Here is a 72,089-nt window from a genome sequence, read left to right as displayed (position 1 = left end):
AGATTGCTGAGGCTATTCGTGTTCTCTTTTGGTTCCATATAAAGTTTTGGAATATGTGTTTTATATCTTTGAAGTAAGTCATTGGTATTTTAATCAGTATTGCATTGAATTTATAAATTGCTTTGGGTAATATAGACATTTTAATGATGTTTATTCTTCCTAACCATGAGCACGGTATATGCTTCCACTTGTTTGTATCTTCCCTGATTTCTTTTATCAATGTTTTATAATTTTTCGAGTACAAGTCTTTAATCTCCCTGGTTAAATTTATTCCTAGGTACTTTTTTTTTTGTTGTTGCAATAGAAAAGGGGATTGCTTCCTTAATTTCTCTTTCTGACAGTTCATTGTTAGTGTATAAGAATGCCTCTGATTTCTGAGTATTAATTTTATATCCTGCCACCTTGCTGAATTCATTTAGCAGGTCTAGTAGTTTTTTGACTGAGACTTTAGAGTTTTCTATATACAGTATCATATCATCTGCAAATAATGATAGTTTTACTTCTTCTTTTCCAATTTGGATGCCTTTTATTTCTTTTTCTTGTCTGATTGCTGTGGCTAGGACTTCCAGAACTATGTCGAATAAGAGTGGTGAAAGGGGGCACTCCTGCCTTGTTCCTGATCTTAAGGGGATTTCTTTTAATTTTTGCCCATTGTATCTCTTGTATTTTAGCATATGAGAAGACTGTCTGTTTCCAAGAACTGGGTTTCACAGCAACCTCGAAAGATTTACTCTCCAGGAAGGGGAGGGGTTGGTGAGGAGAGTGGGAAAAAGCCCATCCCTCCTTACATACCTCTCTGCTAGAAAATAAGCACTTTGAGAGAATGGGCTGTTTCTTACACATTTCTCAGCCCTTGACAGTCGATCAACAATATGTGTTTGATGGATAGATGGAGTATGGAGCTAATCTAGCAGAAAGAATTTCATGTTATAACATTTGATGATACATCTTATGTCTTAGAATGACTGGGTCTTTCTTTTAAGGACAGGTACGTTCTGGCATGACATAAATAATCAAAACCTTTATCCCCACTAAGGCACTCCCTACTGCCTCACGAGACATAAAATGCCCACAGCCCTTGTCCACTACAGCCCAGCAGGGCAGGCCTGGTCAGGGTGTGATGACACAAAGTGTGGCCATGGCTCTCCAACTCTCTTTCGGGGTCTGCCATTCCCCAGAAATCTTCCCTCCCCTTCCACTCCAGTCATCCCTTTCTTACTCTCAACTTGCTTACAGAATAGGAAAGGATCTGATATTATGTATATTTAGACTAAAATTGCTTCAGGTAAGATAACTAGAGGGTTAAAAAAATTGTAGCTGTTGTTTTTGAGATAGCAGGTGAGAGTAACAGCCCAGACAAAAGGAGATTCAAGGACAACAGAGCTTTAACCTGTGAGCCTGCAGTCTCAATGGACACAGGAGGTTCAATAGACCCTGCCCAAAGAGCCCCCCAAACTTCCTGTGCAGGGGCAGGGGCAGGTGCAGGGGCCGGGGCCGGGGCAGGTGCAGGGGCAGGGGCCGGGGCAGGGGCAGGGGCTGGGGCAGGGGCAGGGGCTGTGGCTGTGGCTGGGGCAGGGGCAGGGGCTGGGGCAGGGGCAGGGGCTGTGGCTGTGGCTGGGGCAGGGGCTGTGGCTGGGACAGAGGCAGGGGCTGTGGCTGTGGCTGGGGCAGGGGTTGTGGCTGGGGCAGGGGCAGGGGCTGTGGCTGTGGCTGTGGCAGGGGCAGGGGCTGGGACAGGGGCAGGGGCTGTGGCTGTGGCTGGGGCAGGGGTTGTGGCTGGGGCAGGGGCAGGGGCTGTGGCTGTGGCTGGGGCAGGGGCTGTGGCTGGGACAGGGGCAGGGGCAGGGACAGGGGCAGGGACAGAGGCAGGGGCTGTGGCTGGGGCACGGGCTGTGGCTGTGGCTGGGGCAGGGGCTGTGGCTGGGACAGGGGCAGGGGCTGTGGCTGTGGCTGGGGCAGGGGCTGGGGCTGGGGCAGGGACAGGGGCAGGGGCTGTGGCTGGGGCTGTGGCTGGGGCAGGGGCAGGGGCTGTGGCTGTGGCTGGGGCAGGGGCTGTGGCTGGGGCAGGGGCAGGGGCAGGGACAGGGGCAGGGACAGGGGCTGGGCAGGGCAGGGTGGTGGGCTCTGTCTGCATATGGAGATAATGATGCAGAAATCATTGTCACTTCTGAGAGTGCTGGCCTGTGGGACCCAGAGTGGGGCTTAGAGTTTAACAACTGCTCGGGGGTACTCTGAGTCAAATACCATTGCACTCGTCACTCTGCCCTTGTTTATTCCCAAGGCTGATGAGACATTGACAAGTAAATGTGTACACCTCATCTGGATGGTGAATTTTTTTAGGCCAACTATAATTTTTTATCTTAATTCCAGTGCCTAATGCAGAGCCTGGCATGATAGACATTCACCATAAAAATTTTACTAACAGGATGGATGGATGAACGACTAAATGAGTAGCACAGCTTCTGCTTTCCTGGCCTCTGAACTGAAAAAACAAACAGCAAATGAAGTTGAAGAGAAAGAAGCCAAGGCAGCTTTTGAAGGGGCTTGAGCAGTTTCCTGAGGTTTTTAAGAGAAATTACATGCTTACTTATGCTAGCAACAATTCAGAGTTGCTTCATGTTGCCTTCTTTCCCCCGGTACAAGGTCCGGGTCACAGCTGTGTGGTCATAGGGATGCCCCTCTACCGTTTTGCAAGCCCACAAGGAGGCTGTGCCCAGCGGCAGGGGCAGTGGGCAGGTCTGAGGGAGAGATGGACACATGGTCTCTCCAATCCTCTTCCTTCACTGTTAGTCTCCCAACTTCTGCGGGCAAGGAGAAAAGAAGTCTGTGTCATATATGTGGCCGGCTCAGGGTGACCTTCATGACTCATGGAGATAAGTATGTTTCCTAATAAGTATTGATGGGAGGGGCATAAAGAGTGAAAATACTGTCCTCTGTAACACATTTAGAATCATGCTGTACTGAAGAACGTATACACACCCAGCCTAGTAACGATTATAGTGGTTATTCTCCGCCCAGCCCCCACCCCGATTCCATCCCCCGCCCTCTGCCTCTCCCTGTATCAGAAAGTTCATCCCTGTGGGGCTGTGTCACCTGGGCTCCTTCACCACTTGGCTGCTGGTGGCATTGGCCAATGAGCAACAGAGACTAGAGAGGGAGAAGATTTGGGTTTCTTCCCTTGACCTTCCCTGCCTATGTGTTGTGTCTCTGCCTGTAGTTGTGTCTTTCCATGACGACTGTCCCTCCAAGTGACCACTTCAAGAACCCCAGCTCTCACTGGATCTGGGAGTCCCCTCTGGTCTGAGGGGAACAGCTTCCTACAGTTCCTAGCCTCTGGGCACCTCCCATCCCTGTGAACTCCCTGGACCTCGCCCCCACATTGTAAGTGGTCCCTGTCCTGAAGTCTTCTGTGTTGAGCCATCTGAGGGGAATTCTTCTCCCTGCTGGTGCCTTGACTTGGACAGAGGACAATGAGGAAACTTGGCACGGTTCTTTAATCACTAAAAAGTTAGTGTCTAGGAAGTCATCCCGAAACGACAGGCCAGTCTGATGGCTCTCACGTGTAGCTCTCGGTCCTCAGGTTGCTCCATGCTGTAAAAACACGAGTTTTAATAGCAGATTTCAGTTATTGGCCAGTGGTATGGGAACCCCTAGGGGAGCCGCAGGGTTTGCTGGCCTCTCAGAAATCACAAGTGTGAAAAAGTAACAAATCACACCTGTGGGCTCTCCCTGGCCCTGGCCCAGAGATCCCATCTCTGTGAAGCATAGAAGGGCCTTTCCTCTTCCTTCTTAAAGCTTTGTGGAAGACCTCTGTGCCAAAGAGGTGAGTGAGGGGCATGACACATGATGACAGGACTGCCCCCTAAACAACAGTACTTTCCGCTACTACGTGTCCGATGCCTTCTTAGAGAAACATGTTTCTACAATGTAGCCAACAGCCAAGTGTGAATCCCTTTAGGAAGTGAGATTGCAGCAGAGGACAGAGCTAAGGGTTCTTGTCCACAACACCCCTGGTACCTCTGCCCCTAGTTCTGCAGCTGTTCCCAGCCTGACTGAATGGCATTATGTGGATGGTGTTTGCTGGTCTGACTCGTGGTTTTTCCTTTAGATTTCAAATTGTCTGCAAAAATGTCTCATTGTTCTGGAAGAGTTAATAGACATACCCACCCAATTTTTCTTCTAGTTTTTCTGTTTTTTATAAATTGTAGTCCATGAGAAATTGCAAAAATAGTACCTAGAGTTCCGTAAACCTGGCTTTCTCCAATGGTGACATTGTATATAACTATTACAACATCAAAACTAGGGAATAGATATTGGTACTGTTAATGAAATCACAGATTTTATTTGTTTTACACATGAACTCTGCGTGTGTGTGTGTGTGTAGCTCTGTGCAATGTCCCATGTATAGATCTTCATAACCACCATGATAAAGATACTGAGTGAGTTGTTCTATCAGCAGAAGGAACTCCCTTGTCTACCCCTTTGTAATCACCTTCCTGTGGCAAACCCTAATCAGGTAGTAGTACATTTCCAAGGTTTCAGTTACCTGCAATCAACTGTGGTCCAAAAATATTATATGGAAAATTCCAGAAATAAACAATTCATTAGTTTTAAATTGCAAGCCATTTTGAGATGAAATCTTGCATTGTCCCACTCTGACCCACCCAGAACATGACTCATCCCTTGATCCAGCATATCCACGCAGTACATGCTACCTGCCTGTTAGTCACTTAGTATCATTGATTGTCTCAGTATTTTAGTGCTTGTGTTGAAGTGACCCTTTTTTGTATAAGGTCATACTCATATAACTTTTTTTTTTTAGATTTTATGTATTCATTTTAGAGAGGAGAGAGAGAGAGAGAGAGAGAGAGAGAGAGAGAGAGAGAGAGAGAAAGAGAAAAGGGGGAGGAGCAGGAAGCATCGACTCCCATATGTGCCTTGACCAGGGAAACCAGGGTTTTGAAACGGCGACCTCAGAATTCCAGGTCGACACTTTATCCACTGTGCCACCACAGGTCAGGCTCATATCACTTTTACTACAACATATTTTATTTTTTTATTTTTTGTATTTTTTGTATTTTTCTGAAGCTGGAAACGGGGAGAGACAGTCAGACAGACTCCCGCATGCGCCCGACCGGGATCCACCCGGCACGCCCACCAGGGGCGATGCTCTGTCCACCAGGGGGCGATGCTCTGCCCCTCCAGGGCGTCGCTCTGCCGCGACCAGAGCCACTCTAGCGCCTGGGGTACAGGCCAAGGAGCCATCCCCAGCGCCGGGCCATCTTTGATCCAATGGAGCCTCGCTGCAGGAGGGAAAGAGAGAGACAGAGAGGAAGGAGAGGGGGAGGGGTGTTGAAGCAGATGGGCGCCTCTCCTGTATGCCCTGGCCGGGAATCGAACCGGGACTTCTGCACGCCAGGCCGACGCTCTACCACTGAGCCAACCGGCCAGGGCCACTACAACATATTTTAATAATTTTCCCTTTTATCATTAGTTATTATTAATCTTACTGTACCTAATATATAAATTAAGCTTTTTCATAGGTGTGTGTGTGTGTGTGTGTGTGTGTGTATATATATATATATATATATATATATATATATATGTATATAGAGTTCAGTACAATCTGTGTAATCAGGCATCCACTGTGAGGTCTTGGAACGTATCCCCTTTATATAAGGGCATACTATTGTACTGTTCTTAACATTTCTCTTTGTTGCTGGATGCTCAATCTGTTGTTTTTAATTGCTGCATAAAAGTCTACATTAAGTACCATGTTTTATTATCCATTCTCCTGGCCAACACCTGGATTACCTATAGTTCTTTATAAGAACACATATGGGCCTGTGCAGATATATCTTTAAGATGTATACATCTGGGCGGGGGGGAGGATTTGTCAAGTCAAATAGTATATGAAGTCCTGATTTTTCCCAGCACTGCCAGATGGCTCAGAACACATCCTTTTTATCAGACCCTAAATCCCTAAATACTTGACCATATCTGGTAGCAACGCTGGATGGGACACAGTTTGGCAACCATGTGCCCAAGTAGATTTTTATCATTAGAAGAGGACCAATTAACAGTCATGGCCAGACCTTCTAGTCTTACCATGTAAGACTTTTAATCATGTGCTTTTTTTCATACACTAATAATGTCATTATTTTCTTCTTTTGGCTATTTGTTATAGTTTTATTAATAAATTATTTGTATGTTGATGTTTTCCTGCATTTTTTGAATAAGTTCTACTTGATCATAATGTATTTTATTAAAACATAATGTTGACTTTGTTAATATTCCACCTAGGATTTTTTCATCTATATTCATAAGTGAAATACACTCATATTTTTGTTATTTTTATATTATTCAGTTTTGGAATCAGAATTATATTAGCTTCATAAATTGAGCTGGACAGTTTTCAATCTTCTATTTTCTGAAATTACTTGTATATGATAGATATCAACTGCTTCATGGACAATTCATAGAAATCACCCATAAAAATTCCCTGGAGATTTTTTTAAGGGAGTTCTTTGATAATCATAGCAATTTCTTTAAGACCTAATAATTTACTTTAGTTTTGTGTTTCTTCTTGTGCCAGATGTGTCTTTTATGTTATTCAAGAAATATATCAAATTTTCTTAGTCTTAAAAAATATATTAGTGTATAGTTAGTTGTTCCTAATACTTTTATTAATTTTTAAATCTCTGATGTATCTGTAATTATTTTCTCTTTTGTGTTCTGTATTATTATTATTATTATTATTGACAGAGACAGAGAGAAGGTGAGAGAGAGGGATAGATAGGGACAGACAGACAGGAAGGGAGAGAGAGATGAGAAGCATTAATTCTTTGTTGCAGCTCCTTAGTTGTTCAGTGATTGCTTTCTCATATGTGCCTTCCTTTATCAGCACATATGAAATGTGCTTTCTCATATGGCTACAGCAGAGTGAGTGATCCTTTGCTCAAGCCAGCAACCTTGGGCTCAAGCCAGCAACCTTGGGCTTCAAGCCCGCAACCTTGGGCTTCAAGCCAGTGGCCTTTGGACTCAGGCCAGTGACCATGGGGTCATGTCTATGATTCCACACTCAAGCTAGCAACCCCTCACTCAAGCTGATGAGCCCGTGTTCAAACCCTATGAGCCTGCGCTCAAGCCAGCAACCTTGGGGTTTTGAAGCTGGGTCCTCTGCATCCCAGTCTGACGCTGTATCCACTGTGCCACCGCCTGGTCAGGCTATATTATGATATTTTCTTATTGGCATCTTCTAGCTTTTTTATCTGAAGTAGTCTTCTTGTCACAGGCTTATTTATTAATCTTTCAAAACACTAGTTCATGGTTTTATTAATCTTCTATAGTTTTGTCATTATTTGCTATTTTATTGACTTCTGTTCTGACTTTATTATTATAATAATATTATAACCTTTGCTTATAATATTATTATAATCTTTGCTTATTCTTTTGCAACCTTTCTGAGTATTTTCCTGTGTTTGTTTTCAACCTGTCTTATATCTTGATAAATCTTTTTAAAATTATGCATTTGTCTCTAAATACTGCTGTAGATGTGGTCTTCAAATTTTGACATGTAGCACTTTCATTTTCATTTGGTTTTATGTCTTTAATAACTTTCTTTGTGATTTTATTGTTAACTCAAGTATTAATAAATAGATTTTCTATTTTTTTAGGAATAATGTATTTCTAGAAAATAATATTTTCTAGTAATGTAACATTGATATTTTTCTCACTAATTTAATTCATTGTGATTGAAAATGTAATCTAAATAAGTCATGCATCAGACTTTTCTATAACTTCCTTTGTGACCCGGTATGTGGATAATTTTTAGACTTTTATGTGTACTCAAAAAACTGTATTCTCCACTGGGCATAGATATATTGAATGTATTAATTGAAATATTCAGATCCTCTATTACTGCTTATTTTTTCTTTGCTTAAGCTATTTATTTCTAGAGCTTTTATTTTTCCTCTATGATTTTTTTTTTTTTTTTTTTGTATTTTTCTGAAGCTGGAAACGGGGAGAGACAGTCAGACAGACTCCTGCATGCGCCCTACCGGGATCCACCGGCACGCCCACCAGGGGCGATGCTCTGCCCACCAGGGGGCGATGCTCTGCCCCTCCAGGGCGTCGCTCTGTCGCGACCAGAGCCACTCTAGCGCCTCGGGCAGAGGCCAAGGAGCCATCCCCAGCGCCTGGGCCATCTTTGCTCCAATGGAGCCTTGGCTGCGGTAGGGGAAGAGAGAGACAGAGAGGAAGGGGGGAGGGGTGAGAAGCAAATGGGCGCTTCTCCTATGTGCCCTGGCTGGGAATCGAACCCAGGTCCCCCGCATGCCAGGCCGACGCTCTACCGCTGAGCCAACCGGCCAGGGCCACCTCTATGATTTTTTGTGATAAAATTTTCAACTAAAAGTAATATTTCTTATTGAGTTCTATCAAATGTTTTATATCTCTTTAGATGGTCTTGTTAGGTACGTATGTGTTTGCCCTACTGGTCTTTCCTACCAGGGTATGAGTTCCTTCTTTGTCCTGAATTTTTTTTTTTTCAGATACCAAGATTGCTGCCTCAGCTCTCTTTCAGATCATATTTGCTTGATATCCTTTCATTTTCAATCTTTCTTTTCCTTTTGTTGTAAATGTATCCTCTGTAAAAAATACACTGCTCACAAAAATTAGGGGATGTTTTATCACTTTCTATTCATTTTGAAATATCCACTAATTTTTGTGAGCAGTATATATTGTTGGGTTTTTTTTTAAATGTCCAATTTGAAATGCTGTGCCTTTTGATTGGTCATTTAACATTTACTTTTATTACAATCACTTTATATTGGACATATTTCTGCCATCTGATTTCATATTTCTCATTACTGATAACCCTTTTTCCTTCTCTCTTGACTTTCTTACTCTTCCCTGATTTTTTTTTTAAATAAATTTTTATTAATGGTAATGGGATGACATTAATGAATCAGGGTACATATATTCATAGAAAATATGTCTAGGTTATTTTGTCATTAAATTATGTTGCATACCCCTCGCCCAAAGTCAGATTGTCCTTCGCCACCCTCTATCTAGTTCTCTGTGCCCCTCCCCCTCCCCCTAACTCTCCCCCTGTCCTCCCTCCCCCCACCCCTGGTAACCACCACACTCTTGTCCATGTCTCTTAGTCTCATTTTTATGTTCCACCAATGTATGGAATCATGTAGTTCTTGTTTTTTTCTGATTTACTTATTTCACTCCTTATAATGTTATCAAGATCCCACCATTTTGCTGTAAATGATCTGATGTCATCATTTCTTATGGCTGAGTAGTATTCCATAGTGTATATGTGCCACATCTTCTTTATCCAGTCTTCTATTGAAGGGCTTTTTGGTTGTTTCCATGTCTTGGCCACTGTGAACAGTGCTGCAATGAACATGGGGCTACATGTGTCTTCACGTATCAATGTTTCTGAGGTTTTGGGGTATATACCCAGTAGAGGGATTGCTGGGTCATAAGGTAGTTCTATTTGCAGTTTTTTGAGGAACCACCATACTTTCCTCCATAATGGTTGTACTACTTTACAGTCCCACCAACAGTGAATGAGGGTTCCTTTTTCTCCACAGCCTCTTCAACATTTGCTATTACCCATCTTGTTGATAATAGCTAATCTAACAGGGGTGAGGTGGTATCTCATTGTAGTTTTGATTTGCATTTCCCTAATAATTAATGAAGCTGAGCATCTTTTCATATATCTGTTGGCCATTTGTATCTCTTCCTGGGAGAAGTGTCTATTCATGTACTCTTCCCATTTTTTTATTGGATTGTTTGTTTGTTTGTTGTTGAGTTTTATGAGTTCTTTGTAAATTTTGGATATTAGGCCCTTATCTGAGCTGTTGTTTGAAAATATCATTTCCCATTTAGTTGGCTGTCTGTTTATTTTTATATCAGTTTCTCTTGCTGAGCAAAAACTTTTTATTCTGATGTAGTCCCATTCATTTATCTTTGCCTTCACTTCTCTTGCCATTGGAGTCAAGTTCATAAAATGTTCTTTAAAACCCAGGTCCATGAGTTTAGTACCTATGTCTTCTTCTATGTACTTTATTGTTTCAGGTCTTATATTTAGGTCTTTGATCCATTTTGAATTAATTTTAGTACACGGGGACAGACTGTAGTCGAGTTTCATTCTTTTGCATGTGGCTTTCCAGTTTTCCCAACACCATTTGTTGAAGAGGCTTTCTTTTCTCCATTGTGTGTTCTTGGCCCCTTTATCAAAGATTATTTGACCATATATATGTGGTTTTATTTCTGGGCTTTCTATTCTGTTCCATTGGTCTCAGTGTCTATTTTTTTGCCAATACCATGCTGTTTTGATTATCGTGGCCCTATAATATAGTTTAAAGTCAGGTATTGTAATGCCCCCAGCTTCATTCTTTTTTCTTAGGATTGTTTTGGCTATTCGGGGTTTTTTATAGTTCCATATAAATCTGATGATTTTTTGTTCCATTTCTTTAAAAAATCTCATAGGGATTTTGATGGGAATTGCATTAAATTTGTATATTGCTTTGGGTAATATTGCCATTTTGATTATATTTATTCTTCCTACCCAAGAACAAGGAATATTTTTCCATCTCATTGTATCTTTTTCGATTTCCCTTAACAATGCTTTGTAATTTTCATTATATAAGTCCTTTACATTCTTTGTTATGTTTATTCCTAGGTATTTTATTTTTTTTGTTGCAATCGTGAAGGGGATTATTTTTTTGAGTTCGTTTTCTAATATTTCATTGTTGGCATAGAGAAAGGCTATGGACTTCTGTATGTTAATTTTGTATCCTGCGACCTTACTGTATTGGTTTATTGTTTCTAATAATCTTTTTGTGGAGTCCTTCGGGTTTTCGATGTATAGGATCATATCATCAGCAAAAAGTGATACCTTTACTTCTTCTTTTCCGATATAGATACCTTTTATTTCTTTGTCTTGTCTGATTGCTCTGGCCAGAACTTCTAGCACCACGTTAAATAAGAGTGGAGAGAGTGGACAACCCTGTCTTGTTCCTGATTTAAGGTAGAAAGTCCTCAGTTTTATGCCATTTAAAATGATGTTGGCTGATGGTTTATCATATATGGCCTTTATCATGTTGAGATATTTTCCTTCTATACCCATTTTGTTGAGAGTCTTAAACATAAAATTGTGTTGTATTTTATCAAAAGCCTTTTCTGCATCTATTGATAAGATCATGTGGTTTTTGTTCTTTGTTTTGTTGATATGGTGTATTACGTTAACCGTTTTGCGTATGTTGAACCATCCTTGAGATTCTGGGATGAATCCCACTTGACCATGATGTATTATTTTTTTAATATGTTGTTGTATTCGGTTTGCCAGTATTTTGTTTAGAATTTTAGCATCTGTATTCATTAGAGATATTGGTCTGTAGTTTTCTTTCTTTGTGCCATCCTTGCCAGGTTTTGGTATGAGGGTTATGTTGGCCTCATAAAATGTGTTTGGAAGTATTGCTTCTTCTTCAATTTTTTGGAAGACTTTGAGTAGAATAGGAACCAAGTCTTCTTTGAATGTTTGATAGAATTCACTAGTATAACCGTCTGGGCCTGGACTTTTATTTTTGGGGAGGTTTTTAATAGTTTTTCTATTTCCTCCCTGCTGATTGGTCTGTTTAGGCTTTCTGCTTCTTCATGACTCAGTCTAGGAAGGTTGTATTGTTCTAGGAATTTATCCATTTCTTCTAGATTGTTGTATTTGGTGGCATATAATTTTTCATAGTATTCTACAATAATTCTTTGTATATCTATGATGTCTGTGGTGATCTCTCCTCTTTCATTTTGGATTTTATTTATTTGAGTCCTGTGCCTTTTTTCCTTGGTGAGTCTTGCCAAGGGTTTGTCAATTTTGTTGATCTTTTCAAAGAACCAGCTCCTTGTTTTATTGATTTTTTCTATAGTTTTTCTGTTCTCTATTTCATTTATTTGTGCTCTGATTTTTATTATCTCCTTTCTTCGGCTGGTTTTGGGTTGTCTTTGTTCTTCTTTTTCTAGTTCCTTAAGGTGTGAAGTTAAGTGGTTTACTTCGGCTCTCTCTTGTTTGTTCATATAGGCCTGAAGTGATATGAACTTTCCTCTTATTACTGCTTTTGCTGCATCCCAGAGATTCTGGTATGTCGTATTTTCATTTTCATTTGTCTGTATATATCTTTTGATCTCTGCGCTTATTTCTTCTTTGACCCATTCATTTTTTAGAAGTATGTTGTTTAGTTTCCACATTTTTGTGGGTTTTTCCCCCTCTTTTTTGCAGTTGAATTCTAGTTTCAAGGCTTTATGATCAGAAAATATGCTTGGTACAATTTCAATTTTTCTAAATTTGCTGATATTGTCTTTGTGGCCCAACATATGGTCAATTCTTGAGAATGTTCCATGTACACTAGAGAAAAATGTATACTCTATCGCTTTGGGATGAAGTGTCCTGTAGATGTCTATCATATCCAGGTGTTCTAGTATTTCGTTTAAGGCCACTATCTCTTTATTGATTCTCTGTTTGGATGACCAATCTAGAGCCGTCAGCGGAGTATTGAGGTCTCCAAGTATGATTGTATTTTTGTCAGTTTTTGTTTTAAGGTCAATAAGTAGCTGTCTTATATATTTTGGTGCTCCTTGGTTTGGTGCATATATATTAAGGATTGTTATGTCTTCTTGATTCAGTGTCCCCTTAATCATTATGAAATGACCATTTTTGTCTCTGAGTACTTTTTCTGTCTTGTAGTCAGCATTATCAGATATGAGTATTGCTACACCTGCTTTTTTTTGGGTGTTGTTTGCTTGGAGTATTATTTTCCAGCCTTTCACTTTGAATTTGTTTTTATCCTTGTTGCTTAGATGTGTTTCTTGTAGGCAGCATATAGTTGGATTTTCTTTTTTAATCCATTCTGCTACTCTGTGTCTTTTTATTGGTAAGTTTAATCCATTTACATTTAGTGTAATTATTGACACTTGTGGGTTCCCTACTGCCATTTTATAAATTGCTTTCTGTTAGTTTTGTATCTAGTTTGATTCTTCTCTTTTGTTTTTCTATCATTTGTTTTTGTTTGTTTGTGTTCCATACTTCTTTCCTCTGTTGCTACCTTTTTTAAGTCAAGTGTTTTTGTGGTGGTTTTTTCTAGGGTGGTTACCATTAAGTAATGAAAAGGGTACCTACCATATTCATTGTAGTACCCTATCTTATAAGTATTTCTGCACTTCATCGTCCTTTGCTACTGTTAATCTGCATCCTCTCCCCCCTTTTTTTCCTTTGTTGTCACAGTTTAAGTTTGGTTTTATTGTGTTCTTGGTGGAGCTGTTACTTGTGGTGTTGTTTTCTTTTGTTCTTTGAATCTGGTTGGAAAACCCCCTTTAGTATTTCCTGGAGTGGGGGCTTTCTGATGATAAATTCTCTCATCTTTTCTGTATTTGTGAATGTTTTTATATCTCCTTCATACTTGAAGGATAGCTTTGATGGGTATAGTATTCTTGGCTGAAAGTTCCTCTCTTTCAGGGCTTTAAATATTGGGGTCCACTCTCTTCTAGCTTGTAGAGTTTCTGCTGAGAAATCTGATGATAATCTAATAGGCCTTTCTTTATATGTTGTACTCTTCTTTTCCCTGGCTGCCTTGAGAATTTTTTCTTTGTCATTGGTTTGTGTCATCTTTATTATGATGTGCCTTGGAGTGGGTTTGTTGGGGTTAAGAAAACTCGGTGTTCTGTTTGCTTCTTGAATTTGAGGCTTTAGTTCTTTCCACAGGCTTGGGAAGTTCTCATCTATTATTTGTTTGAGTATATTCTCCATTCCGTTTTCTTTCTCTTCTCCCTCTGATATACCTATTATTCTTATGTTATTCTTTCTGATGGAGTCAGACAATTCCTGTAGGGCTTTCTCGTTTTTTATTATTTTTGAGTCTCTTTCTTCTTCTCTCTGTTGTGCCTCAAGTTGTTTGTCTTCTATTTCACTAATCCTATCTTCAATCTGGGCTGTTCTGCCAGCTAAGCTTGTTACCTCGTTTTTCAGCTCGTGAATTGAGTTTTTCATTTCTGTTTGATTTGTTTTTATAGTTTCAATTTCCTTGGTAATATATTCTTTGTGTTCATTGAGTTGTTTTCTGATCTCCCTATATTGCCTTTCTGTGTTTTCTTGTATATCTCTGAGTATTTTTAAGATTTCTATTTTAAATTCTCTGTCATTTAGCTCCAAGGCTTCCAATATGTTAAGTCTTTTCTCCATAGATTTTTCCACATCTATTTGTGTTACCTGTCTTTCTTTTGTATCCATAATATTCGATTTCCTCTTTCTTATTGGCATCTGAGGGTGGTCTTGTTGATAGCACTAGTTAGAATTAATAAAGAGTTAAAAGTAAAAAAAAAAAAAAAAAAAAAAGGTAAAACACCCCACAAAAAAAACAGTAATAATTTATTATTTCCCTCTTTTTTTCTTTCTTCTCTTTCCCTCCTCTCCCCTCCTCAGGGAAATATCGTGCCTATAATGGAGGGCCTGATTTGGGGTGAAGAGTTCAAGGGGCAAAAAAAGGGGAGTAGGGACCTACTAAATGCAAAAAAAAAAAAAAAAAAGGAAGAAAATCTTAGACAAGCATAAGATGATTTGCTTGTGAGTGATGGTCAACTAAGAGATATAATGAGAGGGATAAGAGGGAACCAGAAAAAAGGACAAAAAAAGGAATAATAAAGAAGAAAAAAATAAAAATAATAAGTAAAAATCTGTTGTATTAAGTGGAGCGAAGACTAAATACAATGGAGACCTTGGGTTGGGAGGACCCAAAATGCCACAAAAATAAACAAACGAAAAAAAAACAAAAACAAAAGCGAAAAAGAAAAATAAAGCTAAAAAAAGCCTTGAGTCCCAAATTAACTAATTTGTTCGTGATTGAGGATTAAATGGGAGGAAAGTAAAACAAGAAAAGAAAAAACGAATAGAAAGGAAAAAATAAGAAAAAGAGAAAAACGAAGGAAGAAATAAAAAAGGAAGAGAAAAAAACAAGATAAAGCAAAACAAAAAAAAACAAAAGAGGAGAGAGTGAGAGTTAAGTGTTTTGGAGTATAACCTTAAAAGAGGGTGAGGATGAAGAAGAGAAATAAAATGTAACACTTATGGGTAGTGTAGTTCAAGAAAAGGGAAGCATAAGATGGGCAGAGAATAGAAGGACTGAGGTGGAGGAAATAAAGGCAATAAGATAGAAGAAACAAACAACAACAAAAAAAAAATTAGTGGAACAAGTTGTAAAGTCTGTGGATTTTTCTTGATTTTGAGATGTTAACTTCTTCCTTTTTCTTTTCTCTCCCTCTTCCTGGTCGGTGACTCTGTACCCCAGGCTCTGCCCCTGTGTCACACTTAGGTAAGGATTTGCAGTTGATGGGATTCTATGGCAATGTCATATAATTGGCTTTAGTCTTGCTGGTAGTCAAGGCTTGTTGGCGTTTGCAGGGTCCAACGATGAGAGTTTGCTTTCCTGGATTCTCTCTCCTAGTCCCCCCTTCCTGAATTAGCAGCCTGGTGATCCAGCTATAAGGCTGCAACTGCTTCTGTCTGGGGAGTAAGAGGCTCAAAGAGCTGGGAAATCCCCACTCTATCCCCACTCAGTGCAAGGCTTTGGGAAAGGCTCTGGCAGTCAGGGCCTCCAGTGTAATCAGGCGGAGGTGGGAGTCAATTGTTGTCAAGGTGACTGTTCAGCGCCTAGCATTCAGTTGGACCTCTCAACCCAGGCTTTCCACACTTTGTAGCCTGTTTTGGCTGGGAAGAAGAGGCACTAGTCTCTGCTTGCGACTAGTGTAGTATAGATCTTATTATCTGCCAAGTCCTTCTTGTTAGCGTTTATCCCTGAATATGGATGCTCTATCAATCAGAAGTTGCCCCCGCCCCTTTAGCAAGAGGCACTAAAAAATATCACGCCTCTTGTCTTGGGTCGCTGAACTGAGAGAGATCTTATCAATTAGAACCGAGGGTGCGCAGATTTCACGGGTTAAGCTAATTTCTGTGATTGGTTTGCAGCTGTGCTCCCGAAGGTATTTCAGGCTGCCTGCGCGCGCCCCTCCCCCAACGCTTGATTGTTAGCTTGAATGGCTGGGTGAGGTGCCCCGCCCACGGAGAGAATCTCCCAAGTAGGGAATTCCGCCCTGGGGCCTCTCCCGCTCCCCCCGCTGCTGGCGGCTGGGGCGCACCGGGCACAGGATGATGGGGCACCCTGGGTGTGCGGGCCAGCAGGGCGCTCTGGGCGTGTGGAATGCCCAGGGTACACGCGCGAATGGGGTGCTCCGGGCACCGGTGGCTGGCGACTCTCACTCGCAGTGCGCGGGCCGCTGGGAACTTTAGCGGTGCTCGCTCTGCAACTGGACCGGGCACGCGCCAGCGGCTGCTCGCCGCTCCGGAGTGTGGGCGGTACTCGCTCTGCAACCAAACTGGGCGCGCGCCTGCGGCTGCTGCTCGCGGCTGCTCGCGGCTGCTGCTCGCGGCTGCTGCTCGCGGCTCCCGAGTGTGGGCTGACTCACCACAGGCGCACTCCCTCGCGGCTTGAATGAACGTCCCTGCGGTAGCTTCCTCCACACCCTCGTCTCTCAGATTCAAGTGATAACAGTCCTTTCGCTTTCAGTTTGTGTGGAACTCCGGAATGCTCCGAGGATAAATTTTCCTGTTTCTAGTTGATAAATTTGTTGTGATTTTGGGGAGATCTGTTGGACGCGCTGCTCACGGCGCCATTTCCGTGACGTCACCTCCCCTCTTCCCTGATTGAAAAGAACATGTTTTATTTTTTCCGTATGGTGTTTGCTCTTAAGACATATATTTGTTTATTTATTTACCTGAGTTATTAAACTTATCAATGAGTATCTCTTCCCTGCAATAAGACAAATAGTTTAGCATGTTCTCTCACCTCTTTGGACTCCAGTTCCCCATTCCTACTCCGATCCATACAACAACACACATACAGACACACACTATTGATATTGTCTAGATCAAGTTTAATTTTGGAGTCTTATGAATATAGTTTTCCTTTGTTTTTTATTTAACCTTTGCATTTTTTTACATGACAATCAATTTTGCCGGATTATTTGATCACCTAACTTCACATTTCTCTGCAGAATCTGTTGTATTTCTTTTCCTCTTTTTTGACTATTTCTTCTACAATTTTTCAAAATGGGTTTGTGTGTGGCACAGTTTCTGAAGTTTTTTATGTCAGAAAATATATTTGTTATATCCAGAACATTTTGTATTATATCCTCACATTTCACTGTCAATTTGGCTGAATATAAAATTCTATGTACAACACTTTAAAAATACTATATATTTTTAATCTTCTTGCATTCAGCAACTGAGAAGTCTGATGTAAATCTGATGCTTGTTATTTTGTATGTGAGCTGCTTTTTCTATCTGGAAACATTTGGAATTTGTCCTTAGTTTTCAATGATTCTAATCATAGTAATGTGTCTGATTTGGGGATTTTTATCCCTTCTGTTTGGCTCCATATCAGAGACTCCATTTTCTTTTTTATGTTTTTCCCCTCTCCCATGAGATCCCTATTAACTAAATGTTGTATTTTTGTCTCTTAGACCCCTTAGCATCTTTTTATTTTTAAAAATAGCTGTACTTTCTCTTGCCTTCTGGAATCTTCAGGAAGATCTTGTAGCTCCTTTAACTCATTCTTTCACTATATCCTGCTGCTTAGCCCAGCTATTATATCTTTTGTTTCTATCATTCTATTTTTCTTATTGCCATTTCACTTGGTTGTTCTTGCCTTACATTACTAGTACCCTTCCTTATCAAGCTTCTGAAAGCCAGCGAGCCAGTTTGTGCTGCTGGTCCCTGCCTCCAAAATTAACTCTCTGCAAATGACAGAACTCCAGGAGAGAAAAAAAGCATGAGTATGAAAAACAAACACAAAACTGAGAATACCCTGAGAAGACAGAGAAGGCTCTTGTAAACTGGATTGTGACCAAGGGGACATGAGGGCATGGATATCCATAAGCTGAGGCAGAGAAGAGTTTTTATAAGCTCAGGGAGAGCTTATAAACTCCATCCTTCCTCTCCCCTCCCCTACCTGCAGCCATCCTCTGACTCACCATAGCAATCATGGGAAACAGTTAAGCCGGCTTGGTGGTGGCAGAGAAATGGTGAGGGGAGCTAATCTGAAGGCAGCGCGAAAAGTAAAAAAGAAAGAAATATCCAATTGAATTCGCATTATTCGTAGTAATGATCTATAGAGTCACCAAGAATACTGAATTAGCAAATACTGAACCATTGTTCCCAGGGAAAATATAGGGTTAGGTTCCTGTGAGCCTGTGGTCAAATTATTTTCATCAATTGATCAATACGTAACCTTGCTTTATGTGTGTCGCTGTTTAAAGATACCTTAAGATAAATTGCTAATGCGTTAGCATTAAGTTCTGGCCAACAGCACTACAGCTCATGTCTCAGTGAAGCTTATCTAACACATGTATTTCCACATATGGCACATCAGAACCTTCTTCCCCTTAGAGACCTGGACAGGACTTTAACACTGGTATGGACTAAATTATGTCCACCAAAAGTTCATAATGTTGAAGCTGTAATCACTAATGTGAATATATTGAAGATTGGGCCATTAAAGAGGCAATTAAGGCTAAATGATGTCATAAGGGAGGGGCTAACAGGACTAGTGCCCTTAGAAGAAGAGGACGAGAGACCAGGAGCACAGACACCAGGGAAAGGGCCATGTGAGGATACACTGAGAAGGCAGCTATGCGAAAGCCGGGCAGAGAGTTTCTTTACCCAGAAGTCAACCCTGCTGCTGCATTGGTGGTGCACTGGACTTGGACTTCCAGAACCTGGAAGAAAATAATTACTGTTATTTAAGCTCCCCAGTCTGCGGTATCTTGTTATGGCAGCTTGAACTAATAATACCAACACTAAGATAGGAGCCATTTTAAATGATGAAATCATCAAGAGAAAAGCACAAAAGAGGAGTCAAGTAGAGGAAATGGAGAAAGGTTTTACCACTTTCATTTGGCTTACCTGATAAGACATACCCCTGTGCCAATCATAGTTCTCTCATTTCATACTTTCGTGACACCTTGCTCTTGACACCCTCTGATTTGGGTTGTGGTATCCTGGGGATTGACTTCTGAAATCTTTCTTCCCGAGTCATAGTTAAAGCCCCAGTCAATCACCTCTTTGTTCTAATAGAGTCCAACTTCCCAGCTTGAGGGCCTCTTGGGTTGCCGTTTATATATTCCATCATCTCTCTGCTTTTAAAAAATCAGCCTTAATATTTTTTCTTTTCTTTGGTAGATTTTATTTTTATTTTAATAAAGTTTTAACATGCATATAGTTTAAGGACTTAAGTAGTTCCATGAAACTTGTTGCAAAAAAAAAAAAATAATATTAATAGTTGCCTTCTGATCTCCCTTTCTCTACATTTCCCATTCTCCTGGGAGAACTACCCTCAAATTTATAAATTGATTCTTTTAGTACTTATATTTCTGACTCTAAATTACATGATTATATACATGATTTTTTTGTCCATTTTAGGCATTATGTATAGACTCCCCATTTCTAATCCTCCCCATAAGTGATCATATAATTTTAGATAGATCAATACTCAGTGTTTATATTATTAATGGTCATGTAACTGATAAGTGACATAGCATACAATAATTGGCTTTCCTGTAAAGTTATTATTTTTCCTACAATTAATTATCATCTTTTGTTTGTTGAGTAATGTTCTCTGTATTTGTCCCTAATTTATTTCCAAACTCTCCCGCATATGCATAAATCTCTTCTTAACATGCTGACACACCAGATTTGTCAGTTTTATCTTGAATAATCCTCTCCAGGTTCAGGTCACCAAGCTGGCTGTGCAGTGTTTTGATGTTCTCCCTTGGTTTATACCTTCATTTGACCAAGCATGGTCCTCTAGTATCTTCTAGAAGAGGGGAATAAATTAGAGGTAAATCTTTTTAAAGCTGTACACATGTTTGAAAATGCCATTATTCTACCCTCACACTTAGTTGAATGTTTGCCTTGTGGAAATTCCTCAGAATTCAGAGGCATTGCTTGGCCATCTTAAGCTTCCTGAACAGTTGTAAGAAGTCCATTGTCATTTGAATCTTTTTTAATTCTTGATCCTTGATGTTCTCTCTTTCTCTCTATGCCTTTTTCTCTCTTTTTCTCGCTCTGTCCCTTTTTTTATTGTCCCAGTGCTCTGAAGTTTTACAATGATACATTTTCTTTCATGATGCTAGGTCCTTAGTGTGTCTTTTTAATATGGAAAAGTATGTCTTTCCATTTGGGAAATGTTCTGGAATTATTCCCTGGACAATAAACTCCCTGTGCTTCTACTGTTCTCTTTCTGGAATACCCATTATTTAAATTTTGGACCAATCAGACTTGTTCTCTAATTAAAAAATTTTTAATCACCATTTTTCTTTTCTTTCTCTTCTTCCTCTATCTTCTCCTGGAGGAGCCCTTTTGTTGAGTTCCCCATTTCTGCCCTTATATTTCCCCCAAACACTCTTTGTTCTTCAATGTGCCTTTTTTGTAGCGCTCTGTTCTTCTTTCATGAATGCAATCTTTTCTCATCCCTTGAGCCCATTAAGAGTAGTGTACTTTTAAGTTTTCCTCCCTTGCCTCTAACGTTTATGTTTATTTGTGTGAGCCCCTTTCTTTCATGCTAGCGACTTTCCTTATTTCCATGGACTGTTCATATTTAGGAAGCGAATAGCCCTGGCTGGATAGCTTGTTTAGTTAGAGCATTGTACTGAAGCACAAAGGTTGCCAGTTTGATCTCCGTTCAGGGTACATATAGGAACAGATTGATGTTCCTGTCTTTCCCTTTCTCTCCCTCCCTCCCTCTAAAATCAATAAGACATAAACTTTTTTTTTTAAAGAGAGGAATAGTAAAGGCTGAACTCTTTGTGTGGGTAGGAGGTGTTTATTGATTGTAGCTTCTACTCTAGATATATTGTTATCTTGGCGGTTTCATTGGGAAACCCTGAATGTGATTAGGACATTTTCCTTGAACTGGTAAGATTTTTTCAAGATGTTAAGTCTTTTCTAGCATCCTGCCCCCAAAATATCATGAATATTCTGCTTTCTGCCAGCTGGGTGTAGTAGAAAAATTTAATTTCTATTTTTAGTATAGTCTTCTAACCACTGTGCCTGGTCTCCTCAATCCAGAAACCCCGTTTTTCCATCTCCAGAGACTTAACCTGGGCAGTAACTGATCTGCGTGATAGAGGAGACAGAATCTGGGATCTGCTCCTGCAGATGCAGATTTTTAAGCTTTCTTTGTGTTTTAACATTATCATCATTCCTACCTCTAGAGATACTTTTGCCTTTTGAGTATTTAATATAGTAAATGAATTTGCATCATGCTTTCTCCACTGCTACCTTCAGATCGGTTCAACTTTTGAAGTTCTCATAGGCAGTTACCACACTTCACTGCTTTTTTCAAGCTCCCACATGTGCTACTGGGTTGCTGTATTTTTCTGTTTTATTTGTCCTGTGGTTTGTCTTTTGTTTCTGTTAAATTTAAGATTATTTTCTCTTTTTGGCTCCAAAAGGGAGTAAAGGCGTTAGTTAGGCTGCTATCTTCAACTAGAAATTCCCCTGCCTCTCTGTTAACCCTACTCCCCTCACCCCCTTGACCACAACTCCCTGCAATTGAGGTTTTGCCTCCTAGTCTCTGTGGCTGGCCTCTGTGGCACCAGTCCATCTGGTGCACCAGTTCACTGGTTCACTGTTTGTTTAAATCCTAGGAGGCTGATTGGCCCAAACATTTGCTGTAAGCACCTCCCCTATGCCAGCCCTGACCAGTGGGTAGAGCTCGTGCAGACTAGTCTCTGTTCTGTGTTGCTGTGAATAAATCACCAGGCTGTCTTTAGGAGTGATGACCAGATGTGTCATCGGAATGATCCTGCTTATGGGGTCAGGGTGGGGACAGCAGGCTGGTGGCTCAATCTAGGTTTTGTGAAATGGTCTCACAGGTCTGTTGTTTAGCTTTTAATATACCTGGTATAGGGTTTTATACAATTTCCCTTTATGGCCAATGTTAGAAAACTAACATGACTCAAACTAATAATATACTATTCACCTTATAGAGTGCTTACTTATTAATTTCTGATAGGCTGTGTCTCTTTCCAATAGCTAGGTCATGTAGGTGTGTTCTCCAAGTATTCTTTCTCAGGTATGAAGCCAGAAGAAAAGCTCACAGTTATCAGATGTCTTCTGCACCAGTTAATTTTTCATACATCACTTCCAGTTAATCCACACTCTAACCCTGTGAGGTGTTAACCGCATTTTACACATGAAGAAACACATTGTTCAAAGAAGCTGAGTAAATTTCTCAGCTTGAAAAACCAATGAAAGAGTCAGAACCTTCTGGCTGTGGTACCTCTGGGCCTCCTTCTACTCTGACCTGGATGACCACAGAATTCAGGAATCGGGAAAGGCCCCTCTGGTGACCTGTAATCTGAGCCCTGAAAGAGGAGTATGGACAAGTGAAGAGTGTGGTAGTAGCCCTGAGGCAGGGCCCCTGGATGAGTTTGAGGAACCATGGGACTTCAACCCCGCGAGCATGGGTGAGCCCCCAGGATCCCCCATAGAGACCACATGGGCGAAGACTGAGATGAAACAACCAGTCCACATTCCAGGCCCTCTGCAGCTGGGCTGACGCAGTTGCTAGGGTCAGACTGCTCTATAGAGAGGGCAGGCAGGCTGTCAAAAACCCTAGACGTTTCTGTCTTCATATGACACTCCAGGATGTGCCAGTCCCTCAAATTACCTGCATACTTTTTCCAATATGGCTGACTTCCTTGTGTTGGTAATTGCTCACAGAAGATCTGTTAATTGGACTGTCACTGTGTTCCTTACAATGCTGTATTATCTATAAAGTTTTCAAGTTTGACCAGTCACTAATGATCAATAATTTGAGGACCAGTAGACCTGTGGTTCCCCAACATGAATGCTTGTTGGAATTACCTAGGGTGGTTATTAAAAATACAGAGGTTAGAGGCCCAACTTGACCTACTAAATCATTGCTATTTTTTTACAAGCTCCACAAGTTCTCTTTAAACAGCTGATCTGACCACTTCTCAGAAAGTCCATGCTCTGGAACAAGGTCAGTGGGAGATCACACAATGTCAGACAAATGGGTGATGGCAGCAAAAATCCTGGGCAAGGCCCATGTTTTCTGACTCCTGGTGGAGAGGCCAACAGCGTGGGTCTCATGTATGTAGATGCAAGCTGTGTTCACGTATCTTTCTTTCATAAAGGCTGGACTTGCCCATTGAATCTATAGTTAGTGACATTTCTATCAATCGCTGTGGGCAATACTAGGAAATGGTCATTGTCCTCAAGAAGCTTAATAATTATGCATTTTATCAATTCTAAAATGCATGTCTATTCACATTTTAACATCTCAGAAATGGGTTGTGCCTAACTCTTGATTGTATTTTAGCTTTGTTATAATGCAGCTGATAGTTTTTTTTTCAGGGTATGTAAAATAATAGTGCCACTTAAAATCAATAGTATCTTCAAAAGGATAAAACACAGTAGTGGAGAAGAAACAACATGCTTATATAAACAGATACTGCATGAGTTTTGTTTCTGCTAGCCCCTCTACATGGATAATTTTGCACTTCTGTGGCACCAGTTCTACTATCTCTCTTACAACTTAATTCAAACACTATCTCCTCCAGGGAGCTTTCTGTTTCACCCTAGCCCACCTCCACTCTGTAGTTCAAATCTTCCCTCTGGCCTCCTGAACTTGCCTCTGACCTACACTGTATCTTGTTATTGCCTCCCCCACAACTAGATTGTGTGGTCCATGAAAGCAAAGATACAGTAGTATGCCCTTGTATTCCTAGTACCTAGCATAGAGCCTGAGATGCATAGAAGTTCAATACATGTTTGCTGAATGAATGAATGATGAAAAATTGAATAGCTACAGGCAATATCTGATCTGGATCCTCTGTAATGCCATAGAATTGCAGAAGAAATGCAGAGCACAGGGCTGGAAGACAGGGCTGGCTTCATGAAGGGAATGGGATGGAGGCCATTCTGGGGGATGGCTGATGGAATGGCTCAGGACTGAAGAGAAGAATAGAAAGGGGAAGTGATCAGACTGTTTTCTCTCTTACTAGAACATCCTGCTGTGATAGTTACTTGGTTGGATTTTGTATGTGCATTTCAGGAGACTGTGCAGTTTCACTAATCATTATCCTTAACACTTAACTCTGGGTACTAAGGAGTAAACAGTCTAACCCGCAGTGAGCTGTCTCAGGAAGTCCCGAATGTACACATGGGCTTTGTGGGTTAGACCTCAGAGCTTCCTGCCAGAGCCTGATAAGATTTAGCAAGTGCAAGAGGCCAGGAGAAGGTGGCGGATGGGACCACAACCATGGCACCAACATTTCAAAGCAGGTGCTTCTCACCACCTATTGTTTTAGAACCTTAACTGAAAACTGTTTTGTTCTCCCCACTTCCCTCAAAGTACAGCTAACATGACTCTAGCTGGGGATGGGGTCTGATCTTTTAATAATGGTCCCTGAAGACACTTGGGATTTCTATTGAACCGAGCTGTCTCTTATACATGTCATCTGATAGGCTCATGGCACCTCCAGCATTCATGGATTCCTGTTTTACAAAATTACTCTATAGATCCTTCTGACCACATCTGAATAGTTAAAGAGGTGAGACCTAAAGAAGTAGGTTTTCTGATGCCTCTTGTTGAAGTTTGTGCATAGAGGTTTCAATTTATTATACAAATCTACAAGTAGGCTGTCAGGCCAGGTTTGCAGCTGAGACCTGGGGAGCATGCTCTGGCTGTGCTGGTAGGATAAGGAGACCTAGGTGGCTTGGGGTGACCAATCTGCTCCTCCTGCAACACCAAACAGCCTTTTTTATGCAGCAGCTTGATGGCTCCTTTCCATAATGAGTAGACACTGGGGTCAAGTCAAAGTTTATTTCACATCTATTCTTGAGCTGGTGGGCAAGTTCCCACTAGACACATAAGAAACCCAAGGTTCTCTTGGACAGGCAGGCAGCTTGTAGCAAGACACAGGCACAGTGACCACTGGATGCCGCACAGGGAGGCAAGTACAACTCTAAGGTTTTGTGCTCAGTCACCCATCATCCCAGTGATTGCCTTTGTACTGTCTCACCCTTCCTGGTGCGGTGGAGCTTTAGGAAGAGGCCAGAGACTCCAGATGTTAGACCACGTGGCTGAGACAGGTGTGCAGGTGTGGCTGTGGCCCATGAGCTCGGGTGGGGATGATGTCCTACTTGTAGGAGATAGTTAATGGAAATGCAGGTGTCCACACTGGAGCGCGGGAATTCCACAGTGCCTTTCTGGGAAGGGACAGTTTCTATCTCTTAGTTAGAGGAAGGGGACAACTCTGTCAGAAGACAGCTGCGAGTTTCCTGAGGCCCCACGGGGAGATTTCGGTTGAACTCGAGGCCTGGGTAGAGGGGGGCCTTTCTGCTGGTGACCTTGTGTGCCAGGGGGGGGAACAGGCCTCTTCTGATACTGCTGCTGGTGCTGGACACGGTGCCCAGGAGGTGGGGGACGCTGACCATGTGTGTGGGGACGGTGACCAGGTGGTGGAGGAGGTTGGGATGAGGCTGGATTTTGAGGAGCCAGAATTTGGTGGAGCTTCCGGCCCTTTTCCTCACAGGTTGTTCTGTGTGCTTGGATTTCCAGTTCCTCACCTGCAACAATGAAACCACTGAATAGTTCATCTTGGCAAGATATGACCAATGCAACTGTTTATTCAGTGAACCTTCTATGCATAATGCATCATGCTAGCTGCTTTCGGGGATGTGATGAGAAAGAAGAAGCTGCCCCTGCCCTCTGAGGGTCCCCAGTCTTGTAGGGGAGACAGAAATGCCCACCAGCAAGGTAGAAAAAGAGCTTTGAGAACTCTGGGAACCAGGAGCTAGGAGACAGGCAGGGACTTAGTGCCTGGGTCTCCCGGGAGCAAGGAGAGCACTCAGACCTCACAGTCCTGCCTCTGTGGCATCCTAGAGATGGTTCACTGTGGGCACTGCATGGTTAGAGTCCTTGTCATAGGCTCCGAATAGGCAAAGAGGACATGCCTCAGTAACGACCTTCCTTCAGATGGGGTTCTCTGTTAGACCTGCCTTTCACCCAGTTTGACTCCAACTCAACTCACATTCTTTTGAGAGTTAGAGGATACACCAGGGATTTTTTAGTCCATAGAAGCTTACTAGTTTCTCAGAAATTCAAAAGTAAGCCCTATCCTCTTGCATTTAGGAGGAAAAGAAATTCCTCTTCTGGTCACCCCTCTGGGATGCTCTGCTTTGTGTGACTGTCATCCATGAAGACAGGCCTTTGGTAATGTAGACTCATGGTGATGTAGTTTTCCTTATGCTGTTTCAAAATTCTGCAACAGGAAATGTGTGAGGATGCTCAGCTGCCAGAGATCTGGAGGACTCCGCTGGCCTCTCTGGCCCCCTTTGGGCTAGTTAGGTGCTCCAGTACCCGTGCCCAAAGACATCCTTGCAGGCCCCTGAGGAAACGGGGGAGGGCATTCTCTCTGGGGTCAGTGAATGGCCTCTCACACTTTGCAGAGATAGGGCTCAGCAAGCACGGGCCCTCTGCACTGAGCGTCACCCTGCACCTTTGGGTGGTGATGCCAGTCTGAAGGTTTCCCCTACTGCTGGAAATCCAGTCCTTGGGCAGCTTTCACCATGAGGACTAAAGACAGCAATACGGTGAGGACATGTGAGAGTCCAGTGTGCTCCTAAGCACACAAAGAAAAAGGTACAGAAAGGGAAAAACACATCCTCTGTGCCATCCTTGGTGCCCCAAGACCATGCCCAGAAGGCCGGGCAGAGGACTGTGACCTCTGGTTGCACTCCCAGCTGTGGCACAATGGAGGACCCTTTTCAAACCCTACGTGGCAGGCTTGGCTGGCCATTTATTTGTTTAGTAGTCTGTTCACCACTGTTCTATTCATTAGCTCTTTGGACATTTATTCCCTTCCTCTAGGTGTTAGGTGCCATTGCTAAGTGGCAATGATGTCCCAGACACAAACCCTGTGCTCAGGAAGCTTAAACTTAAGTCAGTGGGACTGCAAATCACAATGTTAGCCTCCAGTGAGAGCCCAGGGGCTCCACAGGGGTGCAGACCGAGAGCCTCAGGAGTCCAGAAGGAGGAAGAGAGTCTGGCTGGGTGACTGAGACCTCCAGCCCACTTGGACAGACTAGGCTAGCCATGGGTCTGTGCAGCCTGTCTGGTCAAAGTAGGATGGTGGCCCCAGCATGCCCACACCAAACAGTGGTCCTGCCCAACATCCACCCTGTGGAGCTCCTCCAGGCTTGGTACCCCCTCCCTCACTCCCTCTCCTGGTTGCTCAGCAAGGCACCTGGGCCCGCACTCAAAGTTGTGCAAGATCAGGGTCAAGGGTGAGGGTCTCTTAACTTTGCACCCTTGGCTTTTTGCTGACCTCACCCTAGTCCTGACTCAGCCTACTGGCTATAGGATTTGGGGCAGATCCTTTAATCTCGTCTGTATGAGTATTACCGATTTCATAAGGGCCCTTGGAAAGTTGGATAAGGTGACAAACATGAAGCATTACAGAGATTAGTGCCTGGCACAAGCAACTATTTTGTCCCCGTGAGGTAGTCATCATGCTGTCATTTCAGCCTAGTGAAAGCAGAGATTGCCCTGTGTGGCTGACATGGGAGGTCGGCTTTGGGAGAATAAGTAGTCTTTGATCATTAGGCATTGGAGAAGGGGCCTCTGTAGGGAAAGGGGGCAGAGGACAGTCTGCTGGGGTGAAGGGAGTGGGAAGGATGGGGGTGGAAACGTAGGCCGTGAGGGCGGGACTTAGGCGGAGGGCAGGCCGTGGGGGCGGGACTTAGGCGGAGGGCCAGTGGCCTGAAGGAGACTGAGGTGAGAAGTCTGAAGTAAGTCAAATCTGAAGGGAGCCAAGGCCTCCACTTCCTGAGGAGATTCAGACCAGGTCCTTCCTTAGGTGGTGCCCATTCTAGGAAAAGACCCAGAGTGTGGGGACCCAGTCTTACAGTAAATATGAGATTGCACAGGACCTGAGGGGCCTGCCCACCTGGCTGCATGTCCTGCTGATGTCTGGATGGCCCCTGCTGGACCCACCTGCACATGGGGTCCCAATAGCCCCCTGCCAGCACCTGTGCAGACACCTGATGAGCCCTTGGAGTCCTCCTTCTTTATCCACAGTTTTACTTTCTACGGTTTCAGTTACCAGCAGTCAACTGCAGGGCAAAAATACTAAATGGAAAATTCTAGAAATAAACAATTCATAAGTTTTAAATTGCACGCTGTTCTCAACAGCACCATGAAATCTTTCTCCCTCCCATCCAGATGTGAATCATCCCTTTGTCCAGTGTTTCCATGCCATACACGCTCCTCACCCATTAGTCACTTAGTAGCCATCTAGGTATCAGATCGACTGTCAAGGCATCACAGTGCTTGTGTTCACATCACGCTTACTTTACTTAATAATGGCCCAAAGCCATTCACATAACTTTTTTTACTTTTTATTTTATTTATTCATTTTAGAGAGGGGGGAGAGAGAGAGAGAGAGAGAGAGAGAGAGAGAGAGAGAGAGAGAAAGAGAAAGAGAGAAAGGGGAAGAGCAGGAAGCATCAACTTCCATATGTACCTTGACCAGGCAAGCCAGGGTTTTTATTTTTTATTTTTATTTTTTGTATTTTTCTGAAGCTGGAAACAGGGTGAGACAGTCAGACAGACTCCCGCATGCGCCCGACTGGGATCCACCCGGCACGCCCACCAGGGGCGATGCTCTGCCCACCAGGGGGCGATGCTCTGCCCCTCTGGGGCGTCGCTCTGCTGCGCCTGGGGCAGAGGCCAAGGAGCCATCCCCAGCGCCCGGGCCATTTTACTCCAATGGAGCCTCGGCTGCGGGAGGGGAAGAGAGAGACAGAGAGGAAGGAGGGGGAGGGGGTGGAGAAGCAAATGGGCGCTTCTCCTATGTGCCCTGGCCGGGAATCGAACCCAGGTCCCCCGCACGCCAGGCCGATGCTCTACCGCTGAGCCAACCGGCTAGGGCCCAAGCCAGGATTTTGAACCGGCAACCTCAGAGTTTCCAGGTTGACGCTTTATCCACTGCGCCACCACAGGTCAGGCCTTTTCACATAACTTTTATCACAGTATATTGTTATCATTTTTCTATTTTGTTGTTAGTTATTCTTGGTAATCTCTTATCGTGCCTAAAGTTATAAATTAAACTTTAATATAAGTACATATTTGTAGGAAAAACATAGTATTTATAGAGTTCAGTACTATCCATGGTTTCACGCATCCACTGGGGTCTTGGAACGTAATCCCCACAGGTTGGGGGGCTACTGTATCTGAACACACTGCCTTGGGTAGCCGTGATGCCCCTTGAGCCAGCTCTCCACTTATGAGCATAACCTTTTTATTCTCGGTGGGTCATCAGACAGGCCTGACTTGAGGAAGAAACACTCAGAGCCCTAACACATCCCCTCTGGACAGCGAATTGGAAAAGGAGGTATAAATACCTGGTTCTAGAATAGGGTGCTCCTATGGGTTCTTTATGCCCTGAAATTCTACCTGTGTTCTAGGAGCTTTGCCACCCCCTCAGGAGAAGACAAGATGTTTGCTCACCGAAATGGAGTTTTGAAGCTAATCTGTCTACCCACGTAGAGATATGTGGCTTTTTCAAAATATGATCACACAGCCTGACGCGGAGTCAGCCTCAGTGGTGGATTCCAATGGGGCCAACCTGGATTCAGCTTCTTAAAGCCCCTACATTGTCACCACTGAAAATGTGTTTTTCAGACATCAAGCAAGCCACAAAATGGAAAAAACTGTAACCACTGGTTACAGCCCTGACGTTCCGAAACTACCCGTCTCCATTGCTTTCTCGTCAGACTAAAGTGTCATCCCTGTGAGCTATTTTCACGGGGATTTTGCCCAGGCCTGTGGTGGGACAGAAGAGGAGCTTACTTACCATCTCTCCTCCTGTGCTGTCTTTTCCTCTTGCTGATGACAACAATGAGCAGTACCACACAGAGTAAGAGCAAAATGCCTCCTGCACATATGCCAGCGATGAGGTAGATATCCAGACCTTTCTCTGCAAGGGAAACAAAGGAGGGATGGAGGGGAGTGGTCCTGGACAGAGAGACCATCATTGCTCTGGCCAAGATGGCATGCTTAACTCCTCCCTCTTGCGTTCAGCAGATAATAGAGCTTAATAGATGGGGACTTTTCAATCTCACAAAAAGCCAAACTCATAGAAGGTGGTGGATTGTGTCCATCCCTGAAAGGGTGGGACCAGCGCCCTCAGAAGGCTCCTTGGGAAGCTCCCCTCCTGGACTCTCCTGGACTAGAATGCCTAATCGTCATGTGCCAGGGCATTGTCCACTGTCCAACGAAGGAGACCATCTCAGAAGTTTAGATCTGAGAAAGAGTTTAGAGACAAATATTTTATCACCTCTAGTTTTACAGACAAGGCCCAGAGAGGCAGGGTGAGTTGACCGTGGCCACACAGTGTCTTCCTGAGTGGCTTCTTCAAGCAGATCCTTGTCTCGGAGTTTCCAAACCATGTGCCCAGTTGTATCTCTGACTGCCCTCCTACACCACTGTTTTTTTTCTCACCCTCTTGACCAGACAGTGTCCAAGGACTAAGAGTAAATGTGTTCTGTGTACAGCCCAGCCCTCTGGCTGCACAGCCAGCACCCCATCCCAGACTTCCCCTGTCCTGTAAGAGAAACTGACACTGTGACATGGCAGCAGTGGTGGACTTGATCTTCAGCTCCCAAACCTGCTTCAGTTGCAGTAATGCAGTGAGGATAACATGAGTAGGTTGTTTAGAGAAAAGGGTTTGAGTTCCAGGCTCTTCTAGGCAAGAGCTGAGTGACCTTTGTGAAGTTACTCCACCTCTCTGAGCCTGTTCCTTTCTTTATAAAGTGGAGATAATGAAACTTGCATCACAGGGAGGCTGCCGGAAGCCAGTCAGATAATGCAGTGGTCCCCAACCCCCGGGCCACGGACTGGTACTGGTCCATGGGCCATTTGGTACCGGTCCGCAGAGAAAGAATAAATAACTTACATTATTTTTGTTTTATTTATATTTAAGTCTGAACGATGTTTTATTTTTTAAAAATGACCAGATTCCCTCTGTTACATCTGTCTAAAACTCACTCTTGATGCTTGTCTCGCAAGTTTGACAATTATATTTTAAAATACCACAGTTTTTATGCCGGTCACATAATTTTATTTTGTGCATTTATCCATCCCACCCTAAAGGCTGGTCCGTGAAAATATTTTGACATTAAACTAGTCCGTGGCCCAAAAAAGGTTGGGGACCACTGAGATAATGGATGTGGGAGTGCTTTGAAAACTGTAAAACAACACACAAAGGCGAGGAGGTCCTGTTCTTAGCAGAGCTCTGTACACTGGCGTTTCTAGGAGCCATTCTGTGGGAGGGCTGCGGGGCCATGTGCCCTCTGTGAGTCACTGGCAATTAGAGAGGCAGCACTTGGGCCATGGGTCAGGGGACTCACCAGAGAACAAACAGGAGCTCAGCCCAGCATCACTACGATACCCTCCCTCTCTAGCCAGACATTCCTTGGAAGACACTCTTGTACACCAGCCCAGGATGAGCCCCAGGAGCAAGCCAGAGGCCCAGCCGCCAAACCAACAGCCTGCAGTTGTCTGCTGATCCTTGCTTTCTTTCTTCAAGTCTCTCTGACTGTGTCTTTGCCTGCCAGTTGCACAACCCCTCTGGTCTGCAGATGAAGGGGCTTCCTTTAGAAAAGTAGGCATAATCCTAAACTGCTATGAAGCTCAAAAGTATCCGGGGTTCTTTGGAATCTGCTGGCTGAGAGGCAGGGCTGGGCTGTTGGAGTCTTCCTCATGCTGATGAGAGAGGCCTAGGCTCTGACCCTGGTGGACCCGCAGGGGCCTGGAGCTAGGTGGGGGCAAGGGGCTCAGCCATGTAGCCACCAGCTCGTCTTCTCTCAGAATGCTCACATGGGCGGCCACACCCTTATCTGGGGCACACTTAGTCTGTTCGCAGGTTTGCGCAATGCAGCCCTCTGGGGCACCTGGGTGCTCCATGGGGGCGACATTCCAGCTTGTGTCTAAGGCATTCAAAGCTACGTGCTCACGGTGTCTAAAGCCAACTGCCCCCCTCTTGCACTCCTTCCTGGAGAGAACATGCCCAGAAGTTTATGTGGTGGGTCCTTTGTCCTGTGTTCTGGTTTTATATACATACTCACCTTTTCTGAGCCAAATGGTTAGTCTTATCATCGCTCCTCTCTGTCTTAGCCTCTCAGGAGGAAATAGGCATCTTTTTTAGGTTCTTTAAGAGCAGCCTCCCCTTCCCCAGCATCCCCTCCTCTGTGTTCCTCCCATCTCTTTCAGGCCCCTTCCCAGGCAAGCTTCTGCTCTGCACCACAGAGTGAGGGGCGGGAAGGGTTCAGTCTGCGAACCTCAGCTTCTCCCAGTGCCCTCCCTCCATCCCTAACACACACACATTTTTATTCTGGTGCAATCTAGTTAAAAAAAATTTTTTTTAATGGTATAAGGTGGTCAGATAAAATACAGGATGCCAGTGAAAGTTTAACTAAACAATAACTTAGTTTAAGTATGTCCCATGCAACATTTGGAACATATTTATGCTGGGGGTTTTTTATTTGCTAAATCTGGCAAGTCCAATCAAGGGTCCCCTGAAAGAGGAAGGGGACGTGAAGTCAAGGAGGGACTGCTCAATTCACTGTACGCAGTGATGGGCAGACACACAGGGTGAAGCGATGCTCATCTATGTCCCCTCCGATTGAATGTGGGCTGAACTTGGTTGCTTTTAATCACCAGAATACAGCAAAAGTACTGGGATACCTATTGCTCCTGAGACTGTTATAAAATATTCATGGCTTCTGTCTAGAGCTCTTGTTCTTATTCTTGCTTGGTCTGCTTAGAGGGAAGCTGGGTGCCATATTGTGAGGAAACCCAATGGTACAGGACTGAGCTTGGACAGGGACCCCCTCATAGAGCCTGGACATGTTTGACATGACATACTTCCAGTATCTGGAGTGTGGCTTCACAAAAGAAGCTTAGCCAGGACCACTGTGTCACTCCCAAATTCAGGACTCACAGGATCTGTGAGATAATAACTGCTCATTGTTTTAAGCCACAAAATGTGGGATAATTTCTTATACAGCAATAAATAACTAATTCAAAGAATATATATGAAAAAGCCTTACTTCTGACTTCACACCAACCCAGGGCTGCTTATTAGGGTCACTGACCAGCTGTAGGCACTGTGGAAACTCAGGACTTCTGAACAAATAACTACTTTTAGTGTTCAGTTCCCCTTTGGGGGGTTGAGCAGAGAGCACTGGGGAGATAATCACAGAGCTGTGGGTCCCAGAGCTGAACACTACAGCAGACTGCTTCTCAAAATTTACTCGTGGGGGTGATGTCAGGCTGTTGCAGCAGGCAAGAGCTCAGGCTCTTAGAGTGTTGGGATTTTCTGATGCTGGTGCCAATGCAGGCTGCCTGCTTTAAGGCAGGAGGAGCATTTCCTATATCCATGGTCCTCCCTGACCTCACGCTCTTCTTCCCCCAACCCCCTCAATCCATGTTTTTTCTACAGCCTCTGGTAGGAGGTGCTAGCCCTCTTCCCTTCAGAGAAGAATCGTCTTTGCTCTCTTCTCCATCATTACTCTAGGAGTCACCATTGTGGTAGCTGACTAGCCAACAGACCTTGGGTAAGTAAGTTTGTCTCTCTGGGAAGTGAGGGTTGCATAGATAGCCTCTACCACACCTCCTATATCTTCTACTTGGCAATTCTTTTACCCCAAAGATCTTTTGAATTGCCTGAGGCTACATTCTGCGCTGCGGGAGGACTCCCAGGAGGGGTAAGCATAGAACACCACCTCCTCTCTCCTTCGAGTCTTCTCTTGAAGGTTTCCAGTGGGAAGGGGTCTGTTTTCAGTTCTCATCTGGAGGTCAAGGCTGCCTTCAAGCCCAGGCACCTGGGCCCTGAAGCGGGTCTCCACTAGGGGCTGGCAGGCTATGCTTGTGAAGTGAACTTGGGATGTCTGACCAGTGTCTACCACATACCTAGACAGCTGATGGTCACCACGCTGGTTTCCTTACTGATTTTGTTAGTTGCGGTACACTTGAATACTGCAGGTTGTTTGCTGGTCCACTTGTGTGTGATGACATTCAGACTGTCTGTGATATGGTTCTCATTTTGAAACAGTTTTAACTTAGGGTCAGTTCCTCCTTTTGCCTCACAGGTCAGGGTTGCGTTGGTACAACTCCAAAACATCGAAGGTTTTGAGACCCTCTCTGCAAAGAAAATAAAGATCCAATTTCTATGAGGCAACTTTCTGATTATGATACGATTAACAAACATACCTATTTATAGAGGGGGAAATAGAGTCAGTTTTGGACCAGGGAACAATTTCAAAGACCCCTAGCTGTTTTTGAAATCTATTTTATTTATACAGTACATTTAGAATAAATGTATGGTAACATTCATCCATATATTATGTCAGTAAAAAAAGTCGTATCAAATGTTTAAGTGCGGCCCTGGCTGGTTAGCTCAGTGGATAGAGCATCAGCTCAATGTGTGGATGTCCCAGGTTCAATTCTCAGTCAGGGCACACAGAAAAAGCAACCATCTGCATCTCTCTCCCCCCTTCCCCTCCCACAGCCAGTGGCTTGATTGGTTTGAGCATCGGCCCTGGGCACTAAGGATGGTTTGATTGGTCCGAGTGCATCAGCCTCAAGCACTGAGGATGACATTGGTCCCAGATGGGGGTTGCCTGGTGGATCCCAGTCGGGCACATGTGGGGGTCTGTCTTGCTATGTCTCCTCCTCTCACTTAAAAAAATATGTTTAAGTACTGTTTTATACCTTAAAATGTTTTCACATATCATAATCCTAACAAACAGAGAAGCTGATATTTTCCTTCTTATTGACATGAAATGCCCAAGGCCCTAAAAGTTTAAAGTGGATGGATTTTTTCCCAAAGCTGTTTGGCCACTCATTGTGCCTCACTGGACCTCATCTAGAAGAGAAGGATCAGAAAGACATGCCCCACCTGTCATAACAGGCACAACATGTGACAAAGCCCTGGGCAAAGCAGTAGGCACTGACCTTTTTGTCGGTAGTTGATACATTCATAATCATAAATCCCTTGCCTCTGTTTTTCTGACATGAGACTACGCTAAGGGCTGGGCCTTGGCATCCCAGGCCTTGGCCAGGTACAAATCCTGCTCCACTTCCAGCTGTGTGACCTCCTCCTGTGTCTTTATCTCATACTTGACTCTCTTTCCCCAAGCTTGCCACCTTCCTCACCCAGTTTCTCTCCATTCACTATGCAGATGGACAGCTCATTTTCCCATGATTCCCCCCTCCCTGACTCCCAGGCAACAACATCTTGACCCTGAACTTTCCCGCCACATTGCATTTCTGTCTCAATGTATAAGCATGCAGAAATTGAGCTCTTCTCCCATTGTTGGCTTCTGTGGGACCAAGAAAGAAGAGGATGAAGAAACACCATCACACAGCAAGGCAGGGTCAGTGAGTAGTCTGGGGCTTGGGTCAAAGCATTTACATATCTTTTCAAAACGGAAATACTCTTTTCTTCTATTTGTGAGTAACATCTAATTATTGTAAAAATTGATTTTAAAAGTTTGAAGATTAAAAATCATTTGTAGTTCTACTACCTAGAGTCAATAATTATTAATGCTTTGATGTACCTCTTTAGCAGATGCTTTCTATACAATACATTCATGTTTTAAAAGTTAAAACTGTATGATATGATGTTGTAGTCTGCCTTTTTTTCATTTTCTGATCTTTTATTAAATTTTTTCCCCGTAAGAATATCAAATACATCACCACAATCTTTTTAAATGATGTATACTTCATTTAATAAATAACTTTCTAACTGCTAGGGACTTTTAAATCCTTTCCAATACTTCACTCCTATAAGCCACATGGTCTTATTTTTTTATATATCTTCTCCATCAGATAGCTTCCTAGCAGAGGACTGGCCACTTCACCTCGTGCTCATCTCACAGAGAACTCCTTAATTCTAGGTTATAAGGATTAATTCTTTCCCCACTAACATCTGCTTTTAAGGGGCTTTACATTCCCTTTTCAGCCAGCAGCAGCAGCCCCCTCATTCACGGGCTTTGGGTGCCAAGACTGTAGCCAGGAGAAGCATGAAGAAACAGTGAAACAGGAAGGGCATTGAGCCAACAGGTGTGTCCTGGGCACTGGTGGGCACCTTTGCATGGTTGTCTCCTTGAAGCCGTGTCTCACTGAATACCTGATGCAATTATTATTATAAAAGTCAGGCTCAGAGGAGATGGAGAATTTACTAAAGGCCAAGGCCACGTGTCATGTAATATTGATCAGTCCACAAACAAAGTTAAGATGCTGTGTCATTCACATACACACACACACACACACACACACACACACACACACAGAGCAAGGTGGCTGTTGTATCATGGAAAGATCTCTGTCTTTTGGCAGGGGAATGTGGGGTTTATTTTGGGGGTACTCAAATGTTCTAAAATTGGTTGTGGTGATGGTTGCACAACTCGGAGTGTGCTAGACACTTCTGAATTGCGTGCTTTAAGGGAGCAATGTGTGGTATATGAACTGTGTCTCAATAAAGCTTTTTGGAAAGAAAAAAAGTCACCATCCTTGGTAAAAGAAGCCCTGGGTTTGAATCCTGACTTTACAGCAAACTGTGAGATGTCAGACAAGTAGCTTCTGCTTCCTTAAAGATAAGAAATGGATAATAAGAGCTATCTCTTAGGATTGTTGGGAATTTTCCATAAGATTGTGTAAGCAAAGCACTCAACACCCAGCAGGTGGATACTGTGACTGCTACAATACTAAAGAAGACAGAAATGTGAGGCTCGTGTTCAAAGCAGACACCTAAGCCCATGTTGGCAGGAGTCTGGAGATCTGGGGCTCTCAGGCCCACAAGCAGAGGTCCCTCTGGCTCCATTCTTCACCCCACCCCATTTCTGCAATGTGCTCTCCAGCCAAGGCTGAGGACTAGAGTGTGGAAAGTTGTCATTTGTAGGGAGCTGGCAGTGTCTGGGATTTTTGGAAGGGGTGGGTGCCAGGTGCACATACTAAGAACAGGGCTGGAGGGTGACCTTAAGTAGAAGAAGGGGCCCTGGTTCTGGTGGCACTTCCCGTGCAAAGCACAGAAATGTTGGTTTGCTCGCCGAATTGCTGGCTCGGGCTCGTTCTGGGGCTCCTGTCTTCCTCTCTGGGCCAAGTGCAGCTTCCTCTTCTTACTTCTTATCCCCCCTTTCAAACAGCTCCTGGACTTTCAACTTCAAAATCATTTCAATTCCACTTTCTCTTCCCTCTGTCCCATACCCATGCCCCCCAGCCCAGGCTGGTCTCCACATGTAATGCTCCAAATATTCATTCTCCCTCAGTTTACAAGCACCCTTTAGTCTAGGCCAGTGAGTACAGCCTTTGCTTCTGGTTAGAATTCCCTGGTGACCTTTAGACCCAACTGATGCCCAGGTCCCAGGCTAAAGTATACTGACCTAATTGATCTGGGATGGAACCTGGACACTGGTAACTTGTAATAGCATCTCAGTTGATTCTAACATGCACCTAGGACTAAGAACACAAACCAGCCCTTCTCCCCTTCACAGAAGCTTTCTGGCTAGTCTTCTTGCCACCATCTTCAGTACACCCTCCTGCCTTCCCGGCAAAGCACAGACACACAGAGCCACACGGTGTGTGCTCTCTACAGAGGTCAGCAGAAATCACAACCCTCCGCAGGCCACTCTGATATGGAGCAGATCAGAACCACAGGCTCTTCACCCTTAAATTCACGATTCCCAGCTCTTTCCTGCCATGTAATTACTCCTTCAGGGTACCCTGGCTTGAAACTGTCTCTCTAATTGGAAGACTCACTGCTCTCCTGCGAGTCTCGCCTTTCCTGCTCTGCAACGAGCTTGCCCTTCCATCATCCAGCTGGAATGCCTACCTTTCTCTTCTGCCTCACCTGTTTCCTCCTCCTGATTAATGCCACCTTCAACCAGGTTCTTCACTCAGCCCCACATTCCCAGAACCACTGAAGAGACAGTTTTAGGCGGATAGACTATCAGCTGTGCATGTCCACGTGTGGGTTCCCTCTCTCCCACAGGACATGAGCCTCCACTGAGGCAGGAGGAATACATTAGATTTCCTTTCGGGCTCCCCAAGGTTGAGGTTAGGGCTGGGGACATTCCACAAATGCCATTCCCAAATTGCTAAATAGCATCTGTAGTGAGTTGGAGGGATTTAAGGAACAAAGACTTACCTAGAATCTTCAAATCAAACGTATGTTCCAACACATTTTTTCCAAGTGTGTCATATACGAGCACGTTGTAGATACCACTATCATTTCTCTGCAGATGTTTAATTTTCAGAGTTCCATTTCCTAGTAGTGCATATGTTTTCTTTTTTAGGTAACTTATGTTTCCTCCTTTGAGTCGTGCAAGCCTGTTGCTGCTGTTATATTTGTTCCACTGTATATCATCTATATGGCCATTCAGTGAAAAATTAGGAATGTCAAGGTTGATGTCATAATTCAGGGTACCATGGACCTTGATGGTTTTAGGAGGTGCACCTATAAAAAGCAAAGCAGTTACTGAGGCTGAGACTCGCTGCCAGGCAACGCTGGGTTGCAACCTCTTTAACTCGACTCTCTTCAGAGTCTCCGAAGAAACTTCTAATGCTGACATTGGAGACCCACGCACCAACTTACCTTTGGTAGAAAAGATGAAAATCAGAAGGAAGCTGGTTAAGATTTTACATGCGAGGCTCATCTTTGGGGTTAGTTTCCTTATTGTGATTCTGAGCTTTTGCAAAAGGAACTGAAGTAAGACCAGTGGAATCCACCCCCGAGAACTTAACCACGTGTCTTTCTTCTTTTGCTTCTTTTACAGTAGCACAGAAGGTGCATATACATGCATGCACACGCACACACACACACACAGAGCAAACCAACCCTGCTGATGTGCTCCTTTGCCAAGTAAATATACTTAGGAGTGTGTATTTTTCAATTCTCACACCAACCTTGGGTGGATTTTATTACCCCCATCAAAGAGACAGAAACTGAGAAGCTAAATAAATCACTCAGGATTAACCTTTAGTTAACAAGGAGCCAAATTCTACCATATAGCCTGTTCTCTCTGCATGTGTCCCAGTGTCTCCGACAAGACCACACAGGAATGTAGCTAAACATCCAAACACAAATAGCAGAAGACAGCTATTTATTTTATGATTATAAATATTGAGAAATTAATACATATGAAATAATTATAAAAGTGAATTTTGCTTTCTCAAAAGGTGTTTTTAAGGTTCTAAAATTATTTTGTAATAAAAAAAAACAAATATAAGTCAAGTCCCAGCTATAAAAGCTTGACATACCCAGGCCCTGGCCGGTTGGCTCAGCGGTAGAGCGTCGGCCTGGCGTGCGGGGGACCCGGGTTCAATTCCCAGCCAGGGCACATAGGAGAAGCGCCCATTTGCTTCTCCACCCCTGCCCCCCCCTTCCTCTCTGTCTCTCTCTTCCCCTCCCGCAGTCAAGGCTCCATTGGAGCAAAGATGGCCCGGGCGCTGGGGATGGCTCCTTGGCCTCTACCCTAGGCGCTAGAGTGGCTCTGGTCGCGGCAAAGCGACCCCCCCGGAGGGGCAGAGCATCGCCCCTGGTGGGCGTGCCGGGTGGATCCCGGTCGGGGGCATGCGGGAGTCTGTCTGACTGTCTCTCCCCGTTTCCAGCTTCAGAAAAAAAAAATACAAAAAAAAAAAAAACAAAAAAAAAACAACAAAAAAAAGCTTGACATACCCAAATCTTATGTTTAGCATACATTTTTATAACTCTATTGTAAATTCAGTTAGGTAAATAAAAACTTGTTCCAAAACAAACAAAAATGCATAGAGACCATGAAATACTATTAAACAACCAGAACAAATTGTTCAAAACACATTTAAGGCCTGACCAGGCGGTGGCGCAGTGGATAGAGTGTCAGACTGGGATGCAGAGGACCCAGGTTCGAGACCCCGAGGTCACCAGCTTGAGCACGGGCTCATCTGGTTTGAGCAAAAGCTCACCAGTTTGGACTCAAGGTCACTGGCTCCAGCAAGGGGTTACTCGGTCTGCTGAAGGCCCATGGTCAAGGCACATATGAGAAAGCAATCAATGAATAACTAAGGTGTCGCAACGTGCAATGAAGAACTGATGATTGATGCTTCTCATCTCTCTCCATTTCTGTCTGTCTGTCCCTGTCTATCCCTCTCTCTGACTCACTCTCTGTCTCTGTAAAAAATTAATTAATTAAAAAAACACATTTAAGATGGTTAACACGATTAATGAGTAAAGAAAGGAACAGATCAGGAGAGAAAAAGAATGGAGGGAATGGAGGGAGGACTGGGAAAGAGAAAGAACAAGGACTTTTGTGATGGGGGAGAAACAGTGATGCCCAGGTGGACGTCCAGAGAGATCTGGCCACAGAAAAAAGGAGCACCGAAAACAGAGCCCCAAAGTCAACTTGCAGGTTTATGATTCTTTAGAATAGAATAAGTAAAAATGTTAAAAATTGTGTTTGTTTTCTGTTTTAACTTAAGGTAGAAATGTAGATATTATCTCCAAAATGTTGTCCAGGAAGTGAAGTTAAGTCAAACAATGGATGTCAACAACTGGGTCAAAGGAAGCCTAAATAGAAATGTACCTTGTGATTGGGTGACAAACTCTGTTGCTCACACATACACAAAAATAAGCTATAATTGGATAACTGTTTAAACATCAAAAAAACCTACAATAGTGTTAAAAAAAGTGATAGAAATGCATTTTTATATCTTTGAGTATATCTTTGTAGGCCTGCCTACATATAGTATATGATCCAAAAGTTAAAAAGAAAAGATGAACACAATTGACTACATAAAAATGTAACATATATGTATAGGTGAATATATAATAAACAAAATGAAAAGACATGGCAGAAAATAGTTAAAATAAACTTGAAAAATCATTCATATTCAAGATATATATTATTTATATCAATCGATAAGAAAAATAAAACTCAGTTTTTAAAATGGGTAAAGAATATAAACAAACAGTATATAGGAGAAATACTTTATAGAAGAAATTTCAATAAACATCCAAGAAACATCTAATGCCACCAAAATATATATATACACACACATACATATATATCACAGCCACAAAATGTCATTTTCACCATCAGATTGGCAAAATGATACTAATAACTTACATTATTGGCAAAAATGTAGGAAGAAATAGGGACTTTTATACAATATTGGAGGGATTGTAAATCCATATGTCTGGAGAGGGGTGAAATTTAACAGTTTCCACCAGGCTTTAAAATATATGTACATACATATATTTTAAAGGATTTTATTTATTAATTTTAGAGAGAGGATAGACAGAGAAACGGGGGTGAAGGGAGGAACAGGAAACATCAACTCATAGTATATGTTTTGACCGGGTCAGCCTGGGGTTTCAAACCTCAGCGTTCCAGGTTGATGCTTTATCACTGCACTACAACAGATCAGGCTAAAATATATGTATATTTTTGACCTCATAATTTTAATTTGAGAAATTTATCCTATTCAGATATTTGCACAATGTATAAAAATTCTGTTCAATGGCATTTGATGTAGCCTTTTTCTATAATAAAAAATTGCAAAGAACTAGCATAGTATATTCATATTATGAAATATTGTATAACAGTTAAAATAGAATAAAGTAGACCAAAGAGTAAGAACATATGATATAATATGATGATATGATATATGATATATGACATGATATAATATATTTAGTGTTTGCATGGAAAAAAGTCTGGAAGGATATATGCCAAAATTCCAACAGTGTTCTCCTTTCAGGGCTTAGATTTCCAGGTGGCTAAAAGGAAACTTTCACTTCAACTTTATCAGCTTCTGTGAAGTTAGAAATTTTGGATAATGAGCACATATTATTTTTATATTGAAAAGGGTTGTTTGTTTGTCTTTTAGTTAAGACACACATGTTTTTTCAAATGGAAATGCAGGTCCTGAGATGCCATCAGCATCTAGCATCCCTGCTGTGAGTGACTAACTCTCCAGCCAGCTGTCTAGCTCCAGCCTTTCCCGTCATGGCCTGACCCAGACCACATGGTGATGGCCATCAGGAAACTGGCCTCTGTGGTTAAGGGAAATTGCTTCCTATTCCTCCCACTTTTCTGAGAGTTTTTAAGTTCTCATGGAGCAAGTGAAGAGCAGCTTTCTATTCTTTTTGAAACATTAGTTCTTCTTCTCTCACATCTCATCCAATTCTGAGTGTTGAACAAGGCTTCTAGGGTAGAACCCATGAAAAAGAAAGGGGTCAATAGATCTTATGAGGTAGCATTTAAAACTTTGTATGTAAAAAGCCATTAAAAAATATGAAAAAGGTCCTGGCCTGTGTTGCTCCATAGTAAAGCATTGACCCAGCATGTGGATGTCATTGGGTTCAATTCCCTCCCGGTCAGGGCACACAAGAGAAGCAACCATCTGCTTCGCCACCCCTCCCCCTCTTCCTTCTCTCTCTCTCTCTCTTTCTCTCCCATAGCCATGGCTTGATTGGTTGGAGTGCATTAGCCCTAGGTGCTGAGGATGGCTCCCTGGAGCCTCCTCCTTGGGTGCTAAAAATAGCTCAGTTGCAAGCATGGCCCCAGATGGGCAGAGCATTGGCCCCAGATGGGGGTTGCCAGGTGGATCCCAGTCAGGTCGCATGCGGGATTCTGTCTCTTTATCTTCCCCTCTTCTCACTTGGAAAAGAAGGGGAAAAAAAAGAACCATGAAAAAACAGGGTACTAAAGGGGGGAAATTATTATCCCTTTTATCATACAAATATAATATAATAATATAATATAATAATACTATTATATTATTATATGTGACAAAGGTTAATGTCCTGAAAATTAAATTTTTTTTGTAAATCTAAAAGCAAAAGGTAGACACTTTGATATTAAAACAGGTCAAGATCAGAAAAGAGAATTCACAAAAGGAAATACGATTGAACAAAAAGCTTATGAAAATGTGGTCAATTTATTAATAAAGAAAATGTCAATTTTAATACAAATTCATTTTTCATTTTCATTTTTAAAATATACAGCGTTGATGATGGTGAAAATAGACATTCTTGGTCATTCTATAGTCAGTAGAAATGCAAATAGGTCGAGAGCTTCTGGTAGACAGTTTGTCAGTGTGAATTAGAAGCATTAAAGATACTAATATTTTGACCTAACAAGTTAACATTAATGATTTTATCTTAAAGAAATAATGAAGGACTGGTAAGACTTGGCTGTACATTTATATACTTGTCTCTTTTACAAGTCAAAAGTAGAAACAATTTAAAATCCAAGAGGAAGAAATTGGTTAGGCAAATCATGTTACAACAAACCGAATATGGGGGGAAAGCTCACAGCAAACATATAGTCTCATTTTTGTTTTTCCAAAAATGTGTGTTGGGTGTGTGTCCTTTGTAAAAATGAAAATGTCCACAAGAGTGCTGCTGGCTCTGTGTGGTAGGATAGTGGCTATTGTTCTGTTGTCCTTGGTTCTTGCTGCTATTCTCTTATTTCTATATTGAACATAACATGTATTGCCTTTTAATGGATTTATTTTTCATTCTAAGTGGGCCTCCTACTTAGACAAAAGCTCCCAGGACTGAGGGTAGATATGGTTCTGTGTTCCTGTGTGAGTTTCTGTGGAAAATCTGGTGGATGACTCATTCCAGTTTCTCCCTCACCAGCCTCGCTGCAGGCTAGGGGTCGTCTCCTGCTCTATCTTCATCCACTCGTTTTCTTACCCAAACTAACACTCCTGAGAAATAAACTAAAGGGAAGCCAGTAGGAGGCGGCGGAGGAGGAGACCACATTCTCAGAGGTCTGACTTTAGAACCAGTTCTATCCCTGACTAGGTGCTAACACCCTCCTCCCTCCCTCTGTGTCAAGGTAAAGCACTAGTGAGGATCAAGTCGCAGTAACTGCAGCAGTGCACACCCAGCTGAATATCTTGAATTGTTAGATTTCAGAACAGAAAAAAGTAAAAAAGTGATCTGGTCTTTTCTCCACATTTCAGTTGAGAGTCCTGAGCCCAGGGAGGTTCTGGGATGTGCCTACCTCCCTCATCCAAGTCAGCAGCTTAATCCCCAACCTCAGGCAAGCAGCCACCAATGCATGTCACACGTTGGAACTCCATCTGAGGGCCCACTCCTTGCGAGGTGCTCACTTCGCCAGGACAAAAACTGAGACTTCCTGTTGTGTTTCCCACCCACACAGCAGGGAAGACAGACTCAACCCACAGAAACAGTTCCTGTGTGAAGTCTAGGTTCCCAACATGAGCGTCACCCAGCTGGAAGTCCCCTGCATTAATGTCTGAGATAAGAAACAGATGTAAGTAACTGTCATCAGTTGTATAATCATGTGATTATAGAGAAGAGAGCTTTGAGCCAAGTAGGTGCGGCCCCACTGTGCGCTAGGTATATGGATAGTGGCATGCATTCTCTGATTCCCATTTTTGTAAAAGACGAATACTTCATTTTTAAGCTCATTTTGAGAGTCACGAAAGGTGACATGTGTCCAGTGTCTAGGGCACCTGGGAGACCCTCAACAAACATTAGCTTTCTTCCCTGTTTACCACTACTGTCAAACATCCCTTAAGGACAGGGATCTGTTCTAAGAAATGTGGCATTAGGTAGTTCTGTCATCATGTGAACGTCACAGAGTGCACTGACCAACCCTCGATGGTACAGCCTGCTATGCACCCAGGTGGTCTGGTCTAGCCTACTGCTCCTCAGCTACAAGCCTGCACAGCACGTTACTGTGCTGAATACTGTAGACAATTGTAACACATGGTAACTATTTGTGTATCTAAACATATCTACACACAGAAAGAGTACAGTAAAAATAAAAGATAAAAAATGGTGTCCCTGGATAGAGCACTTGCTGTGAATGGAGCTTACAGCACTGGAAGGTGCTCTGGGTAGGTCAGTGAGTGAGTGGGAAGTGATTGCAGGCCTGGGACATCACTGCACACGCTGTGGGCTTTGTAAACACTGTACAGTAGGCTACACTGAATTTATAAAACTCAGACACAATCAAGCACAAGAGAAAATGATGCAATCAAGAGACGCGGTAAACACACGATGTGTGAGGCCGCCGCTGGGGAAACACGGCCTCCCGTCTTAACAGCAACTTTCTTTCTTACAAGCAGAAAGAGTACTTAGTGAGCAGGGAAGGGATAAAACACAGAAGCCAGTAAGCTGAAGGCTCTCAAGGCCTCTGAACACTTTTCAGCAAGAAAATCAGGGACTTTAGACCCACAAGAACTAGGACACTTCCTAAGGTTTCTTAGGCATGCATTACTTTCCTCTGCTTTTTCTTTTTGTAAGCTTCCTAACCCCTACTTACTCTTCAGGATTGTTAGCTAGGAGGCCCCCAGGATCTGTGAGTTTATGATCTAAGATGTGATGCAGGGGACACGGGGAAACAGGGCAGCTCAGCTGCCATGAGCCCAGGACATAAGGAGATGATGCCAGCTGCCCAGAGTAGTGTAAAACAGAGACTCCATGAGGAGGAGAGCAGGGTGGGCCTCCTGTTGGCCCAGGCCTGAGAAGGGGTCCACGTAGCTCACAGGGCTGGAAGTCCATGCACCTCCCTGACAAACAGCAAGAGCCCAATAAATAAATGCTGGCTGCATGAACGACAGAACAGAGAAGGTGAAAGGAGAAGTGGAGTGATGAGCCCACTAGAAGGCCCAGGTTCACAGTGTAGACCAGGGGTCCCCAAACTACGGCCCGCAGACCGCATGCGGCCCCCTGAGGCCATTTATCCGGCCCCCGCCGCACTTCCAGAAGGAGCACTTCTTTCATTGGTGGTCAGTGAGAGGAGCATAGTTCCCATTGAAATACTGGTCAGTTTGTTGATTTAAATTTACTTGTTCTTTATTTTAAATATTGTATTTGTTCCCGTTTTGTTTTTTTTACTTTAAAATAAGATATGTGCAGTGTGCATAGGGATTTGTTCATAGTTTTTTTTATAGTCCGGCCCTCCAACGGTCTGAGGGACAGTGAACTGGCCCCCTGTGTAGAAAGTTTGGGGATCCCTGGTGTAGACTCTCCCTTGCCCTAATTGCTAGCTGTGTGATCTTCAGGTCCTGTTGGGCTTTGGTTTCATCGTGTCTAAAATGGTGAGGTGGGGGAGGGGGAATCATTTTGCCTGCTCAATTTAGCTCAGAAAGTTGTGGTGAGGGCTAGATAAGGTTACTGATAAAAAAAAAACACTGCACACTGGAAACTGTGGACAGTGACGTGAGGATGAGAGAGGCTGTGAAAAACGTATGTGGAAAATCATCAGGGGAGGTTTCTGGGATTTAGATTAGCCATGGCCAGTCCCACACCAGGAGAGAGGGTCAGGGGAGCTGGGCAGGAAGAGCGATCACAGTGATCACTATTATCAGCCCAGTAAATCTATCCCCTTCTGGCAGCCTCGAGGTTCTGCTTTATTTCAGAGGACCACGGGGCAAAGCCCCTGCCCGTTGCTGCCACGCTCTGGCTACAACCTGAACTGCACCCTTGCTAATTTCATTACCGATGGTTAGAAACCCTAAGCTTTGTGTATAAACTGTATTTACAGTGTTTTCAGTTTACACTTTTTCCCCTCAAAAATGACATTCTTTCATCCACGCAATATCCTTGCAGCATAACCATTTCTGTGAGGTGAAGAAACCAAAGCTTGGATAAGTTAAATGGGTCTCTGTGGAGACTTAGCCTGATAAGCCCAAATTCTGACTCCCAGACTTGTGTTTCTTTCAGTGATCACTAATCATAATGCTCCCCTGACCTCCTCTCCTATCCCTCCACCACAGCCCAACTCTCCATGCACCACCTGCACCTGGCTTCCCAGGGGCAAGGGCTGGGACTTGACTATGTGTGAGGGGGGCTACCAAAGATGAGCAAGGTATATGGATAGTGGCATATACACAGGTACACAGGGCCCCTGTCCTCCCAGGGATCTCAGACTGACTGGGGCAGTGGGCCCGGCACCCAGAAACCATAATACCCTTGAAAAGCACACGAGTCAGGGTCAGATGGAGAGCTAGGTGGTGCCTGAGCTGGACCTTAAAAGACCAACAGGAGGCAAGTCTATGAAGAGGTCGATGGAGGACTTCCTGGGCAGAGGGCCTGACAGGGGTGAAGCTCAGACTCACATGAGCCTAAGTGTCGCATTGGTGGGGGCAGGGGGGAGGTGCTCTTCGGCAGAGGAGAGAGGCAGCCAGTGAAGCTGATTGAGTGGGCAGAGGATGAATTAATAGTCTTTCCTAAAGGCCATCCATTCTTCATGCCTTTCACTTATTCCAGTGGTTCTCAAAGTGTGCGCCAGGGCACACTGGTGCGCCCTAGAAGATTTCTAGGTGCACCCTATGGTATTCCAGAGAAATATGTGCCTGTTGGGGACCAAAAAACCAACAGGGTTTTTGGAGTTTAGATTTTGGGGGGACAGAGGATGAGAAATTGGCTGTAAGCTGACAGACTGCCCAACCCCCCACCTCACCTTCCTGATTAGGTTGCAAAAGGCTGTTAAGCTGTGGTGCTGGATTGTTTACACTACCCCCCATGTTCCCAGGAAAGACTGGAGGCAAGTTTCTTCTATCCTTTGTTTGGTGTAAAGTTAAGATTTGCTAATGGCCTCACTTTGCCCTATAAATAAAGCAAGATGTGGTTTTGGGGTGCACTTTGTTCTTGCCAGCAGCAATTCCAGGGACCTCCTGACCCCATATTTTCTTAATTCTGCGTATTTTCTTAATTCCACACTGTTCCCACTTGGGACCAGGAATTACTAGCTGTGCCCAGATATAAAAATAAATATAGTTACTCTATTATACCATTTCATTACAGAAATACCACTCTTTTTGTTAACACATCATTATTATATTTATTATTAACACACCATTATATTATTTTTAGATAAATACACTAAAATAAAATGGATAAATTTCTCAAAAAGAAGCGTGATTTTAAAGAATCTGATTCTGGAAGTGAGCAAAAGTGAAGTGCAAGTAAGAAAGCAAAATTGCAGCCTACTCACAAATATAGTGAAAGTTATTTAAGCTTTGGTTTCACTTGCACTGGAAGTGAAGATCATCCTTTACCGCTATGTTCAGTATGTGGATGTAAAATGGCAAATGAATCATTGCTTCCTAGTAAGTTGAGTAAACATTTTAAAACTATACACTCTAATTTACAAGATAAATCTGTAAGTTTTTTTTAAGAGATTGAACAGCAAACAAAAGCAGCAAATTCTTTTAAAAGAATAATGACTGTTTCTGATAAAGCTAAAATCACTTCTTATCAATTCTCAGAACTGACAGCAAAAAATATGAAAGCTCAGACTTTAGGTGAGTCACTTATTTTGCCTGCATGCAAAAAAATGGTCATGACAATGCTAGGAAATGAAGCAGCAATGAAAATAAGCAAGATTCCTCTGTCCAACGATACGGTTCACAGACATATTATAGAAATGTCTTCTGATATCGAGAAAAATGTATGCAGTAATAAGCTTCAGTATTCAAATTTTGCATTGCAAGTTGATGAATCAACAGACATTACCAACACGGCGCAACTCTTAGCATTCGTCTGTTTTATTAATGAAGATCAAATAGTCAATAGTTTCTTTTTTGCAAAGAATTAGGTGTGTCTACAAAAGGTGAAGACGTGTTTAACATTTTGAATAACTATCTTGGTAAATGGCAGATAACATGGAAGTTGTGTGTAGGCATTTGTACAGATGGTGCCCCTTCCATGGTAGGCTGTGTTAAGGGTCTTACATCTTTTGTAAAAAAACAAAATGAGAATGTTATTGTAGCTCACTGCTTTCTTCATAGGAAGGCCTTGATGGCAAAAACATTGGGAGAAAAATTAAGAGAAGTTTTAGATCAAGTTATTCAGATGGTAAACTTTATTAAAACAAGACCTGTCAAATAGTGTTTATTCGAAAAGCTTTGTATCAATATGGATTCACAACACAGACTGCTGCTTTTACACACTGAGATCACTGAGATGAGGTGGGTATCAAGGGGAAAAGTACTTACCCATGTACACGAGCTACAACAAGAACTTCTTGCATTTTTTGAAGAGATGAAACAGTTACATTTTTGTAACCTCCTTCAGTGCGAATTTTGGATTGCCAGGTTACAGTATTTGGCTAATATATTTCAGCAGCTCAATATTTTGAATACTAGCATGCAAGGGAAAGAAGAAAATATTCTCACATCCACTGACAAAATGAAAGCATTTCAGAGAAAACTACAGATTTGGAAAAGAAAAGCTGTTGAAGGTAATTTGGAAATGTTTCCATTGGTAAATAACACTTAATGAAACACTTCTAATAATAGTTGAACATTTAATAAGTTTAGAAGAAAAAGTGGGTTCTTATTTTTTATCAGTTAATACTGAACAATACGATTGAAGAAACCCATTCATGGAAGCTTCAAGTGATTTTGGTTTAACATTAACAGAAGAAGAACTGGCAGCTATATCCACTGATCGTGGATTGATGATTAAACATAAGGAATTGTCTCTTGAAACCTTTTGGATTTCTATAAAAAAAGAATATGTGGCAGTATCTAAAAAGGCTTTGAACATTTTACTACAGTTTTCAACATTCTATTTATGTGAATTAGGATTTTCTACCCTCAATACAATTCAGAGTAAAAAGAGAGGAATTCTTCAATGTATTGACGAGGAAATGAGAGTTTGCCTTTCAAATATAAGGTCTACCGGAAAGTTCTGTCCATTTTTGGAATAAAACAAAATACAAATTTTTCTTACCATCAATAAACTTTATTAAATAATATAATTGCTATTATTATTAATGATTTCTTGCCAGCATGAGGGCAATTTGTATATCCCATTTTTGAAAAATGTTTTATCTTTTGATGAGAAAAATTGAACCAGTGCTTGTTTGATATCTTATTCATTTTTGAATTTTTGCCCTTCAAAAAATTTTGTAAGGACAAAAACAAGTGATAGTTGGAGGGTGCTAAACCTAGGGAATATGATGGATGCAACAGACATGCTTCTGTAGCATTTCTTCCTTGTTGAAGTTCGTATACAATACAATGGCGTAAATGAACTTTATCAATAGCCATGGGTACACTATCACTTCACACATAAGACTAACGTGAATCAACTTTGTTTTAGTTAATTTGCTAATTTAGTATGTATATATTAAGTGATAAAAATAGAGAGGCACACATGCGCCAAATAAACATGTGCTTATGTGTCGAAACTTGTGATAGAAACGGACAGAACTTTCCGGTAGACCTTATATATGCCGAACATTGAAGAAATCGCTAGGACACATCAGGCTCATGTTTCTCATAAACACAAAAATGAAAAAACAACACTTTTGCGCTGGGACCTGCCGAATTTACTAAATCTTACTAAGAATGTATCTTTATATATAAAAAGATAACTTTTTTGTCATTTTTTTATTTTTTAACCCCTCTTTTTTACAAATTCTAAAAACCATAACTCAAAGATTGTAACATAAAATAAATTTAATTTTGTCAGAATTAAATGTCAGAATAAATTTAATTTTGTCATATTTATTTTGTTTAATTACCATAAAAACATGCTTGGACTTTATATTTATTTTAATATTTGACTTAATTATTATAACATATTTCTCAGAAATTTGTATATAGTGTGCCTACAATTATTTGTAGGATTTTAAATGCGCCCCGACTTCAAAAAGTTTGAGAACCACTGGCTTACTCATTTAACAAACAGTCATTGTCACAGGCATGTATTCGCCTTGCTTCTCAGGATAATAGCTGAACCAAATTTTTGTTGTGTGGCATCATTTATTTATTAAATATCCACTCTTTTCCAGTGAGGCACTCTCCTAGGCCCTGGGATGTGTCCCTGCCCACACTGAACTTACAGTCTAGTGGGGACACAGAGAATAACAGAAACAAATAACACATACATATTCAGATAGTGAAAATTCATAAGAAAAAGGGGCAGGTGCAAAGGGGAGGGTACTTACACTTTTAGAGAGATGGGTGTTAAGGGCTCACTGAGGAGGTGGCTCTGAGTAAAGACTCAAAGGAACCGAGGGACAGAGTCAGGTAAGTATATGGGGGAGGAGCACTCCAGGTGGGGGAATGGCATGAGCAAAGGCCCTGAGGTGAGGCTCTCTGCTGTGTCTGAGAGCAGGTTCCAGTGAAGGGGGTGGCAGGAAACGAGGTCAGAGAGGCAGAGCAGGGGCAGGTGGCTAAGGAGGAAGTCACAGAGGCTTTGTTCAGAGCAAGAGCAACTCAGTGCTGACTGCTGTGAAGTCTGGTTTCTTCTACAGAGTTCAAAGCAACAGAAAAAGAGGCTTTTTTACAGTTTGACTCTATAGATTTGACTGAGGTGTGAGGAGGTGAGGCCAGTGGGGCCCAGGAGGTCCAGCTCTTGGAATGCATAACAAACCACCACAAATTTAGTATCATAAAGTGACCACCATGTCATTATGCTCACGGAATACGTAGCCACAGCTCTCACCTGCCTCGCCACGTTGCAGGTCTCTCCACCCTCCCCACCCAGCCCCACCCCCACTACGGAAGACTCAAGTGGCTGGAGTGATGCTGGGCTTTAGAAGAGTGGGCCTGGGCTTGGAGGGAGCACAGTTGAGCCTGGGACTGGGATCCTCGCAGTGTGGGGCTTCCTAGTGAGAGGGTGGGTCCCCGGAGGCAGCCACCAGCAAACCAGTGTTTCTTGAGGAGCAGGCACAGCTGCCTGGCTGATTATGACCTAGCCTCAGAGTCCCGCTCACTCAACTTGCTGAATGAGTCACAGAACCCAGATTCAGGGGATGGCACAAGACCCCACTTCTTGAAGGGAAGTACGTCAAAGAATTAGCAGCGTTTTAAAACACCATAACGATGTGCCTGTCCAGTTCCTATAGACACTAGTTTTCAGTAGGAAAACTCATGGGGCAGGTCAAGTTGCTCCATGATGGACATAAGTTTTTTTGTGTTTTTTTTTTAATTTATTAAATTTAATGCAGTGACATTGATAAATCAGGGTACATATGTTGAGAGAAAATATCTCTAGATTATTTTGACATTTGATTGTGCTATATACCCCTCCCCCAAAGTTAAATTGTCTTCTGTCACTTTCTATCTGGTTTTCTTTGTGCCCCTCCCCTCCCCCAACCCCTCTCTCCTTCTTCACCCCCTCTCCCCTCCCCCCACCCCTCACCCCTGTTGCCATCACATTCTTGTTCATGTCTCTGAGTCTCATTTTTAAGTCCCTTCTATGTATGGATTCATCTTAGTTTTTTTTCTGATTTACTTATTTCACTCCGTATTATGTTGTCAAGGTCCATCCATGTTATTATAAGTGATCCGATGTCATCATTTCTTATGGTTGAGTAGTATTCCATAGTATATATGTACCAAAGCTTTTTAATTCACTCGTCCTCTGACAGACACTTGGGCTGTTTCCAGATGTTCGCTATTGTGAACAATGCTGCCACAAACATGCAGGTGCATTTCTCCTTTTGGAGCCGTTCTATGATGTCCTTGGGGTATATTCCTAAAAGTGGGATAGCTGGGTCAAAATGATGGACATAAGCTTTTAATTTAGAAAAAACCCAAGGCACCTTGAACATTGTGCTCCCATGAAGAGGTCTACTGCCTGTGTGTTTCTGGGCCTTGTAAAAGAATGGGCTCTAGAGGACACGAGAGTCCATAGTTCACAATAGCCAAGTTATGGACACAACCCAAGTGTTCATCAAATACGAATAGGTAAATGAATAGGCAAAGAAAGTGGGGTATATGCACACAGTGAGGACTTTAAAAAGAAGGAGATCCTACTATTTTGACAAGATTGATGAACCCGGTGGGCACTAAGTAACAGGACAAATACTACACGATTCCACTTGTGTAAAGTATCTAAAATAGACTCATGGCAGCAGAGAATACAACGTGGTTGACGGACTAGAGAAGGGAGTTATTGTTTAATGGGTGGAAAGTTTCAGCTATGCCAGATGAATAATACAATCTAGAGACCCTATACTCAACAGTATGGTATTTGTGCACTTCAAAATTCAGATGGAAGGTCTTGTGAGACGTGTTCTTTTCCCCCGCTGTATTGAGATATAATTGACATCTAATATTGTGTAAGTTTAAGGTCTACAATATGATGATTTGATACATGTATATATTGTAAAATGATTACCACAATAAGGTAAGTTAATACCTTCATCATTTCACATACTCACCCATTTTTGCACGTGTGTGGTAAGATCATTTAAGATCTACTCTCTTAGCAACTTTCAAGTATATAATACATTATTGTTAACTATAGTCACTATGTTGTACGAGAAGCTCTCACTTAACGTTGTCCATAGGTTCTGTGGCTTTATGCAAAACTATGTATAAGAGAAACTATTTAACCACAGGCTAATCGATATAAATAGGAGTCAAGTTTCTATAACATCAAATCAACGTTATAACAAAGCAACATTGAACAAAATATTATTCAAGGACTTGGTGTACATTAAATGATCCCCAGAATTTATTCATATTATGACTGAAAGTTTGTACCCTTTAACCCACATCTTCCCATTTTCCCCACCCCCAGACCCTGGCAACCACCATTCTGCTCTTTGTTTCTATGGGTTTGGTGTTTCAGATTTCACATATAAGTGAGATCATACAGTATTTGTCTTTGTTGGCTTATTATGCTTAGCATAAATTCTTCTAGGTCCATCCATGCTGTCGCACATGGCCAGCGTATCTTCCTTTTTATGGCCGAATAATATTCTAGTGTGTGTGTATGAATTTGCAATAGCCAAGACATGGAGACAACCTTAGTCTCTATCAATATATATCAATAGTGAGTATACACACACTCTCTCTCTCTCTCTCTCTCTCTCTCTCTTTCTCTCTCTCTCTCTCTCTCTCTCTCTCTCTCTCTCTCATTGCCTTTATCAGAAGTGGGGTTGCTGGATCATACGGGGCTCTATTTTTAATTCTTTAAGGAACTTCCATACTGTTCCCATAATGACTTAACACTGATAACCATTATGTTAAGTGTTCTTATGACAAAAAAAAGGGGGACACAAGGAAACTTTAGAAGGTGTTAGATATGTCTATTACCTGGATTGTGGTGATGATTTGATGGGTCTTTGCACATGTCCACACTCATCAAATCATCTACATTAAATATGTGCAGATCTCTGTCTATCAGTTACACACAAATAATGCTGATTTTTTTTTTAAAAAAAGGTGCTTTCCGGAAGGTCCCTGCAACAAGGGCTGCCTCCAGGGCTCCTCCCAGCTGTTGGTTTTGTCTGTAAACATGTAACTAATCCCTGCTCCCTCCTCAAGGGGGACAGGACAGTGTCAGGTGCCAAACTTGTGCCAAGTATGTATTAATAAACTTGGAACCATACTGGTTGCTTTGTGGCTGGTTTTCTGCAGCCTTCTGCAGCCTGGAAAATGTTTTCTGATTAGAAGATCCTGCTGTTTTATCTATAACATGTGCAACCAAATAAGTTTCTACATGTCCATTGGGAGCTGGTGAGTAACATCAGAGCGTGCAGCGAGGGGAAAGGAATTAAAAAGGGAGCTAATGTCATCCAGGGGGTATAGCTGTGGAAGGAAAACTGCTCTGGAGTAGGAGAGCTGCAGAAGGCTTTTCCACCATGTATTTTGACTACTCAGGACCGGAACACATGTCTGTTGTCCACACCCTCAACATGGAAAACACAGCTGAGAAGAAGGTTATGTACTGATTTACAGGGGAAAAATTTTCTCTCCAGGCAGATTTGATTTCCAAAGAGCCATATGCCTGCTTTTTTTCCCCCAAAGAGCCCACAGTCTCATGTGGGAAAAATTCAGGGTTTTATTGGCTTTCAGAGAAGAGGGAATTGGGAATGTTAGATAAATAGAGACCACATGGACTAAAATTTCGTAGCACTTCCCCAGGGCTGTGGCTGGTGCTGGAAAGTGGCAGAGCTGTGGACAGAAATGCAAGGCTGGCCCTGGCTGGTTGGCTCAGTGGTAGAGCATTGGCTTGGTGTGTGGTTGTCCCAGGTTTGATTTCCAAGTCAGGACACACAGGAGAAATGATCATCTGCTTCTCCACCCTCCCCTCCCCTTCTCTCTCTCTCTCTCTCTCTCTCTCTCTCATCCTCCTGCAGCCATGGCTCCATTAGATTGAGTGCATTGGCCTGGTGCTAAGGATGACTCCGTGGAGCCTCTACCTCAGGAGCTAAAAATAGCTCAGTTGCAGCATAGCCTCAGATGGGCAGAACATCAGCCCTAGGGAGCAGCTGCCGGGTGGGTCTAGTTGGGGCACACACAGGAGTCTGTCTCTCTCCCTCCCCTCCTCTCACTTGGAAAAGAAGGGAGAAAAATAAAGAAAGAAATGCCAGGCTGATAAGTGGGAGCACTGCAGGCAGGAACCAAGAAACATGGGCTCGGCTTGCTCTCCAAACCACGCTTTCCCTGTAACATGGGGGCAGGGCATAATTTGTCTCATTTACCTGGCAAAGCCAGTGTGAGTATATAAGGGGTCACTGTATGTGACATTGCTTTGGGACTCAAATGGTGGAGTCACAGGTCAGTCATTGTTACTATAGAGGATGTAACTTACAATCTGACCAAAGCTTAGGTATTCATTTGCCCACTTGTTAGGCACATACTAATTGAATGCTGTCTTAGAATACTTTGTCTGTAGGTGGCATAAAGCCAACTGAAAAATATGTTACTCAAAATAGGGACATGGGCCCTGGCCGGTTGGCTCAGCGGTAGAGCGTCGGCCTGGCATGCGGGGGACCCTGGTTCAATTCCCGGCCAGGGCACATAGGAGAGGCACCCATTTGCTTCTCCACCCCCACCCCCTCCTTCCTCTCTGTCTCTCTCTTCCCCTCCCGCAGCCAAGGCTCCATTGGAGCAAGGATGGCCCGGGCGCTGGGGATGGCTCCTTGGCCTCTGCCCCAGGCGCTAGAGTGGCTCTGGTCGCAGCAGAGCGACGCCCCGGAGGGGCAGAGCATCGCCCCCTGGTGGGCAGAGCATCGCCCCTGGTGGGCGTGCCGGGTGGATCCCGGTCGGGCGCATGCGGGAGTCTGTCTGACTGTCTCTCCCCGTTTCCAGCTTCGGAAAAATACAAAAAAAAAAAAAAAAAAAAAAAAAAAAGGGACATGACATGATTAGGTCATTTATTCATTCATTCATTCATCATTGGATCAGTAAGTTGATAACACTTTATTGAGTACTGCTATGTGCCAGTTCCTGTTCTAAGAATTGGATATATAGCAGCAGACAGCTCAAGTTTTTCATGAGATGTATATACTAATGGGAGATACAGAAAATAGTCACACAAATATGTAAGTGCAATAAAGGGAAGACAGGTGACAAGGAAGTGCCATTTTAGGGAGGAATGATCAGGGTTAGCCTCATGGAAAAGGCAGCAGTTAAACAGAACCCTGAAGGAAAGAAGAAATAAGCCATGCAGCTCTCTGATGGAAGAGCATTCTAGAAAGAGGGAATAGCAAGTGCAAAGGCCCTGCAGTGGGGGTTAAAGGCCAATAAGGATGGGGCGGGCTGAGCAGTAAGAGGTGAAGTCAGAGGGTAGCAGAGAGGCCATGCAGGGCCTGAGAATCAAGATGAGGATCTTGGAGGTAAACAGAAAGCTTGTAGGGGGTCTTGACAGCAGAGGTATCATCTGACTTAGGTCTTAAAAGGATCCTTTGGTTTTCTCTGTGGAGAATAGTACATAAGGGATCAAAGTGGAGGCAGGGAGACCAGTGTGAAGGCTGTTGCAGTGGCAGGAGCCAGAGGACAAGGAATGTAGCAGCAGACCTACTAGAAGGGGTTGCAATATGAATACATTTCAAAGGCAGTGCTGGTGGGATGCCTATGAATTGGATGGAGGGTGCGGTGTATGACAAAGGTCTAAGAGTTGTTCAGGCACAAGTGGACCCATGGGTGAAATAATAAAATCAAGGCTCTTTCTTTCTACATCTTTTGGCTCTCCTTTCTTCTGTATTGGCTTTATTTTGGGGTGGGTTCTTCCCCATGGTGGTAAAGATGACCACCAGCAACTTATGAGCCACACTTCAGGAAGCTCTCTCAGAAGAGCAGGAAACTTTTCTTCCAAAAGTCTTCAATAATTGTCTTCTTTAATCTCATTGGCTTGAACAGGGTCACATGCTCAGCCCTGACCCAGTGAGAAGAGCCAGGGATGAGTTGCATTGACAGAGTCTGGGCTAATCCACATGCTCCCCTCCTGGAGGGATGGGAAGACTTAGCTTTCCTTCACTGTGTGGGAAGAGGCAGGTAATGGAAAGATAAGGATAATGGAAATAAAAGCAAGCATGGTAATTGAGAGTGGGAGATGGATGTGGGTTGGCTACCACAGTACTCACCGCAGGCAGGGAAAGTTTAAACAAGGGCGTTCAGTGCAAATAGAAGTGGGTATACATCACAGATGCAAATTGGGGAACTATTATGTGTGGAGGCTGAGGGACAAGGGAGCCTAGAGAAATTTCTAGAACAACTAGGCAATGATGCTAATAGAAATGGGGGCCGTGGGACCCAAGGTGTGTTTAGGTGGCAAATGAGTGAGGATGACTTAGGTTTTGGACCCATGAGAGAAAGAAACACGTAAATACTAACCACAAGTCAAGGCAGAACAAAATAGATGGTAAATGAGAAAAATAAGCAAAATACAGAGGGAAAGTGATCACTGTGGTGCCTGCAGGTCAGAAATAGAGTGATGGACAGCAGTCAGGTAGATGTGCAGATCTGGCTCTCAACAGACCAGGAGTGGAGCGTCTCTGTCATTGGTAACAAGCACTTAATTACCCACGCCACTGACCCCAGTAGGTGTGGGATATGTCTTCAGCTGTTAGCTTCACCTCCCGTGTGCCTGAGCCACTAATGGGCAGCCCATCTGACTGTACAGTTTACCTCTCCCTCTTGCCCGGGGCACAGCCTTCTGTTGGAGCCAGGAAACAGGCAGGGGAAGAATTAACCTGCAGTCAAGGGGCAAAGAGCATTTTGGCTGCAGATGGAAGACTAGAGACACCTGGTTGGCAGTCAGGGGGGAAGCATGTGGAGGAGGAGGGCGTCTGCCCATAATTAAAGCCCAGCCCAGCAGTTCTTTTAAAGGAGAAGCAAAATGCAATCCATGCAGCTTCCTCAAGGCTGGCGAGAGAGTGAGGAGAAAGAAATACACTCCTGTCTGTGGAGAGAAAGGGCGAGCATTAAACAAAACGCTGCATCAGTTAAAGCTTCCTGGGAAAAGATAAGAGTGCGGAAAATCAGAATGAGATTACACCAGCCAGAGCAATTAAGGAGAGAATAAGATGTGCTTTTACAAACATCAGGGGAGAAGAGATTATGGGGAGGAAATAAGACTTAATAAATGCAGAGGACCATGAAATTAATGATGACCACAAATGGCCGGAACACCCAATTCGTTCTTTGTTAGCCTTTAACTAGGAACACAAAGAAAAGAAATTGAGCAATTAAAGAGTAAGGACAACTTGAGAACAGTAGATGCTGATGGGGAGAAGGTGTCTACCCCATGGTTTTCAAACTCTGCAGGCACTTTCTGGGACCTGACCCACCAAGGCCCATGGCCCATGGAAGCGGCCCTAGCCCTGCATTTACTCTGGGCTGGGGAGCATGGAGCTCTCCATTTCCTGAGTTTAATGTGAAAGAAGAGGAGAGTGAGGAGGGCAATGGGAAGGGAAGCCCCAGACCAGGCACTCCTAATCAGTGGTGAGTCCAGAACCATCCCGATGGCCCCAGACTAAGCAGTGAGCACAGTCAGGGGCCTTCTGCATCACCCCTCCTTTCCGTCTCTGCCCTCTGTTTTATCTCCCTCCCGCTCTCCTTTCTCCTCCAGTGTTTACCATCAGTGTTTAATGCACATCTACTGGCTTATTCCCTGCAAAGAGTCCACTCACAAGATTGTTCTGTTTGTGGGAAATGGAAGGAAGTCCTGTAGGCCTGGGATGAGCTGAGTGAACGAGAGTGGCTTGTCCTTTTTTGCTTAAGTGAGGAGATCAACATGATTTCTGTAACTTGCAGCTAAGAGCCCTAATACCCCAGGCACTGTACCAGGCCCTGGGATTACAAAGGCATAAAGGTCAGGGTGCTGCTCTCAGAGAGCTCATGGCCTGCGAGGGAGACAGCATGGGAACCCAGCTTTGCACTACGGGGTGATGAACACAATAGTGGTGGACATGCGGGCAAGGTGCCCTTCTGGTTCAGAGCAGCAGGAAGCGTCTCTGCTCAGGTAGACAGTGAAGGCTTCTGAAGGTCTCTTTTACTTGCTTCTGATGCATGACCAGGATTTTGACAGGGGGCCAAGGAGCACTTTCCAGGCAGCAGGAAGCTCGTATGCAGAGGCCGAGGCACCGACAGTGTGTGGCATCGGTACATAAGTCATTCCCTGTTCTTTCTAAATCTTTTAAATATTGCCACCCTCTAGTTGCCCAATATTCTCTGGCAACTCAAATATTTCTTGCTAGAGAGTTCTGGGAATAGATTAAGCTGCTGGCTAGCCTCAAGTGTCAGGGACATTCTCAGCTCCCTTAATTGTATTACAAAGAAGACAAAAATGTGAATGAGGACAGTGCTTAACAAGGCAATAAACTTTCTGACTTATTGGTGGCAGAGATTTGGGGAGATGGGAAGGACTGGAGAGTACCATATCAATGACCACCTCCTGTGTTTAGATGGCTCGTGGGCCTTTAGAAACTACTGGAAGCACAGAGCACTGCAAACAGCTTCTTCTCTTCATTCATTTGTTCCGGGAGCTCCCCTAGCATGGTCCCTACCCTCCCAGACACGGAATCATCACAGAACTGGAGCTACCACTGCCAATGGGAGAAGTGCTGGCAGGGAGAGGCCTGGGCACTGTGGCCAGGGACTCCAGGGAGACGTGGTCTGGCAGGAAGGTCCGGGAGGCATCCCTGAGGAAGCACCATGGACCGTCAGTGGGAAGGACGTGTAAACCTTTACTAGGTCACGAGGAACGGTGGGAAGAGCATTTGTCCACAGTATCTGGAAGGTCAGGGACAGAGGCCCCTCGGGGAGAAGATGTGGGTAGAAAGAAGGTTGGTGGGACTAGGATGGGAATACAAAGTAAGACAGAACAGGTGAGGTGTGCAGGTGCCAGAGCTGAAAGGGCAGGGCCAAGACTCTATCCCAACAGCACTGCGAGCCACTGAAAAGTGTGAACAGCAGGGAACAGGATGGGTTTCAATCTGTGTTAAATAAATTGGAGTGAGCCCCCATGGCATGGGGCATGTTGGATGACAGATGAGGGTGGGGCTTGGGTTGGCAGAGGGAGTGAAGATGGATGGAGATGGGCAGGATGTGGTGATGGACTGAAAATGTGGTGTGGGTGAGGGTGTGAAGAGGACAGTACCACATATCTGGATGTGAGAGGCACCATTAACCATGACAGGGACTCTAGGAGAGGACATATGGTCCCTTCTGCCTCAGTTACCCCGTTCATGCATGGGGACCAGCCCAAGGGTCGTTTAGAGGTGCCAGTACTGTCACCATCACCCCAAGTGTAGACCTGTATTTTGATAATCAGCAGATAATCCAGTGGAGGGAACATGGCACAGGGGGACACAACAGGACATTGATGTTGTAACTGTTATTGTCATTCTATATTGTTTTTGCCAACTTTCTTTTTTGTGTGTGTGGGAAGAAGAAGCTAATGATCAAGACAAAAAAGTAAATAGAAAAGAACTATTGACTTAAAAACATACTGAAGAGTTAGATGATCAATCAATCATACAGTGTTGGAATTGAAAGGAGACTTACTAAAAAAAAAAAGAGAAAGAAAAATCTCTCCTGGAGCAACTTTGATAGCTGTTAAAACACCCCCTGCTTCAGCGTTTCCAATTCCTGGGAGCACACTGTCTCAGAAAGCAGCAGTTCCATTGTCAGAGGGCTCTAATAGCAGGAGAGAGGGTTTTCTTGCATGGAGCTGGAATTTATCTCCGAGCAACTTCTACCCATTTGTCTTGATTCCATTTTCTGGAGGAAGAGCAGGTCAATGTCCATTTTAAAGGTGGTACCCAGAAAATTACTCGGACTCCAAATGTGGTCTGATTTAGCTAAAGCCCTGTGGGAAATTTAAAGGGGAAAAAAAATAAAGCCACTGAGTTAACCAGCTTTAAAAAATGACAGTCATAGAAAGTGCCCATAAGCAGAACCTTAGAATCATAAACTAAAGGGAACTTTTGAAAATACCCAGCTGGTCCTTTTTTCAAAAAAAGGAAAATCACACCTAAATATGTCCAAACCAGAGACACTGACCTATTTTTTAAGCTCTCTAAAAGCAAGGGTTCCATGGATGTTTATTGCCAAGAGATTTGTTACAAATCAATCATTATAAAATATTTCCAGATCCATGTTTTCTAGTAGACTAATTTGTTTTTGCATTTTCCTCTCTCTTGCTATTATCTCTCTTACCACATGCATTGTCTTCCTAATGAAGCTGCTGATTGTATCATATTCCGGGAGTGCTGCTCCTATGCTCCTGGAGCAGTTCAGCTCCTACTGCATTAATTAACCACACTTCCTCTATTATTTCTCTCGCTTTTGTATGGGGTCCATATTTATCCTTATATTATTACATAATGCTTTGTGTGATGGATGTGTTCTCAAAATTGCATGCAAATCTAATCTTTGTGAATTGAGTCTCTTCAATGAGAAGTGCCTTCCAAATGCATTTCGAGTGTCATTATTCAAAGGCACTCTGTGGGAGGGGGCCTGGTAGAATGGAAAACACTGGGCCTTTGGAGTCAGATGACACCACCCAGATCTGGGCCCTCCTCTTACAAACTGTGTAACCTTGACTGATTACTTAATCTATAGGAGCCCTGGTTTTTAATCTGTGAAATGGGGATAATGGCAGCGCCTGAAGATGTTGTAGAAAATAAATAAGCGAAGCAAAATTTCTGCAACAGAGGAAATAGATGTACCTTCCTCTCTCTAAAATGAAGAATCTTTTTATTTATTTAATTTTTTTTTACAGAGACAGAGAGAGAGTCAGAGAAAGGGATAGATAGGGAGAGACAGACAGGAATGGAGAGAGATGAGAAGCATCAATCATCAGTTTTTCATTGTGGCACTTTAGTTGTTCATTGGTTGCTTTCTCATATGTGCCTTGATGGGGGAGGGGAGCGGGGGGTGGCTACAGTAGATCAAGTAACCCTTTGCTCAAGCCAGCGACCTTGGATCCAAGTCGGTGAGCTTTTTGCTCAAACCAGATGAGCCTGCGCTCAAGCTGGCAACCTCAGGGTCTCGAACCTGGGTCCTCTGCATCCCAGTCCAATGCTCTATCCACTGCACCATCGTCTGGTCAGGCTGAAGTATCATTTTTTTAAAGTGAGTAATCTCAAAAATCTATTTTGCAAGTTCAGACAGTTCTAATCACACATTCTTATAGAAGGACACAGCAGATATTAATTTCACTCTCTGAATTTGGAAGGTTTCTCCCAACCCTCTTCTTGGGGTTCTGCCCTCTGGAATCCCATCTGTTCTGGGCAGACTTTCTCATCTTGGTCCATAACTGAGGTTAACATCTGCTGCTTTGCCAGGGCTCTGCTTGAAATCACATTCCTTCTGTTCTCACTATCATTGACATATCTCCATTTGAGTATCTTCACCTGCCCTTTTTTTGTGTTATTTAGGTCTTTTTGCTTCCCTAAAGCTGTTCTCCTGAAGGGTGGGATTTTGCATCCACTCAATTTACCCATCTCTACTCCCTGACATTGAGCACCTCAAGAGGCCACATCCACAGGCCAAGCATGGTGCAGCACTGACGTTTGGAGCAGGTCACTTCAACTCTCTGGGATTTCATTTGTTATCTGTAAAATAAACAAATACAATGATATCAGTGGTTTCCAGGTTGCAGTTTCTCATCCTTAGGGATCCACAGTGGGAGAAATGGAGAAACCTTCTGAATGTTTTAAAAGCCCAAAAGAAAGTGTGCCCTTACCCAGTTAAAACTAAACTGGCAACAGAAATACAAAATATTGTAAGAAAATACTATGAAGAACCATATGCCAAAAAACAAGACAACCTAGATGAACTCGACAAATTCTTTGAAACATATAATCTTCCAAAAATTAATCTGGAAGAATCAGAAAACCTAAACAGACCTATTACAACAAATGAGATCAAAACAGTTATAAAAAAAACTCCCAAAAAAGAAAAGTCCTGGGCCTGATGGCTTCACAAGTGAATTCTATCAAATATTCAAAGAAGAACTAACTCCTATCCTTCTCAAGCTATTTCAAAAAATTTAAGAGGAAGGAAGACTTCCAAGCCCCTTTTATGAGGTGAGCATAATTCTGATTCCAAAACCAGGCAAAGACAACACAAAGAAAGAAAATTATAGGCCAATATCCCTGATGAATTTAGATGCTAAAATCCTCAACAAAATATTAGCAAACTGGATCCAGCAATATATGAAAAAAAATCATACACCATGATCAAGTGGGATTTATTCTTGGGAGGCAAGGCTGGTACAATATTCACAAATCAATCAATGTGATTCATCACATAAACAAAAGGAAGGACAAAAATCACATGATAATTTCAATAGATGCAGAAAAAGCATTTGATAAAATCCAGCACCCATTCATGATCAAAACTCTCAGCAAAGTGAGAATACAGGGAACATACCTCAACATGATAAAGGCCATCTATGACAAACCCACAGCCAACATCATACTCAATGGGAAAAAATTAAAAGCAATCCCCTTAAGATCGGGAATAAGGCAGGGGTGCCCCCTTTCACCACTCTTATTCAACATAGTTCTGGAAGTCCTAGCCACAGCAATCAGACAAGAAAAAGAAATAAAAGGCATCCAAATTGGAAAAGAAGAAGTAAAACTATCATTATTTGCAGATGATATGATATTGTACATAGAAAACCCTAAAGTCTCAGTCAAAAAACTACTGGACCTGATAAATGAATTTAGCAAGGTAGCAGGATATAAAATTAATACTAAGAAATTAGAGGCATTTTTATACACCAACAATGAACTGTCAGAAAGAGAAATTAAGGAAGCAATCCCCTTCACCATTGCAACCAAAAAATAAAGTACCTAGGAATAAATTTAACCAGGGAGATTAAAGACTTGTACTTGAAAAATTATAAAACATTGATAAAAGAAATCAAGGAAGATACAGACAAGTGGAAGCATATACCGTGTTCATGGTTAGGAAGAATAAACATCATTAAAATGTCTATATTACCCAAAGCAATTTATAAATTCAATGCAATACCAATTAAAATATCAATGACATACTTCAAAGATATAGAACATATAATCCAAAAATTTATATGGAACCAAAAGAGAATACGAATAGCCTCAGCAATCTTGACAAGGAAGAAGGAAGTGGGAGGTATCACACTTCCTGATGTCAAGTTATACTACAAGGCCATTGTACTCAAAACAGCCTGATACTGGCATAAGAACAGGCATATAGATCAATGGAACAGAACAGAGAACCCAGAAATAAACCCACAGCTCTATGGACAACTGATATTTGACAAAGGAGGTAAGAGCATACAATGGAGTAAAGACAACCTCTTCAACAAATGGTGCTGGGGAAATTGAACAGCTACCTGCAAAAAAATGAAACTAGACCACCAGCTTACACCATTCACAAAAATAAACTCAAAATGGATAAAAGACTTAAATGTAAGCTGTAAAACCATAAGCATCTTAGAAGAAAACATAGGCAGTAAGCTCTCTGACATCTCTCGCAGCAATATATTTGCCGATTTATCTCCACGGGCAAGTGAGATAAAAGACAGGATAAACAAATGGGACTATATCAAACGAAAAAGCTTTTGTGCAGCTAAAGACAATAAGAACAGAATAAAAAGACAAACTACACAATGGGAGAACATATTTGACAACAGGTCTGATAAGGGGTTAATAACCAAAATTTATAAAGAACTTGTATATCTCAACACCAGAAAGACAAACAATCCAATCAAAAAATGGGAAAAAGAAATGAATAGACACTTCTCCAAAGAGTGGCCAATAGGCATATGAAAAAATGCTCAACATCGCTAATCATTAGAGAAATGCAAATTAAAACCACATTGAGATATCACCTCACACCAGTCAGAATGGTGCTCATCAACAAAACAACACAGAATAAGTGCTGGTGAGGATGTGGAGAAAAGGGAACCCTCCTACACTGCTGGTGGGAATGCAGACTGGTGCAGACACTGTGGAAAACAGTATGGAGATTCCTCAAAAAATTAAAAATGGAACCCAGCCTTTTGACCCAGCTATCCCACTTTTAGGAATATACCCCAAGAACACCATAGCATTGTTTCAAAAGAAGAAATGCACCCCCTTGTTTATGGCAGCATTGTTCACATAGCGAAGATCTGGAAACAGCCCAAGTGTCCGTCAGAGGATGAGTGGATTAAAAAGCTTTGGTACATATATACTATAGAATACTACTCAGCCATAAGAAATGATGACATCGGATCATGGATGACATCGGATCATGATGGATGGACCTTGATAACATTATACTGAGCGAAATAAGTAAATCAGACAAAACTAAGAACTATATGATTCCATACATAGGTGGGACATAAAAATGAGACTCAGAGACATGGACAAGAGTGTGGGGGTTACGGGGGAGGGCAGTGGTTGGGGTCCTTCGAGGAGCTTCCTAGAGAATAACAAAAAGTGAGCATTGATTGATTGTCACCTTCTGCCAGGCACTGTGTGAAGTCTTTGTTTCCACTCTCACCGCATTCTCACAACCACTCCACATGGCAGACACAGTTCTACTCAGCCTGCAAATGACAGAACCAAGCACTATTAGTCACAGTAAGTGTCCTGCCCGATCACAGTGTGTGGGAAGCCAGGATGGAGACCTGAGTCTGTCTGACTCCTGAGCCTGAGACCGTAATCAGCACACTGTAGCTGTGGTCAGTGGTCATAAAGAGCTACGTACATTTTGATTTAAATGAATGAAAATGAAATTGAATTTAAAACTCCACTTCTCAGTCTTACTTGCCCCATCAAATTTAAAACTCCAGTTCTCAGTCTTACTTGCCCCATCCCAAGGACTCAGCAGCCACACAGGACTAGCAGCTAGCCCATGGATGTGACAAGATAGACCATGTTGGACATCACAGGAAGTTCTGTCGGGCAGCGCTGTGCTACAGGAAGAGATCACTTCCAGCTTCCGTTCTCCTCACGAATAAGGTCATGACATCGTCTCTTTCTTTCTCCAGCATCCTTTCCTGTTTTCTGTTGCCTTGTCTTGTCACACTGCACAGCCCAGCCATGCAAAGAAAGGGAAGAAATTCTGAAGGAAAAAAAAAGAAGAAGAATAGCCATGGAAGTTGAAAAAGCAGCAGCTTGTGATAACTCTGCTGCTGCGGTGGTTGACCTTGGGGCCTGGGAGCCACTGCTCGCAGAGCTGCGGTTGGCCTCCGCATCCGGGGCAAGGGTGCTCCTGCCTTTTGCGGCCACCTTGGCTCACGGGGTGCCGACCAGACGGGCACAAATTCCCGAACACTAAGCAGCAGCCCTTTATCTTTTCATTCCTTTCTTTAGCTTTTATTCTCTCCTTTCCCCATCTTGACACATGCCAAATGTGATTCAGTTTAAACTTGCTCTTTTAAAAGGTTGCAAAGCTCCAGCTGCTGCAAAGTCAGGTTTTTAAGAACACATTTGCATCTTTTCCCAGTTGCTGCCTTAATTACACACAATAAAGGTATCTGGTTATAAGAGAATGGCTGATGAGCCTGAACCATAGTAAAAAGGTCTTGCCAAGAGCCATTTCCTCTGTCAGGAGAGAACTTGCTCAAAGACAGCGGGAAGCTGTGATTCATTCTTATGCCACAAGTGTTACTACAAGAAATTCAGTTCCTTGAGAGTGGCTGTTGCCACAAACTTGAAGCAGTGACAGCGTCTCATCCATGTTCTGCAACCACTGCTGCTGCCTCAGCTAGAAATGTATGACAAGAGATGACTGACTCTGTGACTGGTTCATCAGGGTCAGCGGGCCTTACAGGCTGACCTCCTGTGTTTGTTTGTTTGTTTGTTTGTTTTTTGTATTTTTCTGAAGCTGGAAATGGGGAGAGACAGTCAGACAGACTCCCGCATGCGCCCGACCGGGATCCACCTGGCACGCCCACCAGGGACGATGCTCTGCCCACCAGGGGGCGATGCTCTGCCCCTCCGGGGCATCGCTCTGTTGCGACCAGAGCCACTCTAGCGCCTGGGGCAGAGGCCAAGGAGCCATCCCCAGCACCCGGGCCATCTTTGCTCCAATGGAGCCTTGGCTGTGGGAGGGGAAGTGAGAGACAGAGAGGAAGGAGAGGGGGAGGGGTGGAGAAGCAGATGGGCGCTTCTCCTGTGTGCCCTGGCCGGGAATCAAACCCGGGACTTCTGCACGCCAGGCCGACGCTCTACCACTGAGCCAACCGGCCAGGGCTGACCTCCTGTTTTTGTAAGTAAAACTTTATTGGAACTTAACCATGCTCACTCATTAAAGTTCCAACTTTATTGGAACTTAACCATGCTCACTCATTATGGCTGCTCTCATGCTCCAACAGCTGACTTGAGCAGTTGCGGCAGTCATGATATGGCCTGTAAAGCTGGAAATACTGTCTGACCCTTTCCCAGCCCCTGGCCAGATGGCAGGAGTTGGAGCAGAGAGCTCTCAGTTCTGTCCCGTTTGAGAGTCTCTGGACAATTTGCATTGTCCCTGCCCTCCACCTGGTCCAGGACACTGTCATCTTACCACTGCATGTTTGCTCTAACCTACTTCCTGCCCACCTGTGTACCCCCTGACCCACCGGCAGTCTATTCTCCATACTGCAGCCTGAAGGCCCCTTGACACAAAAGCTGTTTCACATCACTGCCTTGCTCCAAACCTTCCAAGGGCTTCCATTTCACAGAGTACACTCTGAAGTCCTTAAAGTGACCTGCAGGGCCTGACAGCGTCTGCTCAGCAACCACTATGTTGCCTCCCTGAGCTGTTGCTCCACCTGCTCCTTCTGCCCCAGTCACACTTAACCTTGAACTGCAGGGCTGTCTGTTCACAGGGAAAGGTGGCTAGCTGGCCCCCAAAATGCCTGTCCATAGTGTGGCTTTGGTGCTGGTTCTCACCAATGGAACATAGTAGGATGTAGTTCCTGTCACTTCCAGCTGGGGTGGTGGGGAGAGGTGCAGGTCTGTGCCTTCTCCAGTCCCAAAGACTTAAGGGGGAAGTCTTTGAGGTCCTTGGAAATGGGAAAGGCGCACGATAGAAGGTCTGATAGTCCCTAGACCCAAGTGAAGAATGCTGCCCATCAACCAGAAAGATGACATTGGACTGGAACATGAGCAAGAAATAAACAATTATTAGACCGTATTTGTATTGAGATTTGGGGATTTGTTTGCCCAGTAGTATCACCCTAACGAACCCAGGGCCTTTGCACTTGCTGTTCACTCTGCCTAGAATGCTCTTCCACAAACATCAGCATGACTTTTCACTCAAGTCTCTGTTCAAAAGCTGTCTTATGCAGGAGGCTTTCCTAGACAAACCTAAATAAAAGAGCTGATCACTTGCCACCCCAGCACTATGGTCCCTGGACTGTTTTATTTTTCTCCATAACACACATTGTCACATGACATAGTCTTTATTTACTAGCTTATTGCTCAGTGCCTGAATCATTTGCTGTCTTTCTCACTCAACTACAATGTAAGGTCCCCATCACTTGGCACAGTGCCTGCCATAGTGCTTTAGAGGCTCAGTAAATGTTTGATGAATGAGTGAATGAACTGATCAGCAATCCTGAGGACTGTCTTCTTAAGTATGTACACAAGGGTTAATGGGGAAAATAATAAGGTTTGGAGTAGATCATGGGGTGGTGGGGGAAAGAAAAGATGATACAAGACGGATGATTCTCTTTTAAATTTTTTATGTTAATTAAAGGATTATTTGATGCCAGAGACAATACATACACCAGGCACATGGAGTCCTGCTCTGGGTGGGGTGAGGGGTGCAGGTACTTCTGTCACAGTGTCTCAGAACATCAGGGGGAAGCATCAGAATTGGCCTGAGGGGTTGGGAAAGCTTGCCAAAAGAGGCAACTCCTAGGAGGAAGTGGCTGGGAGAAAAAGCCAAAAGCCGTGTTCCTGGCATGAGGGAGATGAGGGGACAAGCTACAACCTGGGGGGTTTGAGGAAGCCTGGGCAGTTTGACACGGCATGAACTCAAGGCAGGTAGGGTGTGGGGTAGGGAGGGCAGGAAGCCCTGTGGGGCCAGATCATGAACAGACTTGCTTGTTATGTAAGAAGCTTGCACTGTATTCTGAGAGCGACAAGAACCAGGCAAGAGAGGGCTGAGCAGAGAATGACTAATCGGAGGCGCATTTATGAGGCTCCTCTGGCAGCAGCCTGCACGCAGGATTAGAGTGGCATTAGAATAGAGGTCAGGAGAAGCGAACGGATGGAGATGTCCTGGGGCAGCTCCAGGATCCTGGCAACTAACTGCTGGAAGACAGCATGCGTGGCTCTACCCAGTGGGAGCCTGTGCCAGGTGAGGGGCGGGTGCCATCGGGTCTGGTTTTGTAAAACCGTGGACTCCAGGAGAAGACAGTGGTTTCAAGCAGTGGCACCTCTGAGTCCTGACTGAGTGCTGCCTGCCACCCTCCCTCTCTCCTCAGTGGCGACCCTCCAGGCATGGTAGACCCTGATGAATCAATGCCACAAACTGGCGCCTATGAATAGGCCAAGGGTCTTGGGGTCCAGCTAAAGGAAGAATATCACAAACAGAGATGAGCTATCCTTCATCTCCGGGACCAGGCACCCGGGTCTGTCATGTTTTAACCAAAATGGTTAGGGTCTTGGCACCTGAAGGGTGCCCAGTGAGGGGACATTTTGGGTGTATTGACTATGCAGCTGCATTTAAGATGAGTGGGGTTGGCATTCTCCAGTTGGGAGAAGCCAAGGATGATGTGGAGATGTCATTAAGGGGTAGCTGTGGCCACCCAAATGTCAGTAGTAGATCTGAGACTCTCAGTTTACACCTAGATGGGTGGTTTCTGTAGGACAACATCCGAACAGCGGAACTCGCGGTTATAGGAGAATGACTGATGAGCCTGAACCATAGTAAAAAGGTCTTGCCAAGAGCCATTTCCTCTGTCAAGAGAGAACTTGCTCAAAGACAGCGGGAAGCCGTGATTCATTCTTATGCCACAAGTGTTACTACAAGAAATTCAGTTCCTTGAGAGTGGCTGTTGCCACAAACTTGAAGCAGTGACAGCGTCTCATCCATGTTCTGCAACCACTGCTGCTGCCTCAGCTAGAAATGTATGACAAGAGATGACTGACTCTGTGACTGGTTCATCAGGGTCAGCGGGCCTTACAGGCTGACCTCCTGTGTTTGTAAGTAAAACTTTATTGGACCTTAACCATGCTCACTCATTATGACTGCTCTCATGCTCCAACAGCTGACTTGAGCAGTTGCGGCAGTCATGATATGGCCTGTAAAGCCGGAAATACTGTCTGACCCTTTCCCAGCCCCTGGCCAGACGGCAGGAGTTGGAGCAGAGAGCTCTCAGTTCTGTCCCGTTTGAGAGTCTCTGGACAATTTGCATTGTCCCTGCCCTCCACCTGGTCCAGGACACTGTCATCTTACCACTGCATGTTTGCTCTAGCCTACTTCCTGCCCACCTGTGTACCCCCTGGCCCACCAACAGTCTATTCTCCATACTGCAGCCTGAAGGCCCCTCCCGTGGAGCACTCGCTGAGGATTCCAGGGTGAGAGGAGGATGCAGTGGAGCCCCTCAGGGTGTGTACAAAACGTGGAGCTGAGCAGTGAGGGAGCTCCAGGGGGCCGGCTTCTAGCAATGAGTCATGAAAGCTGGGAGAGGGCACAGCCCCTGTTTCGCATAGGGTTGTATTGTGACGGACCTCTTGCTTTCAAGGAGCTTAAGGCAGGTGTGAGGAGTCCAGGCGGCGAGTGTGTGAGTGAGGCTGGAAGCAGAGTAATCCCCAAGGAGGATTTGACAAATGCCTGAAACAGAGGGCATGATTGCTCATGACTGGCTTTCTGGGGCTCCTGTTATATATGGATGGCCTGGGACTCTGAGCTAGAAGCTTAGAAGGGCTAACAAGCCATGCAGATGAGTAAAGTGGGCAGGTACAGACTGGTCTCCAGCCAACGGGGGAGCTATCCTTCATCTCCAGCCATTTGTTGGGGACCTGGGGGACCAGGTCATCAGATCTAACTCTTGAAGAGAAATGGAAGACCCAGATTCCTATGAGATCTCTTCTCTATCAGTCAATTTTTTTAGGTTAGGCTGTAGTAACAAACAGCCCCAAAATGCCAGTGGCCTATAATAGTAAAGACTCATTTCTGTTCCTGTTACACATCAGTGGCCATGGCTATGCTCTGTGTGTCTTCGCATCTGATCCACGAAGGGAGCAGCCACTGTGTCCGGTGGCATGGGCCACTTCTGCTCACAATCATCAGCCAAAGCATGAGATGTGGCCTGGCCAAGCCTGAGAGAGGAGAAGATGAATGCTCCCCTCTCACTCACCTCTCCGGGGACATACTGCTGCTCACATGGCTCCTGGTGGGAGGCAGAGCATCATAAAGGCAAGAATATGACCTGCCACACTCCTTCTTTTTAAATGTTGGCAATGGAATCAAAAGCGTCATAAATGTTGGGCAGAGCCAAACAAAATACAGGGAACCACAGGATTCCAATTTGCAACCTCTAATTTTCAGGGTCAGAGATGGGGTGAATAATCTTGCTCTCTTCCTGCAACACAGACACTGTCCCAGTTTCCTGAGCGTAAGGACCTCTCAAAAAGGAAAAAGCAGTTCCTATGCCTTAACATTAGGGGTGACTCTACCCCTGCTCTGAGTAAACACTACTTCCCTGTTGCAGGTGCCCAGAAATTCCCTTTAAACAAT

General features: G+C 43.5%; 1 protein-coding gene across 1 annotated transcript; it reads right to left on the bottom strand.

Moving 5' to 3' along the window:
- Positions 1-24,949: 24,949 nt before the first annotated feature.
- On the bottom strand, positions 24,950-38,931 carry CD2 (CD2 molecule). Its single transcript, XM_066372265.1, has 5 exons — positions 38,806-38,931; positions 38,359-38,667; positions 34,122-34,352; positions 30,004-30,126; positions 24,950-25,714 (listed from the first exon to the last, which is right to left on the bottom strand). The coding sequence occupies exons 1-5, from the start codon at positions 38,864-38,866 to the stop codon at positions 25,383-25,385; spliced, it is 1,056 nt and encodes a 351-aa protein (XP_066228362.1). The 5' UTR covers positions 38,867-38,931; the 3' UTR covers positions 24,950-25,382.
- Positions 38,932-72,089: the final 33,158 nt, after the last annotated feature.

This window comes from Saccopteryx leptura, chromosome 3, assembly GCF_036850995.1.
Source record: "Saccopteryx leptura isolate mSacLep1 chromosome 3, mSacLep1_pri_phased_curated, whole genome shotgun sequence".
Lineage (NCBI taxonomy): Eukaryota > Metazoa > Chordata > Mammalia > Chiroptera > Emballonuridae > Saccopteryx > Saccopteryx leptura.
The sequence above is the reverse complement of the archived record's forward strand: the minus strand, read 5'-3'. Positions and strand labels throughout refer to the sequence as shown.

Bases quoted from the DNA above. Each gene is read 5' to 3' on its own strand.
- CD2 (XM_066372265.1), bottom strand. From the start codon at position 38,866: ATGAGCCTCGCATGTAAAATCTTAACCAGCTTCCTTCTGATTTTCATC. The intron at 38,668-38,805 runs GTAAGTTGGTGC...TGCTTTTTATAG, and splicing joins TTTCATCTTTTCTACCAAAG to GTGCACCTCCTAAAACCATC. The intron at 34,353-38,358 runs GTAAGTCTTTGT...TTTTCTTTGCAG, and splicing joins GTTTGATTTGAAGATTCTAG to AGAGGGTCTCAAAACCTTCG.